Genomic DNA, 72,089 nt, shown 5'->3' on the forward strand with positions numbered 1-72,089 from the left:
AATGGGGCTGAGGCTCCCCAAACCAGATTTACAAACAGGTGGCCAGGGAAGGAAAGATCAGACTCCCTGGGTACCTGAATTAAAAGCAATCCTGCCACAGTAGAAGGACACAAGTAGCCCACAAAGGGGTCACTCTTGGATCATTTGGACTGGTGACAAGTGGGAAGCACACTGATGGGCCTCAAAAGGCATCTTTTACATAAGGCCACTTGTCCAAGATCAGGAGACATAGCCGACTTACCTAATACATAGAAATAAGCACAGAGAAGAGGCATAATGAGGAGACAAAGGAATACATTCCAAGCAAGGGAACAGGACAAAACCGCAGAAAAAAGGAGTAAATGAAACAGAAATAAGCAGCCTACCTGACAAAGAGTTCAAGCAAAATCTCATAAGGATGCTCACAGATTTTGGGAGAAGACTGGATGAACATGGTGAGTTCATCAACAAAGAGCTGGAAAATATAAAAATCAACCCATCATAAATGACGAATACAATACTGGAAATGAAAAATTCACTAGAGGGACTCAGTAACAGAGTAGAGGATACAGAAGAATGGATCAATAAGCTAGACAAAAGACTAGAGGAAATCATCCAAGCAGAACAGAGAAAAGAAAAAAGAATTAGACAGAATGAAAACAGTCAAAGGAACTCTGGGACATAAGCCAAATAACGTTCATATTATAGGTGTCCTAGAGGGAGAAGAGAGAGACAAGGGGGCAGAAAATTTACTTGAAGAAATAATAGATGAAAATTTTCCTAACTTAAGGAAGGAAACAGACATCCAAGTACAGGAAGCACAGAGAGCTCCAAACAAGATAAGCCCAAAGAGGCCCACACCAAGACACATTATAATTAAAATGTCCAAAATTAAAGATAAAGAGAGAATCCTAAAAGCTGCAAGAAAAAGGCAACAAGTAATATACAGAGGAATACCCATAAGGCTATCAGTGTACTTCTCAGCTGAAACCCTACAGGAGAGAAGAGACTGGCATGACATATTTAAAGTGCCAAAAGGAAAAAACCTACAGCCAAGAATACTCTATCCATCAAGGTTGTCATTGAAAATGGAAGGAGAGATAAAGAGCTTCCCAGACAAGCAAAAATTAAATGAGCTTATCACCAAGAAACCAGTTCTACTAGAAATGCTGAAGGGACTTATTTAAGTGGGAAAGTGATGACCACAAATAGGGATGAAAAAATTATCACCACCCCCCCCCAAAAAACCAGGCAATAAAATCACTGGTAAAGGTGAAAATATAGTAAAAGTACCAGATCAACCACCTGTGGAGATAATACGAAGGTTAAAAGACAAAAGTACTAAAATTACCTATTTCAATGATAAGAGGGTAATGGACAGACACACACAAAAGAAGAGATTAGATACGATTTCAAAAACATAAAATGTGGGAAGAGGGGAGTGAAAAGCAGAGCTTTTAGAAAGAGGTCAAGCTAAAGAGTTTATCAACCCGATATAGAGTGTTATATACATGGAATATTATATAGGATCCTTATGGTAATCACATATGAGAAACCTATAATAAGTAAGCAAATAGTAAGACAAAAGAAATCAAACATACTACTAAAGAAAGCCATCCAACCACAAGGGAAGAGAGTAAGAGAAAAAGAATGGAACACAGAAGAAATACTAAAACATACAGGAAAAAAAGTAACAAAATGGCAATGAATACATATTTAGCAATAGCTACTTTAAACGTGAATGGACTAAATACTCCAATCAAGAGGCATAGGGTGGCCAACTGGATAAAAAATAAGATCCATATATATGCTGCATACAAGAGACACACTTCAGACCTAAAGATACTCACAAATTGAAAGTGAAAGGATGGAAAAAGACATTCCATGCAAATAGCACAGAAAAGACAAATAGACTTTAAAACAAAAACTGTAACAAGAGACCAAGGGCACTACATAATGATAAAGGGAACAATCCAACAAGAAGATATAACTTTTGTAAAAATCTATGCACCCAACATAGGAGCAGCTAAATATATAAAGCATTTATTAACAGACATAAAAAGAGAAATAGACAGTAATACAATAATAGTAGGGGACTTTTACACTCCACTTGCACAAAAGGATAGATAATCCAAACAGAAGCTCAATAAGGGAACACTGGCCTTAATGGGCACATTTGACCAGATGGACTTAGTAGATATATATAGAACATTCCATCCAAAAACCACAGAACACACTTTCTTTTCAAATGCACATGAAACATTCTCCAGGATTGATAACATATTAGGCCACAAAACAAGTTTCAATAAATTTAAGATGATCAAAATAATACCATGCATCTTTTACGACCACAAAAGGATGAAACTAGAAATCAACTACAGGATGAAAACCATAAAAGCCACAAAAATGCGGACATTAAACAAAATGCTACTGAACAATGATTGGATCAATGAAGAAATCAAAGGAGAAGTCAAAAAATTCCTGGAGACAAATGAAAATGAAAACACGACATGCCAAAATCTGTGGGATACAGCAAAAGCTGTTCTAAGATGGAAGTTTATAGCAATTCAAGCCTACCTCAACATAGAAGAAAAATCCCTAATAAACAATCTAACAGTGCGTCTAAAGTTACTGGAAAAAGAACAAACAAAGCCTAAAATCAGTGGAAGGAAGGAAATAATAAAAAGCAGAGCAGAAATAAACAAAATAGAGACTAGAAAAAAATTAATGAAACCAAGAGCTGGTTCTTTGAAAAGATAAACAAAACTGACAAACCCTTAGCTAGACACACCAACAAAAAAAGAGAGAAGGCTCATATAAATAAATCGAAAGTTAAACAGGAGATATTGCAACAGACAACTCAGAAATACAAATGATAATAAGAGAATACTATGAAAAGCTATACGCCAACAAATTGGATAATCTAGAAGAAAAGGATAAATTCTTAGAAACATATAACCTTCCAAAACTGGACCAAGAAGAAGTAGAGAAGTTGAATAGACCAATCACCAGTAAGGAGATTGAAACAGCAATCAAAAACTCCCAAAAAAGAAATGTCCAGGACCAGATGGCTTCCCTGGTGAATTCTACCAAACTTCAAAAAACAATTTAATATCTATCCTCCTCAAATTCTTCCAAAAAATTGAAGAGGAGGGGAAGCTTCCTAACTCATTCTACAAAGCAAACATTACCCTGATACCAAAACCAGACAAGGACAACACAAAAAAAGAAAATTACAGGCCAATATCACTGATGAACATCAATGCAAAAATCCTCAACAAAATACTAACAAGTTGAATACAAGAATACATTAAAAAATCATACACTACGATCAAATGGGTTTTATTCCAGGGAAGGAGGGATGGTTCAACATCCACAAATCTATCAATGTGACACACCACATTAACAAAATGAAGAATAAAAATCACATGATCATCTCCATAGATGCAGAAACAGCATTTGACAAGATACAGTTTCCATTTATGATAAAAACTCTAAATAAAATGGGTATAGATGGAAAATACCTCAACATAATAAAGGCCATATATGACAAACCCACAGCAAATATCATTCTCAATGGAGAAAAACTGAGAGCTATCCCCCTAAGAACAGAAACCAGACAAGCATGCCCACCCTCACCACTCTTATTTAACAGAGTATTGGAAGTCCTAGCCAGAGCAGTCAGGCAAGAAAAAGAAATAAAAGGGATCCATATTAGAAAGAAGAGGTGAAACTGTCACTCTTTGCAGATGACATGATTTTAAATATAGAAAACCCTAAAGAATCCACTAACAGACTTTTAGAAACAATAAAGGAATACAGTCAAGTCGCAGGATACAAAATCAACATACAAAAATCGGTTGCATTTCTATACACTAGCAACCAAGTATCAGAAAGGGAAATTAAGAATACAATCCCATTTACAATTGCAACAAAAAAGAATCAAATACCTAGGAATAAACTTAACCAAAGAGGTGAAAGGACTATACACTGAAAACTATAAAACATCATTGAAAGAAAGTGAAGAAGATACAAAGAAATGGAAAGATATCCCGTGCTCTTGGATTGGAAGAATTAACATCGTTAAAATGTCCATAGTTCCTAAAGCAATATATAGATTCAATGCAATCCCTATCTAAGTTCCAAAAGCATTTTTCACAGAAATAGAACAAGGAATCCTAAAATTTATATAGAACAATAAAAGGCCCCCAATAGCCAAAGGACTCCTGAGAAAATAGAACAAAGCTGGAGATATCATACTCCCTGATTTCAAAATATACTACAAGGCCATAGTAACCCAAACAGCACGGTACTGACACAAAAACAGACACACAGATCAATGGAACAGAATCAAGAGCCTGGAAATAAACCTACGCACTTATGGACAGCTAATATTCTACAAGGGAGCCAAGAACATACAATGGAAAAAGGAAAGTCTCTTTAATAAAGGGTGTTGGGAAAACTGGACAGCCACATGCAAAAGAATGAAAGTAGACTGTACCCTTACACCATGCACAAATATAAACTCAAAATGGATTAAACACTTGAATGTAAAACCCAAAACCATGAAACTTCTAGAAGAAAACATAGGCAGTTCATGTTTTGACATTGGTCTTAGCAGCATATTTTCAAGTACCATGCCTGACCAGTCAAGGGAAACAAAAGAAAAAATTAGCAAATGAGACTATATCAAAGTAAAAAGCTTCTGCACAGCACAGGAAACCATCAACAAAATGAAAAGACAGCCTAAAACTTGGGAGAGGATATTTGCAAACCATATATCAGATAAGGGGTTAATATCTAAAATATACAAAGAACTCATACATCTCAACAACAAAAATACCAAGAACCGGATTAAAAATGGGCAAAAGATCTAAACAGAGATTTCTCCAAAGAAGATATACAGATGGCCAACAAGCATATGAAAAGATGCTCAACATCATTAGCTATAAGAGAAATGCAAATCAAAACCACAATGAGATATCACCTCACTCCAGTCAGAATAGCTATAATTAACAAGACAGGAAACAACAAGTTTTGGAGAGGATGTGGAGAGAATGGAAGCCTTGCACACTGCTGGTCAGAGTGCAAACTCTTGCAGCCACTATGGAAAGCAGTATGGAGTATCCTCAGAAAATTAAGAATAGATCTACCATATTATCCAGCTATCCCACTGCTGGGTATTTATCCAAAGAAATTGAAAACACAAGTGCATAAAGATACTTGTACCCCTATGTTCATCACAGCATTATTCACAATAGCCAAGACTTGGAAGCAACCTAGTTGCCCATCCAGGTACAAATCAATAAAGAAGATGTGGTATTTATGCACATCTACTCAGCCATGAGAAATGATGGATGGACCTGGAGGGTATTATGGAAAGTGAAATAAGTCAGAGGGAGAAAGTCAAATATCGTATGACTTCACTCACAGGTGGAAGATAAAAACAACGACAAACAAACACATAGCAATGGAGATTGATTGGTGGTCACCATAGGAGAAGAGGAGAGGGGGAAGGGCAAAAGTGTTGATTAGGCTCACACGTGAGGGGATGAGCTATAATTAGTTTCTAGGTGGTGAACATGATGTAATCTACACAGACTTTGAAATATATTATGATGTACCTCTGAAAGCCACATAATGTTATAAACCAATGTTACTGCAATAAAATAAAATTTAAATTAAATAAAATAATAAAACTAAGAAACTCCAATCTTATTGGAGCTCTGGAAAACTGTCAACATTTTAAAGCAACCAAGCAAATGCCCGACCAAAAAAAATGGCTTTTCAAAATTGAAGGACAGTTTCTGGCATTTTCACTTGCCCAGATCCCACTTCTCCCTGGTGCAGCAGTGCTCTTGGTCTTGAAGTGGTGGCAGCCCCACTACTACTTCCATCCCTCAAACCAAGGAGAACAAAATACAATGTATTTGCAAATTTTTTTGTACATTTGTTATAACCTGTCTGGAGAATTTCTGAAGGACTAACGCAAAGCACTCTTCTCTGTTTCACCGAACTCAGAACTCAGGAAGGAAAAGCAGTGGTTACTGCTTATAAAAGATGCAAGGTTGACTAACATCCACAGACATCTGGGGCAAATTATAGGTCCAGATCTACAATAGAATGCCTAAGGCCTAAAGTAGAAGATGGGGTAAGATTCGTTGGGAAATTATAACATGGAAAAGTGTCCATGTATATAGAGGAATTTAGAACACCATGTGCATGCCCAGGACAGGTTAAATACTCAGAAAAGATCAGAGAACAGCTTCAGCTTTCACCTCAGACTGATCCCTGGATCATAGCAAGCCTTGCTGATTACTGAAGGAGTGCTCCAGCACGGAACCAATCTGCAAAGAGTGAGAGAGGGAGTTGGTTTTGTTTGTTTTTCTGTTTCTCTTGAGTGTGTGTATGTATGTGGATGCATATGTGTGTGTCTTGTCTTATTGTTTTCTTAGCTCCTGGTATGGAAGGAAATCTCCAGCAAAACATAAATTGAACACAAGCTAAATTAACAGAGACTTCAGTAACCACACATGACAAGGAATATTCTTCACAAAAATAGTTTTATAAAGGTGTTAAACAAATGGACTACTTCAGCCTTCAATAATCAAAAGGAAATAAAGAATGAAAAAAAGTCCTGCATACCCTGGTGAAGACATGGAATCTGATTTCCAAAGTTGTCACGATGTTATAGTCAAATGCCTAGTTTTCAATAAAAGAATCACAAAACATACAAAGAAACAGGAAAATATGGCCCATTAATGGGAACTAAATAAATGCACAGAAACAGTCCCTGAGTGACCCCAGATATCAAACCTAACAGATAAAGACTTTAAAACAACGTTCTTAAATGTTTTCAAGAGACAAAGGAAAACAGGGACCAAAAACTAAAGGAAATTAGTAGAATGATGCATGACAAAATGATAATATCAGTGAAGATAAAAATTGTAAAATGGAACCAAACAAAACTTCTGGAACTAAAGTAGAATAACTTAAATTGAAAATTCACTAGAGAAATTAAACAACAGAGACCAACAGGCAGAAGAAAGAATCAATGAATTTGAAAACAGGATTATTGAAATTATAGAGTTTGAGGAGCAGAAAGAAAAAAAGAATGAATGAAAGAGAACAGAGCAAGATTGTATTTGTGGAGAACTCCTTGGAGAAATGACTGATTCTAAAATTGGAGCAGAAAAAAATTTATATAATGAGTTCAGAGCATCTTACAATGCCAGAAAGTACTCAAAAAATAAAAAGATTGGGGCATGTCAAAGGCACACAGGAGCTAAACTGAAAGACCTCCCAATAGCCAAAACTGGAACAATTTCAGCGACCAAATAATAAATAAAGCCGTACTGGGTTATAACCCAAGTATAAAATTAGTATCTGTGAGCTCATACTATAATAAATAAATGATTGAGTAATTAAATAAATGGGAGAGACAAGACAAATCTTTGCAGAAGCATTTCAAATACTCCTTCTCCAAGAGATAGAGTTTAACTCCACCCAGGGTGATCTGGACTTGGTGCCTTCCATCCAAAGAACAGAATATGGAAAGCAGAAAATTGTAACTTTACAGTGGAGAAACCTGGCAAACACTAAATTAGCCAAGTGATAAGGTTAATATCACCAATGATGCCACATGGATAACTTGTATCCATGATAAGATTTGATGAGTAGAGTTCTTCACCATTATGACAGTTTTTCTAAAAGCCTGTAACTCTGCTCTAAACATGAGAAAACATCAGAACAAAAATTAAGGATCATTTTACGTAAAACCTGACCACAAGAAAAGACTGTATGTGTCATATAACAGAGGAGACAGGATGACTAAATGTCATGGTGTATCCTGAGTTGAATCTCAAAAAAGGAAGACATTAATGGAAAAAGTGATGAAATCCTATTAAAATTTACTAATAAAATTAATTATTAGTAATTTATCCATGTTCAGTACTTTAGGTTTTGACTATGGTGGTATAAGTGAGGTTACATTAAGGGAATTAAGGTGAGGACTTTATAGTCCTTTAAATGTTTTATTGAGTGGTTATTGTCTTAGTAAAGTTTTGTTTTAACTCTGTTTACATAGTAAAAATGTTTCTTTTTAAAATAGCAAAATACTGAATACTAATATTGTAATTTATTAGCTTCTATTGTTACAATGCTAAAGATAATAGAAAGTAAAATAAACTTGCAAGATATTTAGTCTATAGCAGAAGTCAGAAAATATAAACTGATTCTTAATTTTTGTAATCTGAGAAAAAAACATAAAGAATAGTTTGAAAAAAGTACTACCACCAAGATTGTTTTTAAGAAGAAATGTATTTTATAGATGATAAATTTTGTGTTTGCAACGCCAATATTTTCTTCACATTCTCCTGTTTTCCATATTTTGAATTTTGAGTTCTTTAAGCTTGTTTTTTGCCTCTTGGTGCTAAGTCGTGGCTAACTGAGGCTTATCTAAAATAACAGACCCTTCAATGGACTGTAAGTTTTGGATGTTTTTATATTTATCTACATGTGTGCATTCTTGAAACCAAGACAGAACGAAAAGCCAACAAAAAGTTAATGCCTATTAGCTTGTATTATTACCTAATAATTTTAAACGTGATGTTTAACTTTTATAAATTTCAAATTGTTTCAGGATTGAAAGAGACAGTCTCTGCAAAGTGCAGTACAGTGCTGACATCTTGTAAAGTGTTGGGTAATCTGGATGAATTAATACTTTAGAATTAGAGATGGTATTTCATAAGGTGAAGCATAATCATAGCGAAGACTAAGAGAACTATTAAATCTGAAAGATTAAATAATTAGTGATATATTTACAAATAGTGGGGCACATGTGTTTCATGATGAAAACAATTGTTATAGTACATCATTGATTAAAAAAGATAAATTGCTATAAAAAAAGGTATAACGAAAAGAAAAATGATCCAGAAGTGGGTCAGAGAATTGACTTTTTGAGTAAATGAAGAAAGTAGTGACTAGGAAAAAATGGAAACATTTGATGGACTTGCAAATGTGAGAAGTTAAGGCTTAAGCAAATAATTTCAGAGTCTAATATTCCAGTCACAGTGGTCTTCAGTGTTGAGCTTCCAGATGGCTGTTTTGGATGAGGTATGTAGCAGTTGGAGAGGGCAGAGCAAAAATGAGAATGAATAAGAAAACATAGCCAGAATATAAATAAGCATTCCTTTTTCAGAGACTACCTAAGGTTATCCTTTGATTACACTCTGTTTGAAAATTTCTGTGAAAACTTGTTTTTATGTCAAGATAGATTTTCCTTTAGATAGCATTTCTCCATACTAGAACTGAATTGAAAATTTTGCAAATGTGCCACTCCCGAATATTTTTCTGTGTAAATGAAATCCATAATTGAAATACATTACTTTACTAACTGTGCTTTTTAATTATTATTGACTGGTAAAAGCAGATAAAGCTATTTCAATCTTTTCCTAGTGAATTGACATTCATACATTTCAAATGCATTCTCATCCTTTACTATTATTCTATGGGAAATGCTACATAAGACAACTGAGGAGGAAGCTAACATATTTCTGTTCTTTATAATGAGAATATAGACTGGAGGGGAAGAGAACTGAAAATCATCAAACCCTGAGGTTTAGTTCCAGTATACTCTATATTTATGCTGGGATGAACTGGCAAACAAGTAAAAGGATAATGTTGTGGAAAAAAAGTGTTTTGAAGAATACAGTAATTGAATTTAGATGTTTTTTAAAGCAAACAGGGATTGAGTGGCTCTCAACCTAATAAACCTTAAGACCTTAAAACTTTATTATTCAAAATTTCCTTCAGATAGATGTGGGAATGATGGACAAATAGCATTCATGTATTTTCACTTACCTAATACTAGTGTAGTTTAGAAGATGGATTTAAGTATCTCATTAGTATAGCTTCTGTTTAGAACCCAAAACATTAGTGTCTGTTATATGGATTATATTTAGAATGTTAGTATTTAGTCGTGGTGGTCATAGTGCTGAAGATGGTCTTTTCTTTTTTTTTTTAATGTGCAATGTTTGGATTCTGTGCAAAATGGGCATGGCCCTTTAAATTATTTTGCCCAGTCATCTCCTCTGTTAAAAAATTACCTACCTCCACAGTAAAAGATGCAAACAATGAAGCCTGAAGCTGAACTATGAGCTGCTTTCTCACATCTTCACGAGTAGCTGACAAATACTGAGGCCTCTTGAATAACAAGAACAGATGAGATATAGAGCCCAGAAGAATCGAGTTGTGTTCCAGCTCACACACATCTATTCCATCTGCCTACTGAGACTTACTTCTTCTATTTGGACCAGACTCCATTGCCAACAGGAACTCTACTGAACTCACACAGGTATCACCAGCTATATCTTAGTTATCGCTCTCAGCCCATCTCATAGTTATTACTCAATTGGGTACAGAGCACAAAGAGTAAAGATTTTTAAAGACAGTCTTATAAATTTAATCTTGCGGGCAAATGAGCTGATGAATTCAGGTTTGAAAATCATTTTACAAGTTGAATTACCTCCTATAATTTTCAATGATTTATGATTGAATTTAATTGATAGTTTTACTAGGAATATTTCAATATATCTCTTTGATTAACCAATGAGGTAGTAGAGCAAAGGTTCACATCAATGAGGGCAGAATCTGAGTAATTAAATAATTATTTAATCAATGATTATTTTTTCTTGTCTCTATATTAATATCCCTATTTCACATACACATCTAGGCCTTGCTTATTTATGTCATATTCCTGATATATTCCAGACTGCATAAAGGATTTTTAAAGGCATCGTAATGTATTTCTTTACAATCATGTTATCTTTTTTAAAATTTATAAGTAAATATTATGAACAAACAGAGGCAAGTATGTTTTTAATCACATTCTAAAAGATAGCAACGGAGCTTAATTCTCTGCGGAGATGAAAATATCTAAAAACTGTTTAATTTGATGATACACTAGCAATCTATTGAGATTAAGACCTTTTTATGTAATCAGAATTCTATTCAATATAAATTTCTTTGATTATAAAACTAACATTTAAAGTACCTGAAACAAATTAATTAACTTTTCAAAAGTTTTCAGGTAAAATTGGTTGCTTTTAACTTACTCCTTCAAATATTATGGGCATAACACAACACATCCCACAGGAGTACAATGAAGCCAATTTAAGGCCTAATTGCAGGGTATTCATTTTAAACAACATGTTGAAAGAGGTAGCAACAATCCTTTATGAGATTATGAGAAGCGAATTGTCTTTAGTGAAAAAAAAAGAAAAAAGAGTAAAGATAAATAGAAAAAATATCAGGAGAGCTCATGAAAGAGAAATTTTAGATAACCCATTATGTAACACTATTTATCTCTGCTGATTCACAAAAATTTTCCTGTCTTTTTCTGGATAAAGAAAAATCTTAAGTGTATTATAAATATTTCATAGATCATAGCATTGTTACCCTTTTAGAATTAAATACCACATTTGGAGAACTCCAGGTAGTAAGTGGAATGCTGATACCCAGCAACTAAAGAGAATGTTGATAACTGATAATTTCAACAATGGGAAAGAAAATGATCTGAGGCAAAACTCTTTCCTGGAAGAAAATTGCAAAGCAAAATCATATATCAGTAGTTATTTGGCACGAAAAACTGATTTCAATAATATACTGAGAACTCAGAAAAGATAGAAGCTGAAAACTTAGTTTTGTTTTTTTTGAGGAAGATTAGCCCTGAGCTAACATATGCAGCCAATCTTCCTCTTTTTTGCTGAGGAAGACTGGCCCTGAGCTAATATCTGTGCCCATCTTCCTCTACTTTATATGTGGGATGCCTGCCACAGTAGGCTCAACAAGCAGTGTGTAGGTCCGCACCCGGGATCCAAACAGGTGAACCCTGGGCCAGCAATGCGGAACGTGTGAACTTAACCATTGTACCACTGGGCTGGCCCCTGAAAACTTAGTTTTTTTAAAAAAAAATTAATTTGTGTGTCTTTTGAAATTTTTCAGAGATGAATGCAAAACATATAACATATGCAGAGGTGAAACATCATCCTTCCAAGAAGCAGATGCAAAAAGAAAGTGAGTATTTTTTTCCCAGTCCCTACTGAATCCCGATATTATTTTCTGCTTCTTGTCAAATAATTTCTCCAAAGAATTTCATTATAATTGGCAAATGAAACATTATAACTTATTTTCAAGATTTTGTCGTTTAAAATATTCGCCTGATGGACTTTACATAATAAGAATAAAACCATTACATAGATCTCCTTGATTTGGAAAATATCTTATTCTGCCAACTCTCTTTGTGCAAATTCATAACCTAAATGCTTTCTGATAAACGGTATGAACATGAAATGGTAACTGCATCTCTGTTTTAATCTCCAGAGATAAAAGAGCAGCTTATTTACTCAGAAGTGAAAACATGTACTTTGAACTCCAATCCGACAAAGATAACGAGAACTGAACCATCTAAAGCAAAAGGTAGAATTTATGCAAAGGACCTAGCTTCCCTGTCCTTCGTTTGCTTAGCCTATGTGTATGTGATTCAAGTAAAGTAAGATAAACGGAAAAGCAGTGTTGAAAATGAAATACCCATGTTTAGTATATTCCAGAGAATTAATGTAACTTGGGTGCTATATACATAGATTCATAACTGAGAAAGTCAAGCAGGAAAATTATTTCTTTTCAGTTTGTTTTTAAACAATTGTGAATCTCCTGATGTCACTATTTACTCATTCTATGAAGTCTCAAGAAACATTATTTGATTAACATTATTTGATACATATTTGTGTTTATAATTTATTCTGTGCAATATCTGTGGCTATTCCCAATGCTGAAGAACAGTAGTGAGGCTCCAACGAGAATATTGTGGATGTTTATAGATGTATGCAAGCATATGATATTTACAAAATAATAGCTTTTGATTGTGGGTCAATGAAAGTGATTTATACAAATATATTTTAGAAGTATATTCACATTTTTAAAGCCAAATTCATATACCTAATATTCCACTTTGTATTCGTAACTCATTGAGATGAATCAGGGGTTTATTTTGGTAAAATTAAAATAAGTGACTTCCCTAAGAGATACGTGGTAACAGAATAGAGAGCAGAACCTAGGCAGCTAACTCTCAGTTCACTGTTTCAAATCGGTCAATATCCCTTTCAATTCATAATTTTAAATTTGAAGACATTCAAGAGTTAGAGTCTTGAATTTATGGGAAAGTCTCCCTCTAAATCCTGCTCTTTAATTTAGTCTTTTCTCTGCTGATCTTCTCCTTCTCTCTTTCTCTCTGGGCAGGGTCTTCGGTTCCACTTGCCTGGTGTCTCACTGTAGTGATTCTTGGAATCTTTTGTGTTTGTCTTCTTTTAACAACTGGAGTCTTGGGATATAGGGGTAAGTTAAACAAGATCTGTGGCCTGAACCAAAGATCTTCTCCTTTAGGAATTGCTATTTTTATTAGTCTTCCTTTCCTACTACTTCCAGAGCTATGATCTCCAGTTCTACCCAGGAATCCCTTCCACCTTCACCATTAATGTAATCACTTCACCATTTACCAAGTTCCTCAAAAGTTTCCCATGTCTTCTTTACTTATAAAGCCTAATCATATTCAGGATATTTCCAGGAAAGTCTATATTTAAGGTTTTATTGATGGTGGATAATGCTATGTGATCGTTTTCTCTCTCCTCTGACACTGTCTTTCAATGAGCTTTTGGTTCTACCTTCAGACCTCCATTCTGCAGCTCAAATATACTTTTTTAATTGTTTATTCTCATAAACGTCTAATATAAGCCCACAATACTCTTCTCCTGTACTATTACAGGCGTCTCTTAATTTATCCTAAAGTCAACAGACTTTAAAAATCCTATGAAATTGCCAAATAAACTTCTCAAATATATCTCTGATCATGCCATCAAAATACTGAGAAAGCATTAACGAATTTTCGTGCTCTACTGAATTATGTTAAAATTCCCCCACTTTCATATTTGAGTTCATGGATCATCATCTCATTTCGACCAAATAATTTTAAACTTTACTCCCTGTGTCCCAATCGGCTTCAATAATTTTAGATCAGGGGCCAGCCCGGTGGTGCAGCAGTTAAGTTTTCACCTTCCACTTCGGCCGCCCCGGGTTTGCCAGTTCGGATCCTGGTGCGGACATGGCACTGCTTGGCACACCATGCTGTGGTAGGTGTCCCACATATAAAGTAGAGGAAGATGAGCACGGATGTTAGCCAAGGGCTAGGATTCCTCAGCAAAAAGAAGAGGATTGGCAGCAGTTAGCTCAGGGCTAGTCATCCTCAAATAAAAAAAATAATAATAATTCTAGATCATTTTCTGTTCCCTGCATTTTCTCTAAGTTTCTCTAGTCCAAAATGCTTGTTTATTCTGTTCCCTTCACCTGGACAGCCTTCCTCATCTAGCCTGTCTCTGCCTATGGAAATTGTACCTATCCCTCAAGACCCATCTTATAGGACATGGATGATTTTTCTAAATCCTCCGTGAGATATTTTCTAATTCCCTAACCAGATGTCAGTTCTCTCTTTCTAAAACCCACTCTATGAAGTTTTATTATTTTCATCCCCCATTTTTTTTCCCCTAGATCATGGTTTCTAAATCTCAGCACTATTGCCATTTCAGTGGGATGATTGTTTTCTGGAGATGCTGTCCTGTGTGCTTCATAGGATATTTAGCAGCACCCCTACCCTCTGCTCACTAGAGCATTGTCATTATATCCAAAATGTCTCCAGATATTGCCAATGTCCCCTGGAGGGTAAAATTGGCCCCAGTTGAGAGCTACTGCTCTAGATCATTTTCACTTCACGTTAGACACTGCAGGTGATTCAAAAATAAATTAGTACCTAACAAGTCTTGTATCAAAGGAAGTTACAGTCAGCTGCAGTCAGTTGAGTGTTTAGAGTTCTCTGTGTATATTTTTTAAAAGAACACCATCTCGTTTAATGACACAGCTGAGCCTTGGCTCCAAGCTTCCTGGTTTGCAAACCAAACTCTTTGAATTGTGTGTGTATGTGTATGTATGTATGTTTGTATGTATGTGACCTTTATTGAAATATAATTCTCCTACCATAGAAAACGCTGATTCACAATGTAAAATTCAAAGGCTTCTAGTGTATTCAGCGTTGTACAACCATAACTATAATCAATAATAGAACATTTTCATTATCTCAAAGAGAGACTCCATACTCATCAGCGGTTGCTTCCCATTTCCCTCCAAATTTGCCAGCCTGAAACAACCACTCATCTATTTTCTGCCTTATAGATTTTCCTGTGCTGGACATTTCATAAAAATTGAATTATATAACATATGGTCTTTTGCTACTGGCTTCTTTCACTTAACATAACGTTTCAAGGTTTATTCCTGATGTAATATATCCGTACAGTATTCTTTTCTTATTGCCAAAAAATATTTCATTGTGTGGATATAATTAATCTATATATTAATCCCTTATCAGATATATGATTTGCAAACATTTTCTCCCATCACTTGAGTTATCTTCTAACTCTCTTGATAGTAACCTTTGATGCACAAAAGTTTTTAATTTTGATGAAGTCCAATTTATCTATTTTTGCTTTGGTTGCTTGTGGTTTAGGTGTCATATGTAAGAAACAATTGACTAATCTGGGATCGCAAGAATTTATGCCTATGTTATCTTCTAAGAATTTTATACATTTAGCTCTTACATTTATATGTTTGATCCATTTTGAGTTAATTTTTCATGATGAAATTTAAATATGGGGTATTTTTTCTTTTACAGTCATGCATAGCTTAACAACAGCAATATGTTCTGAGAAATGTGCTGTTAGGCAATTTGATAATTGTGCGAACACCATTTGTGCGTACTTACACAAACCTAGATGGTATACCCTACCACACATGTAGGCCATATGGTACTAATCTTATGGGACCACCATTGTGTATGCAATCCACTGTTGATCAAAACATTGTTATGCTGTGCATGACTATGTTGAGGTCTTTAATTTTACCATAATGATTTTTAGTTTTTAGAGCATATGTTTTACTCTTGTTAAATTTATTCCTGAGTATTTTATTCTTTTTGCTGCTATTATAAATGGATTTTTTTAATTCTAATTTCAGATTGTTTATTGCTTGTATATAGAAATACAGTTGATTTCTGCATTTGGCTTTTATACTATGCAAACTTGAGGAATTTGTTCGTTAGTTCAAGTAGGTTTTCAGTGGATTGCTTCAGATTTTCTACACACAATATCATATCATCTATAAATATAGTTTTACTTCTACTTCTAATCTGGATAATTTTACATCATATTCTTGAATAATCTAACTAACTAGAACCTCAAGTATGATGTTGAACAGAAGAGATGAAAGTGCACATCTTCATTTTGTTCCTGATCTTAGGAAGAAGGCATTCGGTCTTTTAAGAGAAGATACAGCCTTGGGCATGTGCACAGTCACCCAGAGATGACAATGATTTTAGCATGATTTTCTTTGGCTGTCTCTTTCCCTGATCTCTTTTAAGACATCTGCCTCAGTTGGTATCACACCCATGTGTTAGACCCTACTAATTGCTGGCTGATTGCTCATTTTTGACAGTGTCCTAGGGAATAAACTTGTCCACAGCTTAATCCAATTTCATACACATCCTTTTTCAAGGTAGTTTTTTAGGCAAATATTTGACATTTGTACTGACCCCAAAAAGGCTTTTCTTAGCAATCTCTTTCCTTGGTTTTCTGGTAAACTGACTGACCTGCATTTAGGATTATTGCTTTCACGGAGCTACAAACCTCCTCTTAATTGCTTACCGGTCCCCTGCTCAATCTCCATTGTTTTCAGGAGCATCCTTAGGCTTGAACTCTCTGGTCAAATAAAGTCGGTTCCTTTGGGGAAAAACTTGGAGCTCTATATTCTTATGGCATTCCTTTTTCCCTGGAAAAAATCTGTGAGCTACTCTCAGGAACTGGGAGCAGGGCCAGTATCTCACTTCTCTGAGTAACACCCTTGCTTTATGAGCCAGGTCCTGGGTGGAGGGATGGTAACCTCTGGTCTTCTTGACTTGCCTCTTCTGGGCAGAAATCTTCTCCCATTAATGAGCTGTGATGAGAGCCAATCAATATTGCAATATTCTTGGTCTGCTTCAGCTGGGGGAGTATCTCTACTCTGTAAGTATGGACTGGGTGGAGGAAAGGAACCCCAATCTCATAGCCACATTTGTCTGGAATTTAGCCTGTGCGATATGGAGCTGAGAAGGATAAGAAATGTTGGTAGCCTGTCCATCCAGGAGAGATACCATAGCCTCAGACTATGATATCTATGTAGAGATACTATAGACTGGAGGCTGGGCAGAGAAGGAGCCTATTCCTCCTGGCCATACTCACTTATAGTGGATCATCCATAATGCTGAGCTCAGGTGGGGAGAGGTGAACAGGTCATGGCTCAAGTGCCACAGATGCTCACTGTTCTTATCAAGATTTAGCATATTTTCCTGAATAAATGTTTCCTAATTTCACATATGCCCATAAGACGAGTTCCAAGGACTTTAAAAGATTGATTTTTTTATAATGGTTGTTTTATCAGTTGTGGTTATTTTTCTGAGGAGCAGTTCCACTGAGCTTATCATGCCACCATTCTGGAAGGGGCACTCTGCTTTGTGTATTTTTAATATGCTCTTTAGAAGTTAAAATCTGTATTTTCCCTAGCCACAACACTTTTCATGATATCTTACACATAATGGATGCTTATTCAACATTTTCTGGATTGAAATATATTTTGCAGCTCTCAGTCTTACATCTGACATGTTACATCAACTCTGAGACAAGCGGTTCTGCAGTATTTGTGTGAGATTCATTTGGATCTTACCTCAAAGAGAGAAGAAGGCAAAGAACAACCTTAGGACTACTCAAGTTCTATAATCAGAGTGCCTCAAGGCACTGTCATAATTCCAGCCTATTATTCCCCATTAATTAGTGCATACATAAAAGAATTTCCATGTAATATATTTTTTCATTTTTTTTCTCTTCAGGCTTGAAGAGGATGAACTTCATACCAATATTAGTTTTTATTTAATGTTTTTAAACACTGTAATTTATTAAATAGATTATAGTTCTATCTGTTTAAAAAATGTGGTGCATTCAGCCTTAACTTGAAGAGCTTAGGAGATAGATTGATGTAATTTATTTTCTAATAGTTACAGGCTACTTGTAATTCATTATGGTAAAAAATAACTTCATTTGTGGTGATGATAGAAATTTTTTCTTTAAGTCAAAAAAGAGTTGATGTAAAATATTGCCTAAATAATTATATGAAATGAGGGAGGGCAAGTATAGGAAAAATTATCATATGGTACATAAAAGACTGGCATTTACAAAGCAGTGCTTAATAAGAGTTTAAGTTTTAAAAGGGGCTTTTTTAATTTTAAAAATGATTTATATACTTATTAAAATATATCTATTTCTTCTTAAAAATAAGTAATATATTACATATAAGCCATGAACTATTCTCTTTAAAGGACACATTCTGATAAATGTGATATTAACTTAAAGATATAAGCATTTATCATCAACATTTTAAGGGGCCCTAATAGAAAATTATTTTCTTGTAATAATAAAAACTACTGGGAGATACATGGCTAACCACAATAAAAAATTCATTGAAAAAATTAATAAATTAAGATATTTTTATCATATATCTAGGAACAACATTCTATGTTATTGCAAATATTACATAATTCATATAGTAAAGTATTAAGAACAATTTGTGTCACATTGTAAGCACTCAAATACTGCTTTTACCATTTTATAATCGAAACACAAAAACAATAAAAACTAAACCTACTAACCATTTATGGAAATTTTTATAATAGATTTCTGCAGAAGAATAGTAATATTCCTCATAGGTAGATTAATAATTGAACCATTCAGAAAATGTTTATCATACAAAAAATAAGACTATTTTTACCTAAGGAAGAAATGTAAATGGATAAATGGGAAGAACTATGGATATTTATGGAGAAATAAATGATGATTTTATGCCTGATTAGCTGTGAGAGTTAAGGGAGAAGGATAAATCAAATTTTAAATCCAAATTTTGGGGTCCTCTTATGTAGATTGTGGTGGCTTAAATGAAAATATAAAAAAATGCAATGGATATTACACTGTTTTGTAAAAAAACATGGAGCTGTATAAAATCTTTTGAGTTTGAAGTGACTGTTAATATCCAAGTATATACCCAGCAATGTTGTAGCTGTAGGATTGCAGAATAGACAAGATCTCAGGAAAGGAATTGTGCCTCTGAATTATTCTTCATGATTCCAGTATCTTTGCACTTCTCTTCATGCTCTGCCTAGCAATGAAGTGATGTTTAGAATCTGATCATTTGGCTTTACTGTTGAGTAGCTTTGGAAAGCTGAACAACCTCCATATCAATGCTTCTTAAGGGATAATAAGTTTTGGGTAGTGAAGCAGACTTTATAACGGTTAGGCCCATTACAATCACTAGCAGAATGTTGAATATTACTGATATTTCTCATGTGTATTGGTGTGGAAATTAAAAATGTTGAGACTGCATGTCTTATCTTGAAATTCAAATACTTTAGCAAATATGTAAGGTTTTTAAATTACGTTGATTTTGTTTTCATTTACACCCTTATCTCCCTAAAATCCCTTTTACATAACCTAACTTCTGGATATACTGACTAACTTTGGACTACGCTAATATGTCATGGGCTCTCTATTTTACTATTTTGGAAAACTGGTTGCAGAAATCTAGAATTTTACTGTCTGTTCTTTTCACTTTCCTACCTCTTTCTCATCCATAAACAAAAAGTAAATTTAAGATTAACACTACTATGTGAAATCTTGCTGACTTGTCACACTATTCCAGAATTTACATTAAATAGGTTTACCCTCTTCTGAGTTCTAACAGTGACTCTCGATTACCTTTGTTATATCACTCGTCATGTTATACTCTAATTCCATACTCTCCACATTACAATGAGTGAGTTTCTTGAGGACAGAAGCCTTCCAGTTTTCACTGATGTATCATCAAGATCCAGGAAGATGTCTTGTCATTAATTAACGTATTTTCAACAAGTGTGGAAATCGTATGCAGAAAAAGATGCTTAAAAAGCACCAGAATAAAAATGGTTCTTACTCCTCAACAGTAACTGACATATTGTAAGTTAAAATACTGCCTTTTATTCAGTTCCATGTTATGTCTTCCTCAAGTTAATACTGTAGAGTAAAGTTTTCCAGGGTCGTCAGACGGACCTACCAAAGAATACTCCATGGGACAATGTAACACAAAAAGACAATTCCACATTTAAAAACACGGCAGTCAAAGAGGAACCACTTAACAGAGGTATGCAGATATGGATTGAAGACTGAGACCAACCTATCTCTTCTCTGTTTCCCTCTATCTCCTGATATCCTGCTCAAATTGCTTTTTTCTAATAGACTGATCACGGAGTCCTACATTTTTTCTTACTTAATTAAAAAAAAACTCAGACTTTCTCAGAGGTTAGATGTTTCTGTATGTGTGGTTATATCCTTTTATATCACCATTTCTCAAAACAATACTTTTTCTCAAAAACCCCAGATCTCCTTTGTCATATTCTCTAATCATTATTATACCCGTTAGTATGAGTTTGCAAATAAGGTATTAACTTAAGATCTGCTTTATAACTATAGATTTTACTCAATCTGGAGAATACTAAGAAGCTGCTTCCCATTGTGAAGTCTTTTTAATAGAGATTGCAGGGGCCGCCCCATGGCTGAGCAATTGCGTTCGCCTCTTCTGCTGTGGTGGCCCAGGGTTTCGCTGCTTGGGATCCTGGGCGCGGAAATGGCACTGCTCGGCAGGTCACATCGAGGCAGCGTCCCACATGCCAAAACTAGAAGGACCTGCAACTAAGATATACAACTATGTGTCGGGGGGGAGGGTTGGGGAGATAAAGCAGAAAAAAAAAAAGGAAGATTGGCAACAGTTGTTAGCTCAGGTACCAATCTTAAAAAAAAAAAATAAATAGAGGTTGTGAGGGCATGTATCAATCTTGTTAGAAATTTTTAATAATATTGTGCATAGATTTGGAGAGATATAAATCTGACCCTCTTCGCAGATCAAGGGTCTTTTCAGAAACCACAAAGGAAGCCCATCAGTCTCGTAAAGTAAATGAGAAGAACTATGCAGGATTCATCAATCTCAGTCCCACAGCATTGCTCTCAGGATACGCACTGAGTGGTCTGCGGGGAATGTCTTTTGTTTTCAAGGAAGTGAAAGTAGCACATGTGAAACTAAATGGTCATGTTGTGGAAAGAAATGTTATCATTTTTCACATGATTTGAAGAACTTTGAAGAGAGTAAGAAGGTCTGCAAGAAAATGGACTCCACACTTCTTAAGATAGAAGATGAAAAAGAACTGGTGATGTATATTTTCTGGTTTCCGTCTCACCCCATATTTGTCTAGTTGTTAGCTAAATCTTAATGCTTAACAATATTTGAGTGTTTGGGCATATTTGCAGTTGCAAGTTGACACAGATCCAAAGAGTGTTTATGTTAAAGTGAGAAATACTGGTAGAAATGAAATTAGAATTTTACTTAGTTCATCTAATCCAGCCACAATTAGAATTTCTGCAGTATAGCAAATGTAAAGTCAAACATAAAGCAATTAGAAAAAAATTATCATGAAAATATATCATAGTTTGTCAAGGAAAATTATGTATCTTATATGGAGAATTTATAGAAACAGCTTCAGCATCTCTGAGTAAAGTTATTATGCCTCTAAACAAAATCAGGAAATACAACATTACCACTGAGCTTGAAATAAGAGGAAAAACTCTCTGAATTTAAAATTGAAGATCAATTAATTCCAATTTATATTTACTTTTAACTCATACTAGCTTCCAAAGAAAACTGAACTAAATATTTCATAATCCTTACCGTTATGTCATGCTTTGAATATAGAAATAATTCACCGCTATTCCTGCAAAAAATTAATATATCCTAACATTTCAGGTTAAGGGTAATCTTTTAACATCCTCTCAAAGATAGATTAATAGACACTAAGAATCACTCAGTTTTCTGTACTAGTTCAATTATCCATTTACTTTGCTTTCTAGGAAACTAGGAAGTAGCTATTAAAAAAATATGAACTTGAAAACCATGAAGAAAACTAAGCAAAATTTAAATCCAGAAAGAAGATATTTGTAGAGCCTGAATTAACCTCCTTTTTATTCCAATAGAAAATTGCATGTATGGTAATGGCTGGTGATCATGTTGCTATATACACAAATACTGAATCATTATGTTGTACATTAGAAACTAATATAATCTTATTTGTAAATTATATCTCAGTTAAAAAAAGGAAATTGCAATTGTTGTTGATAGGATAAATTTATTAAAAATCCTATTTTGTTTACAGACAAGGTAAAGAGCTTATATGAAAATATATCTAAAAGTAGCCAGATATGGGTGCAAATGTAAAATCTGTCTCTGCTCAAAGTAAATCAATATTCACATTTTAATGAGAAAATCCTTTATAATCTCCATAGATAAGAACTATATGATTTATATGGATAGTTATGAGATTTTTCTGGAATATGGATGTAACTATACTCATACCAATCAGAATTATAATAGAAACATAAGAAAAGAGATGAGAGGTGTTAGCCCATTGAACTTTTAGCTTCTCCTATGAGTGTCTGTACCTTAACTTGTTTACCGTCAGCCTTTTGATAGACTAATAGAATTTCAGAATAACATTATAAAAGATGTCATATTCAATAATCCTTTTATTGATTGATCCACTGATAATGCATCTTTTGACATACAAAATCTTAACCTGGGTTCTATGGATAAACAGAGGGACCAAGAATGAATTTCAGGGTCTACAAGTCCTAATCTTTCCTCCAGGATTATTTTCATTAAGAAATAAAGCCATCTGTGAAAACTCTGAGTTTGAATGCCAACTTTAATTTTTAGATGCATACATGTATTTTTTTTTCTGGGTAGAGAGTCTAAGCTTTCATAATCTACTCAAAGGAGTAGGCAATAAAAAGAAAATTAAAACTAAAGGTGGAAATTAAAGCAAAATGGGGAAAAATAGAATCTACAGTCAGAAAAACTTCAATTTAACTCCCTTTCACATGTTATTTTGTGTGGCTAAACCAACTAGAGCATCAGTTTCCTCACGTGGAAAAGGTGGAGAGTAGGTAATAGAACTGGCTATATTTTCTTTCCAACATATTTAGGAAGATCAAGTGAGACAATATATGTTTATATGCTTTGCAAAAATTAAAGTACAAGATGAATATCAGTTAGTTCGATACTTATCAAGAAATTTCTAGCCAGCTATTTAAACACCTCATCTGATGGGCAAGGACTACTTACTCAGGATGCCCACTTCACAAGAAATAAACACAGCACTTGTGGAAAAAAATATATAAAGCCACATTAGTATAAATCTCATAGTTATCACACCTGGACCCCAAAGCATAAATCAGGCTCTGCTTACAACTCATCTTCGAGCTACAGACAGGTTGTGAAAGGAAATTAAGAGATTTCAGCCCTAAATCTAAATAGCTAAACTAAGAGAGTGTTATTTTGTCTCATTTATGCCTCCGTATTTACTAAAATATCAGTAACTGTGATCCTATTACTTTTTAATTTAAATAGAATCAGGATGAAGTTGATCTTTATACTTTGTGTTATTCACAATAATAAAAATATCCTGAACGAGGTTATTAGTTCATTTTAGAAACCTAAGACGATTTTCACTCAGAGTATGTTCCTTTTATTACAGCATTTTATTCAAAGTCAGCTGTCCTATTTCTCTTGGATTGGACTGTCCCGTAAAGGAACCAGCAGTTCTTGGACATGGGAAGATAACTCACCACCTTTGCTCAATGTGTAAGTCTCAAGAATAGACACTAATAAGCTCTATAATCACAGATACTTGTTTATATTCCTGAAGGTATATAGGAAAAAAATGCGCACATACGTATATAGGATATATATGTACACACACACACACACACGCGCGCACACACACACATCCAAAGGACTTCAGTCCAGAAAATGAGCACATGGAGAGGGGGAGGCTTTTCGACTTCATGCCTATATTCCTCATATGGTATGCTTTAGGAAAGCCTAGGGCACCAAGGGGTAGTTTCTATAAGGAAAGAAAAAATATACCACCTTGACTTTGGACCGATACCTCTTATTATGTCTGCATTAGTAAGTGTATATTTTACATCATTTATATGTTTTTATTTTATGTTAAGTGATTGGAATGAATCAAAGAATGGAAACTGTGGCAGTCTAACAGCAACAAGGATGGCTGCTTCTGACTGTTCCAGATTCATGTACTATGTTTGTGAGAAGAAAATGGCTCATCTTGCTACCTAACGAGAACAACAAAACAAAAGACAAATATGATAATTTTTCTTCATAAAAGACCACACCTTTGGAAGTTCTGGAGTTTCTCTCTCATTTCGGAATATCTTCACTGTTTCTATAGGCTGTATGTATTTGTAGCCTCTGACTGAGATGAGGCTTGGATGTTGGGTGCATGAGAATGAGGTACCTCAGACCTACCATTTCTGCTCCTTTCACATGACTACTGCCAAATCACACCAGACATGAGCACTGGTTGGTTAAGAGAGTATCAGTGCTTCCTATGAGCAGTAGGAAGCAGAGTTCTGTATATATTCTTTCTGCAACTCACACAGATTTAGTAAGTATTCCTGCAAACTTCAGTCACTATCATGCACATTTGTGGTCAAAATTAATGCCGACAGTAATTAAAGTCATTATTATGTATGAAATGTGTATATATTTCTGTTTAATTTCTTACTTTTTAGGAGGACAATATTGTATGACAAAGAGAATAGTATCTTGAATCAGATCTGAGTTTAAGACCTGCACCACAACTAATAGCTATGTGCTCTCTGGCAAGTCCATACTTCTGAGTTTTCATATCAGTAGGTAAACTATCAAACTGCTCTGCAGTGGCTGTACCATTTTGCATTAAATCAGCAGTGTATGCAAGTTTCTTCCAACGTTTAATATTGTCAGTCTTTAAAACCATTTTAATAAGGGTATAGTATAATTTAATTGATTTTAACTTGCATTTCCCTTATAAATCAATGATGTTTACCATCTTTCCATGTGGTTTTTTTGTCAACCGTAAGTCTCCTATGATAGTGTAGCCGCTCCTGACGCAGGAAGGGTTCATAATCACTGGAAAAGGCTTCTCAACAAACTGTGACCCAAAGGTGAGAAGGCCAGTTAGCCAATGACGGGTAAGACCTCCAGGGGGAGGCAACCTAAGCGAGGCATTGATAGGCAAGGGGCACAGATGATATCGGGAGCAGGAGGGGCTGTTGCCTAGGAGGACTTGCATGCTCCAAGATAAAATATACGAGCACAGCAATAACATGATAATATCAAAACAGAGGCCAAGGGAGGGCTTCTTGAGAAATCACTAAGAATTCTTGGCATTCGCTAATTACATTGTCCAGAACACCTGTGTATGTTTAACAGCTGTAAGCTATGTATATATTGAAACGCTGGTTATAATACGCTCAGAGTGGCCATCAGCCCTCTCTGCATCTGTCCTGATGTGTACATTGGATTGCGACACCGACAGATAGAGTATGGATTCAAATATTTTGCCTGTTTTTATTGGTTTGTTTACTGATTATTGAGTTATGAGAGTTGTTTCTATATTCTGGGTACCAGTATTTAATCAGACGTATGTTTTATAAATATTGTCTTCCAGTCTTTCATTCTTATCTTTCATTTTCTTAACATTGTACTTAGAAGAAGATTTTAGAAGTTTAGAAGAGAGTTTCTTAATTTGATAAAGTGTAATCAATTTTTTCATTCATGATTTATTTTTGTGTCCTAAGAAAACTTTAATTAACATGAGCTTGAAATTTTTTCTCATACACATTCTTCTTGAAGCTTTAAGTTTACATTGAATTTTATACTCCATTTCAAGTTAATTTTTGTATATGGTGCAAAGTATTGGTGCTCCTTTTTTTAATTTTTGCACATTAATATATAATTATTCCAGCTCCACTGTTTGGAAACACTATTCTTCTATGGAAATATTATGGCACTTTTGTTAAAAATCAATTGATCACTTATGTGTGGATTTATTTCTAAATACACTATCCTGTTCCATTGATCCAAGTATCTATCTTCATTTATCTTGATGATTGTGACTCTATGGTAAGTATTGAAGTTAATGTCAGTTTTCCTACCTTGTCTTTTCTCAAAATTGTTTTGACTGTTTTTTGCTAAAAAAAATTTCACTTAAAGGCCATATTTTGATTGTAATTCCATTCCCCAGTAAAAGGAACTGAGGCTATTTGGAGAAATGGCTGATTCTAAGACAGGGATAGAAAATAAACAAGATGGACATGCAGCATTTTGTAATGCTAGAAGGTAGGGAAGTGCTTAAAATAACGGGGATATGTCAAAGGGATACAGGAGCCAGGTAAAAGTATTCCCAATGGCCAAAGTTGGAAAACTTTGAGCAACAGAAGAAATAAAGCAGCATTGGATTATAAACTAAAGCATAAAATAAATATCCATGAGTCCATAATGGTGTAGAATAATTGAATAAATAAATCAATGAAGGAGATGAGACAATTCTCCCATGCAGAAGAATTCTAAATAAACTATGTAGATACTACTGCCTCAAGGCTGTGGGATACTAACTCCTGTCTCCTTAAGTGTGTACTTAATCACCTGGAAGGGGAAAAAAAGAATACCTTTACAGTGGAAAATCTGACTAACACTACCTCAGTGATCAAAGTTAACATCAACAGTGATGTCATATTCCTAGCATGTACTCTTGATATGATGTGAGAAAAATGGCACTCTTCCTCTGTGGTCTTCCTCCCAAAAACTTATGACCATAGTCTACTCATGAGAAAAATATCAAACAATCTCAATTGAGGGATATTCTAAAAAGTGCCTAGCTAGTACTCCTCAAAATCATCAAGATATCAAAAACAAGGAAGGTCTGTAACAGCCAGGGAGCCTAAGATAACATGACAATCCTCCCTCTGTATGGACAACCCCATCTTAAAGTTGATGTGTATCCTTGTCCATGATTTTATATTTGACAACATGTTGACAACTTTTATATTTTATATGACTACATATATACTACTCTATCTTGATATGTGCATGACATAATTATGAATGAACAATACAGAGTGGAAGTATACCCGAACGACATTGATTATTATGCATGATCTACACTGCTATTTTATTCAGCATTATGTTTTCCAGTTTCTACCCATTGATGCAAGTGGATCTAGACTTCATTTCAACCTCAGTCCAGAATTCTATTGTGTGAAATATATTACAGCTCATTCATTTATTCCATTGTTCTCAGACATCTCAAGTGTTTTTTATCTTTCTCTGCCAATAATGCTGCAATAAACATTTCTGTGTCAATAGGTGCAACTGATTATTCATATCAGTAGCCTTTATTTTTTTTGACATTCACGTTGCCTTTTTCTTATTTTATTGAAGAGCTTATTTAAAATTATGATAAAATTATCCTTTTATTGTAATTTTCTTATATATAATGCAAATATCTTCAATTCTTTAGGCTGTTGGGTTTTTTTTTACTTTTTGTTTTGAAATAATGGTAGACTCACAGGAACTTGCAAAAACAGTACAAAGAGATCCCATATATCCTACACCCAGATTTCCACATAGATTTCCGCATCTTCTATAACTTTTTACATATTTGCACAACAACATATAAAAAAATACTACAGTATAAAACCCGGGACATTGGTGCAATCAACACACCTTATTCATATTTCACTACTTCTGTTTCTTTGTCCATTTAATTTTTAATTGTAGTAAAATACATGTAATATAAAATTCATTATCTTAACTACTTTTAAGTATACAGTTCCATACTGTTAAGCATATTCACATTGTTGTGCAACCAAACTCCAGAATTTTGTCTTGCAAAACTGAAACTCTATACCCATTAAACAACAATTCCCCATTTTCTCCTCCCCACAACTCCTGGCAACCACCATTGTACTTTCTTTCTCTCTGAATTTGACTACTCGAGATACCACATGTAAGTGGAATCATATAGGATTTGTTTGTTTGTGGCTAGCTTATTTCACTTAGCATAATATCCTCGAGTTTCATCCATGTTGTAGAATGTGTCAGAATTTACTTCCTGTTTAATGCTGGGTAATATTTCATTGTATGTGGACACTACACTTTGCCTACTCGTTCACCAGTAGATGAACATCTGTGTTGCCTCTACCTTTTGGCTAATGTGAACACAGCGTACGAACATCTCTTCAAGGTACCACTTTTGATTCTTTGGGATACATAGTAGGGAAAAGCTGTACTATACAGTTAGTTCTATTTTATTATTTTGAGGAACTACTACACTGTTTTCCACAGCAGCTGCACCACTCCACATTTAGCAGCAGTGCACAATGGTTCCAACTTCTCCACATCCTTGCCAGCATTCATTATTTTCTGGGTTTTTTGTTTGTTTTATTTTTTCAGGTTTTATTGAGATATAATTGATATACAGCACTGTATAAGTTTAAAGTGTACAGAATAATGATTTGACTTCCACATGTTGTGAAATGATTGCTATAATAAGTTTGGTTAACATCTATCATCTCATATAGATACAAAAAGTGATTTTTGTGCAGATGCAGCTTTCTTTACTCTGTGAAAATGGCAAGAGTGAAGTTATAAGAAACTGACAAACTATTTTCCAAAGTGGCTGTACCATTTTAGATTTCCACAGCAATATATAAGTGGTACAGTTGCCTTTGATCCTAGTCAGTATTTGCTATTGTCACTATGTTTTATTTTAGCCATTCTAATAAGTACTTGGTGATACCTCATTGTGGGTTTAACTTGCATTTTCCTAATGGGTAATGGTATTGAATATCTTTTCAGATGTTTACTTTCCATCTATGCATCCTATTTGGTGAAACATTTGTTTATGGGTTTAGTTCATTTTCTAATTTGGTTATTTCTTTATGGATGAGCTTTGAGACTTCCTTACGTATTCCAGATAAAAATTCTTCATTCATCTTCAATTTTCAAAGATTTTTTTACCAGTCTATGCCTTGACTTTTCATCATCTTAACAGCATCTTTTGTAGAGTAAGAGTTTTGAATTTTGATGAAGTCCAATTTATTGATTTTTTTCTTTATATCATCTTGATTTTGGTGTCATATCGAAGGCCTTTTTTAATGTCTCTATTTACCAGAGATTTTCTCCTCTACTTCTAAAAGCTTAATCATTTCAGTTTTCCATTTAAATCTGTGGTAAATGTAAACATGAAATTTGAGTTATTTTTTGTGGAAGGTATGATGTCTAGGTCAAGGTTCACATTTTTGCCCGTGGATGTCCAAATTGCTCCAGCACCACTTATTGAAAAGGCTAGTCTTCCTCCGTTGAATCGTCTTTTCTGGGTTTGTCAAAAATCAGTTGGCTGTTCTTGTGTGGGCTTATTTCTGGGTTTTCTATCCTATTCTGTTGATTACTGTATCTATCCCTCCACCAATACCACAATGTCTTGATTACTGTATCTCGCTTATAAGTTTTAAATCAAGTAGAATATTTCCTCCCACTTTATCCTTTTTTAAAAATTGCTTTGGCTATTCAAGTTGCTTTTCCTTTTCATATAAATTTCATAATAGCTGTGTATATTTACAAAAATATTGCTGGGATTTTGATGGGATTGTTTTAAAGATATACATAAATTTGGAGAGAATTTACCTATTTACTATGCTAAATTTTCCCATTCATGAACATGGTATTTACGCTTACTTAGATCATCTTTGGTTTCTTTCATTAACTCTTATAGTCTTTAGCATATAAGTGCTGTGTATGGTTGTGTTAGATTTATGACTATGTATTCCTTTTTTTAATAGTTGTAAACTATATCAAATGTTTAATTTGTTTCTACATGTTATGGCAAGTATTAAGAAATATAAGTAATTTTTATGCTAATATTGTATGTATACTTTGACTTTGATGAACTCAGTTCCAGAAGGTTATTTCTGTTTTCAGTTAGTAGGCATTTTCTATGTAGATAATCTTGTCTCTGCACATAGGGGCAATGTTATTTCTTCTTTTTCAAACTGTACACTTTTTATGCACTTTCTTACCTTTTGTTCTGGCTGAACTTTGCAGTAGTATTTTGAAGAAGAGTGATGAGAGCTGACATCTTCGCCTTTTTTTCCTGATATTAAGGCATAAATTTTCAGTATTTCACATCAAATATAATGTCAGCTGTATGCTTTTGTAGATGTTTTTATTCAGTTAAAAACATCTATGAGTTTTTGCTTCATGAATTTGAAAGCGCCCTTTTGGGTGCATATGTATTGAGAAATTTTATTTCGTCTTGATGGATTGACCTCTTTATCATGATGTAGTATCCCTTTTTATCCTTGTTGTTATTCCTTGACCTGACTTCAGTATCTTGTATTAACATGCCCCCTTCATATTTGTTTTGAATATGATTTGCATAATCTACCCTATTTCAATTCTTTATTTTTGACTTATCAATGGCTTTATGTTTAAATTGAGGTTTTTTTAGAGTGCTTATAATTGGATCTCTCTTTTTTTCACCAATATGAGCATCTCTATCTTTTACTTGGGATGTTTAACATTTAATGTGAAGGCTGATATAGTTAGATTAAAATCTACCTTTTTGCTATTTGTTTTCAATTTGTTCTACCTGTTCTTTGTTTCTTTTCTCCTATTTTTATGCCAGCTTTGGATTGAGTATTTTTTATAGAGACATTTCATCTCTTTTTTTCAGTAGTTTTCATGGGTCATAAAATATGCATCTTTAACATATGATAGTCTGCCTTCAAATAATATTATAGTACTTCAATATTCGCTAAGAACTTTATAAATTTATACTTCCAAGTCTTTCCTCCCATCTTTTCTGCTATTGTTGTCATTTAGTTTTATCTGCGTATTTTATAAATCCAGCAATACATTTTACTATTTTCACTTTATATAGTTATATTTAAGTGTAATTTTAAAAAAGAAAAATATTTTCTATTAATCATTTTATCACTTTTGAAAAGTATTTCATTGTGTACGTTTAAATTTCTCTTTGCTAATATTTTATTTCTGCTTAAAAATCTTTCTTTGACATTTCTTCTATTTTAGGTCTGAAGACAATAAATTTTGTCAGCTTTTCTTTTCCTAAAAAATCTGTATTTTTCCCCTTCATTTTCACTGTGTATAACATTCTTGGTTTATAGCTGTTTTCCTTTTATGCTTTAAAATTGTCTATGAATTATCTTCATGTTTCCATTATTTTTAAAGAGAAATTTGCTATAATTCTTTTTTCTTCTTCTACATATAATGAATCTTCCCCCCCACCCCCCCCAGCCCAGATGTGTTCAATGCATTCTCTTTTTCTTTAACAGTTTGAATATTATATGCCTGTATGTTGTGTATTTATAATGCTTCAGTTCTCTGTATTCTTCAGTCCTTCATTTGACATCTCTTTTGAAATGTCCTCAGCCGTTATAGCTTCAGATACACCTTCTGTCCATTCCTTCATTCTTTTCCTTCTGTGATTTCAGTTATACTCGTGCTAGACTTTTTGATGCAGTGCCAAAGCTTTTGAATGGTCTGCTCCTTTTTCTAAGTCTTGACTCTTCTTTCTCATTCAGTTTGGATAGCTTATTTTAACTGTCCTCATGTCTACTGAATTTTTTCTTCAGCTTTGTTAAGTCTACTGATGCGTTTATTGGAGGAATTTCTCATCTCTGATGCCTTGTTTTTATCTTTAGCTTTGCCATTTAATTATTTCTTATAGTTTCCATTTCTCATTATGTTGTCTATATTCTCCACTAGTTTCTTTAACATATCAGTTTAGTTAAAGTGTTTTTTTTTTTAACATTTCCAACTTCTGGGTCATCTCTGAGTCTATTCTGTGGGCACATTTTTTTCTTCACAATGGGTTTTTCTTCTTGCTTGTTTGGGTATCTCATTTTTTAAAATAAATCCTGGATATCTTTTTAAGCAGAAAGAGAGATAAATATTATTTATACCTGGTAATGGGTACATGTCTTCTCAGGCAGTTAGTGTGGATGATGAAGTCACTCTAGTCAGAAGATGACTTGGTTTGAAGTTTTGATTTGCTACACTTCAGTTCATAACAGAATTCAAATTCCTCTAAATATTGTCTCAGTTTTTCTTGAGGTTGGCCTGCCAGGAGGTAATATTTATGCTCCACCCTCAGCTTTTATGATCCCTGTATGCCTGCACCACAGAGACAATTTTTCTCTAATTTCTTGACCCTACTCAAGCAGCAGAATGCTGTTGCTTGTTACTTGGCTCTTGCTAAGCTAATGTAGGGGGCAGGGGTGGTTCCCTATACCACTGTCCAGACACAGTCCTATATATCATCTATTTGCCTAGTCTTGGAGGTGGGAATTTATCAGTATTCCTTCCTCTCTTCTTTGGATCAGACTGACAAAGTCATCCTTATATTTGTGGCAGGTCTTGTGGAAGCTGGAGCATGTAGAATAGAAATGTGTTGCTCAGTCTGGGCACTGGTGAAAACTCATTCAATCTTTAGAGTTCTGAAGTTTTATTCTTCATCAAGAACTTGATACGGGCCCAGTGAGAGCAAAAATCCTTAGCCTAGAAACTTATGCAAAAAATTGATTCCAGTAGGTGAGCATCTTAGGGATCCTAAAGAGACAACCATGAAACCATCAAGTAGGGATGCCTCCCTCACCTAGGTGGTGGGCCCCTAAAAAAGAATTCCCCTTGAAAATCAACTTACACAAAAAGAAGAGATCTCATGAAAGAGAATTTGTATTGTAGATAAAATTACAAACAAAAATTATTTAGTTTGTAGGACATTTCCACGCTTTAATAGTGAATAATAGTTTAAAAAATATTAGCAGGTCATCAAATTTTAAACTGTTAAACAAGCATAAGGTTATATCAGCTCCCCAAAAACTGACAAAAAAACAACATAGTGAATGTGACTTAGGGGTATATGTGAAATTTAAATTTAAAGTAATTATATTTTAAAATTCAGTTAGTAATGGTAGGCGCATTTCAAGTGCTCAATATCCAGAAGTGTCCATTGACCATCATATGGTACTGCACAAATGAAAGTATTTCCCTCATCACTAGGAATTTCTATTTGACAGTGTTACATAATATTCAAATTTGAAAATAAGATAAAAAGTTTTAAAGTCAGGATAACATCTTCCGTCCTATCAGCAATGTATAAGCAACCCTACTGCTGTTCAGCCTCTCTGACATTTCCTAATATCACACTCCATATTGTGCCAATTGAATGATTAAAAATATCTTACTATGATACTAATTTTCATTTCCTTGATCAAACTGACCTCAACATGGCCTGATGAATGGCACCATGTCTGCCCCCAGGATCTAAACCAGTGAAACCCTGGGCCACTGAAGCAGAGCCCGCCAATTTAACCACTGGGTGAAGGCGCTGGCCCCTTACAAGATCTTGATTAATCTTTTGTTGGTTACATTTTGTCTACTTATCACTTGTTTTTTCACTTTTTAATGACATTTTTGGATAATCATACAGAGTTAACTTTAATATAGTTTAATTCTTTTTGATTTATGATTAATGCTTTATCATCTTGTTTAATAAATTCCTACCTATCATAAGGTCAGGGTGATTTCCCTAATTTTTTTATTCTAAATGTTTTCAAGTTTTTGTTTTGACATTTATCTTTTTAATTCCATTGAGGTGGATTATATTTTTCTGGTATGTTATGAGGCATGTATTTAGTAACAAATTTTTCCATATGGATAACAATTTTTGAAACAGAGTTTATTGAATAGAAAAAGATAATTCTGTCTCATTTGTCTTATTCAAATTTCCGTAAATGCATGGGTATTGCCAAAGTTAAACTTCCAGGACAACACTCAGCAAGAACACCCTATGATATATTCCCTAGATAATTTATGAAAAACTGTTGACGAAAGCACCATAGTGGCAAGAAGATAGACTTTCAACAATGGTGCTGGAACAATTGTATAGCTATATGTAAATAAAAAACCCAAAAAACAGAAGCAGGACTTGATCCATACTTTGCACCTTATACAAAAATTAACTTAAAATTGAACATACACTTAACTGTATAATCTAAAACTACAAAATTCTAAAATAAAACATGTGAGAATATCTTTGTGACATTCGAATAAGCACTAATTTCTTAGCTATGATAACAGAAGGACAATCCATAAAATAATAAATGGAAAAATTGGACTTCATCAAAATTTAAAACAATTCTTCAAAACACTGTTAAAGGAATGAAAAGAAAGCCAAAGATGGGGAAAAAATCTTTTTAAAATATGTATCTGAGAAAAAGACTTGTATCCTGAAGAATAACTTGCAAACTCAACAATAAGAAAACAAACTACCCAATAAAAAATAATCATCAAAGATTTGGATAGACATTTCACACAAAAAATATATATATGGATGACAAGGTAGGACCTGAAAAAGTCTCAATCTCATTGTCATTAGAGAACTTCAAGTTAAAATCACAATGCCATGCCATTTATAGAAGAAAGGCTAAAAGTGAAAACCTGATCATAACAACTGTTGGCAAGGATGTGTTGGAACTGGAACTCTCATACACTACCAGTGAGGATGTAAGATGGCACAAACTACTTTATAAAAGTTAGGCAGTTTATATAAAGTCAAACATAAAACTACTAGATGATTCAACTATTCCACTTAGCATTTAGCCCAGAGAAAAGGAAATATGTGTCCATACCAAAGAAATGTACACTGTCATAAGAGCTTTATTCATAATAGCCCCAAACTGGAAATAACTCAAATGTCCATGGTGGTTTGCAAAGTGGCCTCTTATACATGGAGGGCAAGGAGAGACCAAGGAAAGAGGGAGATCGCTTCAGATTCGTAGGTAGCAGGTTTAATAATTGTGGGAACTTACATACAAGGATTATCTTGGGGAGCTGCAAGACAAGTAGATCTTTGTACCTGTCCACCAGAAATCTTAAAAGTTTATATAGAGGCCCTAGCTTAGTTCAGCCACATATTCTTTCCAGATGGTCTCAAAAACACATTTCTCTCTCCAGGCTGTGTACCTGAAAATGGCTCCCACTGTGGGAACTCAGGGCAGAATGCATATTCCAAGGACAAGGGAGGGGATGAGGAGTCTCTGATTGCCAGTACAGCTCAAAAGTCAACTGGAAGTCATATTCTCTTGATGACCCTTTCCAATAGCCTATCAGCAGATATACGGAAGAATAAATGGTGGTATATCTATAAAATGGAACATTACTCAGCAATAAAAAGGAATGGACTATTGATATATAACAACATTGATGAATATCAAAATAATGATGCTGAGTGAAAGAAGTCAGAAAGAAAGAGTGCATACTATATAATTCTACTTATATAAATTTCTAGAAAATGCAAACCAATATAAAGTGACAGAAAGCAGATCAATGGTTATTTGGAGATGGCAGTGAGAACGAGGTGTGGAAGTAAGAGATTATAAAGAGGCACCAGCAAAACTTTGGAGTGATAGGTATGTTCACTATACTTGTGTCAGTGAGTTCATAGGCATGTCAAAACTTGTCATATTATACCCTTTAAATATCTACATTTACTGTATGTCAAGTATTCCACAATAAATTTTTTTTGTATGCCTACCCAGAAGGGACCCAAAGACCTATCCCCAGCGATTTCTAGTTTCATTGTTTCTTGATTGATGACAGTGCCCCTCTACTTTGAAATATTTGGTAAATCTCCTTGTGCAGTGCCTTGTATTGCTTTTGTTCCAGTGGTCAATTTGTCCATGATCCAATAACAAACTGTCTAAATTAATATTTCTCTTATAATATGTAGCCTTTATTTATCATGCCAAATTTTCTCTTATGATTCTTCATCTTTAGAAGTATAGTGGCTGTTCTTGGCTCTTTGCCTTACCATATAAATATTAGAATTAACTGATTAATTTCCAGAAAAAACAATGTTAGGATTTGATTTAGTTTCACTAAATTTTTACAACACTTTTTGGGAGAGTCATTATATTTATAATATTATTAAATCTTTCTATCATTAGTAAGAGATATCTCTCTAGTAATTTAGGTTTTCTTTAATATCTTTCAGGAAAGTTCTATAATTTTCTACATGGTAATCGTGTTCATCTTTTGTTATATTTACTCCTAGGTATTTAAAGTTTTTCCTAATGTAAATGACATCCTTTATTAAAAAAACTCTTTATGTAAGTATCCCACTCATACAGAAAACTGCACAGATTCATTAACGTAGAGCTCATTTAATTTTCACACCTGTTATGTGTTAAACTGTGTCTCCAAAAAATATATGTTGAAATTCCAACTCCCAGTACCTGTGAATATGATCTTACTTGGAAATAGAATTTTTGCAGATGTGATCAAGTTAAAACAAGGTCATTAGGATGAAGCTTAATCAAATATGATGGATTTCTTTATAAAAAGAGGGATGTTTGACCAGTGACACAAAGGAAATATGTCATGTGATGACAGAAGCAAAGATTGGAGTGAAACAGAAACAAATCAAGAAATGCCAAGAATTGCCAACAACCACCAGAAGCTCAGAAGAGGCAAGGTAGGATTTATCCTGAGTCTCAGATGGAGCTTTGCCTTGCCAGCCCTTGATTTTGAACTTCCAGATTTCAGAACTGTGAAAAAATTAATTTCTGCTATTTTAAGATATCCAACTTGTGGTACTTTGTTATGGCAGCCCCAGGAAAGAAACACAACACCCACATAACCAGCACCCAGACTGGTAAATACACATTACCAGCACCTGAGAAATACTCCTTGAACATTGTTTCTTTCCAGAAATAACCTGCACCATGGTAACTATTATCCATTCTCCATTATTATTCCTTCTAGGAATAAATACATGCTTCAGTAACTTTTGTCCTACTCTCTAACAGTAGAGATTAGATTTACCTGACTTTGATCTATATAAATAAATGGAATTTTATAAGATGAACTATTTTGTGTCTGGTTTGCTTTGCTCAAAATTATGTCTGTGATATTAATCCACAATGACATGAACAGATACTTTAGATAGAAGAAATACCATAAAGAGATGCTCAGCCTCACAAATAGCAAATTGTAAATTTAAGTGATACAAGATAACCCTATTCATTGTTAACGACTTTATTGGCAAAGTCAAACAGATTCTAACACACTGTGGTGATAAAGATGTGAGGAAGCAGGCACTCTGGAACATTGCTATGTGGAGATGATGGGTGTACAACCACTATTTATGTACTAAATATCTATTAAAATTAAGGTAAATGCCTTTTGACTCAGAAATTACATTGCTAAAGATTTAACTTATAGATACACAACATGGTAAATAATACTGTATTAAGTGTTATTCATTGCAACATTTTTCTATAACTGCAAAATTCTAAGGCAAACCTAAATATCTATTGAAATAAAACTTATTAAATAAATGTTGGTACATTCATTTAGTGTAACACTTGCTGCTATTTAAAAAAAATAAGCAAGCTCTTTATTTACTGATATGGAACAATCTGCAAGATATATTTTAAAAGAATAAAGAAGCAAGACCATTGTTTATAATTATGTAACATTTGCTTTAGTAGATCGTATGTATATGGTTGTACTTTCCTAAAATATCTCTAGAATAATATCTAGGAAACTAATTAAATTTTGCCTCGGAGAAAAGAACTAGGTGATTAGGGAACAAAATGGGAAAAGAGAATTTGTTCATCATTTTGTACCTCTTATATTTTGAACAGGGTGAATGTATTGATTACCTATTCAAATAAATAAACTAAATGATTAAGAAAAAAATAGCATCTTCCACTCGATAAAAATGAATTTTTAATGTTCTCTGATTTATTTTTTCATGACACTTCAAAAAAAATAAACTTATTTTTTGGATTTATTTAATTTTATTTTATAGGAGCTGGTCCAGTGGCATAGTGGTAAGTTCGTTTGCTCCACTTTGGCAGCCTGGGCTTTGCAGGTTCAGATCCTGCGCACAGAACTATACGCCATTTGTCAAGCCATGCTGTGGCAGCATCCCACATGCAGAATAGAGGAAGATTGGCACAAACGTTAGCTCAGGTACAATTTTCCTCAAGCAAAAGAAAAAAAAACAGAGGAAGATTGGCAACAACAGTTACATCAGGGCCAATCTTCCTCACAAAAACTAAAATAAATTTTAAAAAATGCATTTCATATAAAACTTCTTGTTTTATTCTTGCTCAGGTATGTTTTGAGAGATCACAATTCTTCGTAAATCATACATACTTGACTAAGTTGAGTGAATATCCTAAGTTTTTTCTAATAGCTATTAAACAATGAAAATATTAAGACATTGATTATAGTCATTTTTTAATTATCAAGACAGGTAAACTTCTTTTCACAAATGAAATGAAACTCTTGAGTACAATCAGTGGTAGTAATACTTGCTGACTTGATGTGTCCACATTTTGCATTAGGTGTAGTCTGTTGAAAATTCCTGCATCAGAGAATATATTTATTTTAGAAAGACATTCCTTAAGGTAAAATTTGATTATCACAAATTTAAAATATATGTATGTAATTATTTCAGTGAGCATGAAAATCTTGTGACAGATATATAGCTATAAAAATATAAAGTATAATTGTATCTAAAACACATGGAAATATTGCCAACTGACAATGGAGCTAGGAAAGGAGTAGAAAGGATTGTATCAAATAGGATGTATACATAAATTAGATACCTATATTTGAAAGATTCTTTTGAGACTTCTGAAACTTCTGAGAATTGACTAAATATAACAAATTTATTATGTGACACCTTGTAACTAGATATAAAAATATTTCCAGTTTCCCATGATCCAGATTAATGGGCATAGAACATGAATCTCTTATGTTAGCTTTAGTTTATGTATAGAAAGTGCTTATTTGCATTTAAAACAAGAGTGTACCTTTTTTCCACTGAGCCTAATGTCTTCCACACCAAACAAAGCAATAAAATTTTGTGAAATTGAGGAGTGAGAATAGGAAACACGGATTTTAAATTATGGGGCTAAGATGCAACACACAGAAGAAAATGTTACTTACTTTGAATTTTCCCCCCAAATGTTAATGAATCTAACTGATAGCTATAATTTCAAGTAACAAAATTATCAGTGGGAAGTAACCAATCTTCTAAATTCTGCTTGTTATTTCAGTAGAACTCTTAAAGTATCCTGTTATCCTACGTGCTCTTTCATGGTTTTCCTCTTATCTCTGTAATGACTTGTGTCAGTAATGTTTTCTGGTTATCCTCATCTCTCCATTATCTTAAACATTTGGGTGTCCAAGGGCTCAGGCCTTAGATTTCCTGATGATCACATTCCAGCCTCATGGTATTGACACCGTCTATACATTCCTGTGTACTAAGTTTGCATCCCCAGCACAGACCTCTCATCTGAACTTCATAATCATGTAGCAAAATGCTCATGTGATATCCCAGTAGAGATCTAAATGTTTAAGAGATTTATGAAATATATCTAAACTGAACTTCAGAAATTCCCTATTAGAGTTAGTGACAACATCATTTTTACAATTTCTGGACCAAAAACCTTGGAACCATCCTTGACTTCTCTGTCTCCCACACATCTTTGAAATACGTTTAGAATCTGGCCATTTTTCATCAGTACCAATCCTGTCAATCTTCATCGAGACACCGTCATCTCTCACCTGGATGACTTCAGCTAAGCTCCCTGCATCCTAATTTATACTGCCCCCCTCCACACACACACAATCTAAGCTCATCAGAGTACCCAGAGTCAATCTTCAGAACAGGAAGACTGCATTTGTCACTCCTCTCAAAACTCTCCAATAGCTTCTCATTACACTTACCAAAAAAATCAGTTTTTACAATGACCCTTGATGTCCTCATGCTTTCACTCTCGTTACCTTTCTGACCTACTTCTCTCCCCCCCGCTCACTTTGCTCCAGCATCACAGGCCCTCTTGCTTTTTCCTCAAGCATGAGAAATACACTCCTTCCTCAAGCTATTTGCACAAGCTATTTTTCCTGCTAGGATGCTATCCCATCAGGTAACCCACATAGCTTACTCATTCAAGTCCTTGTAGAAACATCACTGTCTCAAGGAGACTGTCTCTGACCACCCTGTTTAAAACAGTGAAATCTCCTACTCTTACCTACAAACACAGAAAAGTACTTTGTTATATAACAAGTAAGGGACTGAATATCACTCCATAGCATTTCTCATCTTCTGATATGCTATATAATTGACTGGGCATATTTGGATTTTCCTCATTCACCCCCACCACAACTCTCATCCCTTTACTGGATTTAAGATCCATAAGAGCAGAATATCTTTGAATGTTTATTCAATGCTATGGCTTCAGTTCCCAGAATAGTGCATGGCACATTATGGGCACTCAATCAACAGCATACTAATTAGCCCATTGATAGTAGTTCATATTGTCCTCCATGTTACTTAAGTTTAATTATAACAGGCATTTCTTCTTCATTTTGTAAACTAATTTCCTTACATCAACCAACTAATGAGAGAGAACTACCAGGAGTATATAAACTTGTAAAAAATAATGGCAAGAGTGGTATTGATTACCACATTAGATATTCAAGATTACTAAATGATTGATTTGGAAATGGATCTTTCTTTAGTTCTTAAATGACACCCAGTAAACAGCTACAAATTTCACTTAGATGGAGGGCCAGGTTTAGATAAAACTTTTTTTTAAGGAAGATTAGCCGTGAGCTAACTCCTGCCAATCGTCCTCTTTTTGCTGAGGAAGACTGGCCCTGAGCTAAAATCTGTGCCCATCTTCCTATACTTTATTTATGGGATGCCTACCACAGCACAGCTTGCCAAGCAGTGCCATGTCCACACCAGGGATCTGAACCGGCAAACCCCAGGCCACGGAAGCAGAACGTGTGAACTTAACCGATGTGCCACTAGGCTGGGCCCTAGATAAAACTTTTATTTCATCACTATATTTTTATTCTTTCATCCAACTATATCTGTCAAAACAACTACTATCATGGAATATACAAGAGAAAGATACAAAAGCAAAATTATATTTTACTGTGTTTGGAAGGAATCTCCATTAAAGAGCATGGAAACAAATAATGGTTTTTGGATCTGATTATTTGGGGCCTGAGATTTGCAGCCACCTGTCCGAGAAGTGAAATCAAGTGGAATTAATGATGGACCCTAATCCCCAAGAATCTTATCCTGTTCTTGACCTCTTCTCTATGAATCAGTTACTGAGGAAAAAAAAAACAAAAACAAAAAACAGAGGGGAGGCTATGAAATGAAAACTTACAGTTTCCGAGATGGTGCTGAGCCATCCTGCCACATCCAGGGATGATTACCTCCTTTTCTATGTAATCCAATCCAATGTTTGTATTTTATCTTTGATTGAATGAAGATCTGTGGGAAAATTAGAACTACTGGTATTATTCAAATTCCCTTATGATAAATGAAGCAGGCACTAATTTCTCTATTGTGCAGAGAAGAAAGGGAAGTGGAAAGGCCTCCATAATAAGTCACCCAAGACTTTGCTTTGTGACCGGATGAAAGGTATTAAGAAAGGGATGTAACAGACTTTTAAAAATGTCTCCACCTGGGGGCCAGCCTCGTGGCATAGTGCTTAAGTTTGCATACTCTGTCTTGGCAGCACAGTATTCATGAGTTCAGATCCTGGGCAGAGACCTACACACCATTCATCAAGCCATGCTGTGGCAACATCATACATACAAAAAAGCAGAAGATTGACACAGATGTTGGCTCAGGACCAAGCTTCCACACCAAAAAAAAAAAAAAGAAGAAAATCTCCACCTATAATAGAATAGATAGGTAAATATGACTGCACTAAACTTAGAATTTCTCTTTATCAGAAGAGATCTTAAAGAACATGAAAACACAAGCTTCAAAAATGGAAATATTTGAAGTACTTTAAATAACAAAACATTTTTTTAAATCAATAAGAAAACAAAGCTATCCAATTGAAAAATATGGGCAAAAATCAAAACCAGTGATTTCACATGAAATAAAATATGTAGGCAATAAATTTGGAAAGGTACCAAGCTGACTTGAGGTCAGAGAAATGCAAATAAAGGCTACAAGGATGTATTTTACAACCATTCAATTGGCATAAATTAAAAATGTCAACACCAAATTGGAGGGATGAGAGAGGTCAAAGAAATATCTTTAAAATTGTTTCAAGAATTATGCTAAAAAATAATTTGATGAGCCAGCCCTGTGGCCTAGCAGTTAAGTTAGGCGCATGCCGATTCAGCGGCCCAGGTTTGGTTCCCTGGCATAGACCTATACCACTCATTGGTGGCCAGGCTGTGGCAGTGACCCACATGCAAAATAGAGGAACACTGGCACAGATGTTAGCTCAGGGAAATCTTCTTCAACCAAAAAGCAGAGGATTAACAACAGATGTTAGCTCAGGGTAATCTTACTCCACAAAATTTTAATAATAATAATAATTTGGAATTATCATAGAAAATTGAGCTTTTATATACCCTATTACCCAATGCTTCTACTCTTTGCATGATTTGTGATGAAAAGAAGAGACAATACATGGGAAAATCTTGCACAGCAATTCATGTAACAATGTGTAAGGAAGGATTATCCATAACAATAAAAACTGGAAACAACCCACATTCCTGTAGAGAATGAGTAAAATCTATCCATGCAGTGGAATATTATACAACATTGAAAATGAAGAAACTAAAATTACAAGTTTTAAAATGCATAGTGTCATTTATTTGCTGTGTAAACTGAAGCAAATAAACTTCCTTGAGCATTGTCCTTATCTATGAAATGGGAGCCATAATATCTGTTTCCAAGATTTTCTGAACTACAAGAACGCATTCAAAGTATCTGAAACACATTTAACATAAAATATCATTAATTATTTGTCATTATTATTCCAATTGGTATATTTTATTTACATCAAATATCCTTATGAATGCAAATATGAAGCAATAAACTAATTTTATTTCCCAAAATCAATGTATTTATTTTCTCTTTCAAACACACTCCAATATTTATCAGTATAATTACATTACACAAGAGGAAAATCATAATAGTTTATGTTTTACTGCCTAGAAAAAACATAAAGGTATTACAGAACCATGTCAAATGAATACAGTAAAGTTGCAGGGTACAAAATCAACATAAAAAATCACTCATGTTTCTACACACTAATAACGAAATAGCAGAAAGAGAGATCAAGAATACAATCTCATTTACAATCACAACAAAAAGATAAAATACCTAGGAATAAATTTAACCAAGGAAGTGAAAGACCTGTACACTAAAAACTATAAAACATTGTTGAAAGAAATTGAAGAAGACACAAAGTAATGGAAAGATATTCCATGCTCATAGAATGGAAGAGTTCACATTGTTAAAAAGTCCATACTTCCTAAAGCAATCTACAGATTCAATGCAATCCTATCAAAGTCTTGACAACATTTTTCATGGCAATAGAACAAAGATGCCTAACATTTATGTGGAACAACAAAAGATCTTGAATAGCCAAAGCAATCCCTAGAATAAAAACAAAGTTTGAGGTGTCACACCCTCTGGTTTCAAAACATACTACACAACTATGGTAATCAAAACAGCACAGAACTGGAAGAAAAACAGACACAGAGATAATTGGAACAGAACTGAGAGCCCAGAAATAAACCCACACATCCATGCACAGATAATTTTCAACAAAGGAGCCAAGAACGTACAATGGAGAAAGAAAATTCTCTTGAATAAAAGCTGTTGGGAAAACTGGACAGCCATATGCAAAAGAATGAAAGTAGCCCATTATATTACACCATATACAAAATTAACACAAATGGATTAGACTTGAATATAAGACCTGAAACCATAAAACTCCTAGAAGAAAACACTCTTTGACACTGGTCTTAGCAGTATCTTCTCGAATATCATGTCTCCTCAGATAAGAGAAACAAAAGAAAAAATAAACAAATGGGACTACACCAAAGTAAAAAGCTTTTTCATAGCAAAGGAAACCATCAACAAAACAAAAAGACAACCTACAAGTGGGAGAAGACATTTGTATGCATATATGCAATGAGTCAATATCCAAAATTCATAAAGAACTCATACAACTCAACAACTAAAAAGCAAGAAATTTGATTACAAAATGGGCAGAGGATGTGAACTTATATTTTTCCAAAGAAGATATACAGATGGCCAGCAAGCATATGAAATGATGTTTACCATCATTAATTATTAGCAAAATGCAAATCAAAAACCCAATGAAATATCACCTCATGCATCAGAATGGCTATTGTTAAAAAGACAAGAAATAACAAGTGTTGGAGAGGATGTGGAGAAAAGGGAACTCTCATATACTGCTGGTGGGAATGCAAACTGGTGCAGCTACTATGGAAAACAGTATGGAGATTTCTCAAAATATTAAAAATAGAACTACCATATGATCCAGCTATGCTACTTCTGAGTATTTATCCAAAGAACACAAAAACATTAATTCAAAAAGACATATGCACCCTCGTGTTCATTGCAATAGCTAAGACTTGGAAACAACCTAAGTCACAATCAACAGCTGAATGACTAAAGAAGATGTGGTGTATATACAATGGAATACTACTCAATCATAAAAAAGATGAAATCTTGCCTTTTGCAACAACATGAATGGAACTTGAGGGTATTATGCTAAGCAGAATAAGTCATACAGAGAAAGGCAAATACTATATGATTTCACTCATACATGGAAGATAAACAAACAAACAAACATATAGATACAGAGGACAGATTGGAGGTTACCAGAGGGGAAGGGGTGACGGTAGAGGGTGAAAGGGGTAAAAGGGAACATTTGTACCATGACGGACGTCAATTAAACTTTTGGTGGTGAACAGATGAACACGATGTATTCTATAGAGAAGTGAAATATCACGGAGTATACCTGAACCTTATATAATGTTATAAACCAATGGCACCTCAATAAAAAAAAAAAAAAAATTCAACTTTTCTAGGTCTCTGAAGAAGTACTAAAATTAAATGTCCATTAATTCTTTGATTCGCATTTTTTGCTAGACTCAGAGGAATACATAAATGTATAAAAGTCAAAACCTGCTTTCAAATAGTGTATTTAAGTCACTGCTTTAATGACATTCTTCGGCTTTGTAAAGCAGCAAAAGACTGAAAACCCTAAAGCAGTGGTGTGAGAGTTATGCTGCTCAACAAAGTCTGTTGCAGGTGTTGTGGAGTGTGTCAGTATTCCAGATTTACATACTGATAGCAAAGTTATCATGAAATCAGATAAGACAGTATGAGGCCTATCTATTGCTCTAATCAACAGCAAAATTTTCCAGAAATTTCAAGGGAGATAGAATAGTTCATAGAAACACAGGGATGACAGATATAAGCACTTCCACTGAAACTCTGAAGTTCAGAAACTTCAGTGGCAGGAATAAAACTGAAGTGAACAGAATTGGAAATTACAAAGAAAACATGGATTATAAATAATGTTAATTTCCTGAGAGTAGACAAAACTCATATCATTTAGGAATTGATTAATAACAACTGAGGTTGAAATTGATCAAGCTACTTATCAGCTACATCTGGATTTTTGTATTTCTTTGACTTCATATTCTACTATTCATTCATTTTTTATAATGAAGAGTGATTTATTCATACTACTATTTTAATAACATAAGAATTCTATACATAAGAAAACATACGGTTTTTAACTCATCCTTCATAAGACACTAATAGAAATGTCATTGCTGAGACTAAATATTATAAATGCAGTTCAGTGCCTAAATTGAATCACCAGAAGGAAAAATACAGAATCTGTTAGATTGGCTTTATATTCCCCAATTTTATAAGTACTGGCAAATTTGGTCTAGATTTCCTCTCCTAGAAGATAGAGACCCTCTCTCGTTCTGAATTGTGACTGAAACAAAAATTCATCTTTGAAGAATCATTCGAGCTATATTTATTCTCTTTATTTTTCATTCCATATTTTCCATGGAAGGAAAGTGAGAGACTCATCTTCCCTTAGAACTGTGATGCCTCCCAAATATTGATGACAGAAGACTAGAACTCAGTACAATGAGACACTGTCTCTTTTAGACTGCTCATATCATTGAAGGAAGATTTTCTTTTGCCCTGTAGTAGCACCAAGAGGCTAAAATCTCAACAGTCTGATGTATACCAAAATGTAAAGATGCAACACATATAATAAAAAGACTGAAAGTTATTCCATGGCGTCCACAGTAAAGCTATATCTCTTGTTTTAAAACAATGATTCTTCCAAGATTTTGTTGCACCTGTGTCCCCTCCTCTGCAGGTACATCAGCTCCAGAATGTACAAGTGCTTCAACCCAAATCAGTCAAATAATATTGGAGCGAAATTTAACCGATTATCCTAACTCAAGACATATGAACCTCTCATAAAGCACCTGCTCAGGTTTAATAAAGTGAACATACCTGCTCCTCTTTGTCATCAATCTTAATGAGACTGGAACCCAGGCCTTGGCATGATGTCTTACTCTCATCCCAAGTTTTCTCTTCTTTTGAAAAATAGTAACAGTTTTTTCCACAGCAGGACCATTTTTCTTGACATGGGTCATAGTCTTTACCTTGAAAACAAAAGCCACCATCATCTACAACCCCAAGACCATTTAGAGACCTGTAATTTCTACATATTTCATTGCTTACTTCAGACTGAATACCAGAGAATAGGTGATGTCCCTGTATCCCAAAAGTCTACGTTAGGAATAGCTCTTCTGCCAAATTCTGCAGGTAAGAATACTGTTGAGCTAGATGCTGCCTCTGACAGACCCAAGGCCACTGTGAAGATGGCCCTGAGAAATCTTGACTTCTCGAGTACAAACAAACTGCAGCAATATGGAGCAGTTCTCCGCAGGAAGAAGCCCATCAAAGTGAATATTGGGAATGGTATTAATTCAAAGAGATCTATACTGGGGAAAAATCATCCACAAGCATAAAATAGTCAAATAATCAAATCAATACAACAATATAATAGGGGCTTGTTACTTTGTGAATGTCGTGTTCAATTAGCTATAACAAATAAAATGAATTTGGTGAGAAAAGGTGAGCAAAATTAAATGTCCTGACAAAGTTCTATGAAAAGTTTTAAAATTACATATTGAAATAGGACAGAAGGGGATAATTCCATGAAAAAATATCTGTAAACTGTCAGCTTAAGTATTTAGTACATACCGGTACTACTTGGCAAAACTGAGTGATTTTCAACATCTAGTGAGGAAGTATTTTTTTCTTTTGCGTCTTTCATATCTCTTCTTTTGCCCTCAGAAGAGTTCCAAAAATCTTCAATCCATATTAAAAAATTAAGATCATGAATGGTTATAATACATCACTTTATTATGATCATTTCGTCTAATTCTAAATTACAAAGTAAATGATGTTGACTAAACGGAAGTACAGTCAGAGAAAATGCAAGGTTAAAATATTTTCAAATGGAAGAACTTAAAATGGATTTTTATATATAACTATATATTATGTTTTAAAGTATGTAAAACAGTGATACACATTTATAAAGGGGAAAATATAAACTGAAAATAAGAAAAATACTAACTGATTTTTATGTTATCTACCCTTTAAATAAAGATTTCAAAGTTTGTGAAATTTAGTACTCAGTATTTTATTTAGTATTTGGTATTTGCATTTAGAGCTAAACAAAAGGATTTGGATCTGTTCAGTATAAATTTATAGTGGAGTCAATGAGTATACAGGGGAAAGATCTCAGACGGCTAGTTCTAACGTGCAAAAAGAAAGTCAAAAACCTCTGAAAGATATAGAAACCTCTTCCAAAAACTCTTGAATAAAAAATGTAAGAACATGAAATGTATGGCTCTTTAAATGTATGAACATTTTTAAAAAATCCATCGAGGATTTCTGACACAACTGGGAATCTTCTTTTCAAATTCTGCCACCACCCACCATCATTTAGCCAAATTCAATGTCTACTTGTAAAAATCAAACAGCACCAATTGCACAGTCTCCTAATGCCCTCAATTATAGTGTATAGAATTATTGCTTCAATTCAGCAATTCTTTCCAAAGTTCATATTCTGGACCTGATTTAAAAAGACACGTCCAGACATCTGTTTCCTAAATACTACCATTTACTGTGATTAATCAATTCCCTTCTCCTTTTCTTTTCGTCTATCCAACGCCATTTAATAGACAAGTAATTTTGGCAGGGCCTCCAACAATCATGCAACACAGTCTTTTTGCACATCTGAAAATAGCCAACTCTGAAACACTCTATCACTGGCCATCTCATCTCCACACAAGCTTCTGGAAGTCAAATGACAAAAAGTCACAAAACTGTCAGATACAGATTAATGTTCATCACCATTTCGCTCCTCAGTACTATGCAGTATACTTGAGACACATCCTTTTCTCAGTTCAACAAGTATTTCAAGTATTTAATCTTTCCCTAAATTATCTAGTGTACTTCTGACTCTCTCTCTCTCAGAAGATGACCTCATCTGCTACTCCACATAGAAACAGTCACCATCACGCATAAGTTCCCCTCTCCTTCTCGTTTCTCCTCCTATAAAAGCACAGATATCCATCAATCCATCTCAGAAAAAATATTGCATCCCATTGAACAAATCTGAAACTCTCACCCCTAGTCTGCATTTCATCCACTATTGCATCTTTAGTAAACATAATCTCCTATTATTCTATTTCTCTCCTGAATCCTCAATAATTTCACTCTAATGTTTCCTTCTGTTGCATATGATCATCTCAAATTACCTTTTCCACAAAAATTCTTATCCTTTATTTTCCATATCCTTTATAACAGAGTTGTTTCTTTTTAGCTTTTAGATCTTGTGTGCCAGGATAAGATTATTCATAATCTTTTCTTCATGAGACACTCTCAACATTGCTCAAAGAAGCTTTTCTCATTTATTTAATGAGTCAGTTTGTTAATTAGTTACCCAAAACTGTAGCTATGACCTTAACCATTACATTTATCTGTTTTTATATTTCATTCCATTCCGTCCTCCTGCCTCTCTCAAACTGTGCAACTGAAACCCGTTGAAATTGCTCCCCTGATACATTTTATATACAGTTTTAGTGTTTCTTTATGTATTTCCTGAAATTGTACTATTTTATTTGCTTTTAACTTGTTAACCTGATACAAAGATATTCTGGTATAGAATCATTTTTGAAATTTACTCTTTTTCATTTCATATTATCTTGCTAAGATTCATCCACAGTGTTGCGTTTCACTGTAGTTCATTTGTTTTGATTGCTACATAAATTCCATTTTGTGAATAAATTACAGAGATTTTACTCTCCCATTAATGGTTTTTTGTGTAGTTCAGAGATGTTTGATACTGTGAAAATCACTGCTATGAACATCCCTGTAGATGTGTGTAGCTGTACGTGTGCAAGGATTTCGTTTGGATATGTACCTGGCATTAGAATTGCTGAATCATGTTCAGCTTTAGAAGATAATACCAAACTGCTTTAGAAAGTAGTTTATCCATTTATATTCCTTTTAACAGTGTATGAGATCATGTGGTTCCACATAATTTCAAAACTTGGTAAATTTTTTGCTTAGCCTTAATTTTAAAAGTAATTTTCTATGTTTACCGTCTCTGCTTCCTAATCTTCAAATAAATTTTAGCCGTTGCAATCTGGCTTCAACCATCCCCACCATTCCACTGAATCTACTCTAACAAATATCATTAGTGGCCTTTCCCTTGCCAAACTTAACAAGCCATTATATTTTTTTCAATTATATGACTCGATCTCCCTGTACTATTTGGAACCATTGACTATCTTTAGCTTACTCTCCATGATGGCATACTGTTTTGGACTCCATCATACTTGTCTAACCAAAGCATCATTTTTTTTCACCATTTACTCATCTTTCACCTACTTCTAAATGTTGATTTATCCTAACAATCATAATCTACTCACCCTGTTTTAACAAGGCTTTCCATTGTCTGGCTTCTATATTCCTCTACCATGTCTTCAAATACTTGTTATATTACTTGATGGATCAACAATTCCCGTCTCTAATCTAGGCATCGCTCTTGATCCCCAGACACTTACTCCTACCATACACATGCTGATGGTCTATATGTACTTCCAAAAGTTCACTCTGGATACACAGACCAATCTCTTGTCGTCAGCAGTGATGTGTCACAAGTGCATCAGTCTTCACCATTATTAACACACACACACACACACACAAAGTCATAGCCTAATGTTCGTCTCATGTTTTCGATAACATTTAATGAAATATATTCACCAAGGTGTGTAAACCTGATACGAAATGGTATCACTGATTCCCTTCTCTCCCTTACCCATTCAATTAAACTCATATTCTAGCAATTCTACATCTTCAACAATTTTCAAATATGTTCCCTACCCTTCATTACTTCTTTCATAACACTAAATCACACAGCCATTGTCAGTAACCCTGATTCTTGAAAAAATCTCTTATCATGCCCTCCCCACTCACTTTATCATCTACTCAGACTGATATTTCCAAAATCCATATCTGCTCATGTGACATGAGTCATGTTTTCCCCTCACATAAAATTTTCTAACAATTTCCTTTCTTTTTAGGGCAAATCTAAAATTTCTTAATATGGTACAAAAGATTCATGAAGTTGTGTATTTAGCCAAACCTGTCTCTAGCCACTTTTTTAATTTGCCTAGAAACTGAAATTCTTCTAAAATATAAATCTGTTCTTTTTTCATGTTGTTCTCCACTTGAATGAGTCTTCTCTACCCTGAACCTCCTGACTCATTCCTAACTGTCCTTTGCATCATATCAATGATTATCTCCTACAGAAGTGCTTTCTTGACCTCAGCATGTTATATGCCATTCATGTGGTGGCTTCATGCCATTAGCCTAGCACCAGTAATATTTTATTTTAAAAACTGGTTCATGTAAAAAGAAATCTTCCCCCTTAAACTGAAGTCATTGAGAGCTGACATTTTTAAAATGTTGCTACCATAAATAGTTCCCGATCCATAGAAGATACTCAAAATTGCTTGCAAAATGAGTGAACCAAAGAATTAATAATCATCAGGAAAAAGATGTTGAAAGCCAGTGTTGTGTGCAAATTTTTAAAAATTGACATGAAATATATCAAAACCGATGGATAACATTTAATGATATAGAAAATAGATCGAGTTTATTTTCCTTTGTGATTTAAGGAGTATCTCAGTATTATAAGGAATGTAATATTCAAATAAAGATTCCTCCAGTTCTCTGGTCATATGGAAAACCTCATTCTATGTGCAAAATAAGTTAGAATATATATGTAAACCTTACTGTACATATCAGCAAAATTTTTGTGCTGTTACAGTTGTCACATTATTTTGTGTGGCATAAAATCTAAGTGATAGCAAAATAATAAAATCATCATCATCGTCGATATCATCATCAATACCATCATGACTACTAATATTTTTATAGAATTTATAGTTTACAAAGGTTCAGCAGAGGTTCAATAGTTATAGTACCTCATTTTTTTATCTTGGTTCACTGTTCTCATAAGAAATGTGTGTACCTGATACTCACACATATATCCTAAGCCTGTGATAGCCAGCAGGAGAAAAAAACATATGATTCCCAGGATTATTGCAACACCACGCCATGGAAATTCTGTACAAGATCAAAAAACCAAAATATATAGAAATCATTGAGCATAGCAAAACTCTGAATTTGACCAAAATGGAAATTTATTCTGGAGTTAAAGTTAGTATCAGTATTTATTGTGATCACATATCTCATTGAACATTACATATAAATATACCCCTCAGTATATAAAGAACTAGGCATATAATATAAATATATATGGATACAATTATCATGATTTCATATTTTCTTACTTGACATTATAATGTTTTCAGAAAACAGGAAAACAAACGGAAAAAAACTTTACCTCCTTTTTTGCATGTTGGATGTCTTTTGTTCCTCTGTTTCTTTGAATATGGGAGTTTCAGTTCCGTGTATGTCACTCTCTCCTCGCTCATTTCTGAGGGCTGCAGCAAAGAATACAGCAAGAGTCTTTTGCAATGCTTAATAAGGTATAAATAATAACATTGAAAATGACAACATTCATCATGAACGAATAGGGAGAGCTAAATGAACAATCAGTAGGAGAGTCTGAAATAAGTGATTTAAAGTAACCATTTATCTGGGAATATCAGGAAAAATGATTTAAATTTCGCTTTGTGATGCCTTACAACAGAGGTCTTACACAATTAAATAATGGTCCATTACAGTTTATGGGCATGTCATGTTAAGCTTTCACTGTTTTTAAAGTGAATTCATTGCCACAATTTAAAAATTGATATATTTCATACTCATGAAGAATCTAGATATATATCTTCTCTTGAAAAATTATATTTGGTCACTTAGTGCCTGTATTATGCCCAAACGGCAACTATATTCTAACACTAAATAAATAGACTAAGCCCCCTTTAGGAAGGACAAACAGATTCCAATTTGATAAACCTGCCAACCAGCCATATTGCCTTATGCCAGACCCCATTCAGTTGTTTATATTACCCCTTGAAACTTACAGTCACTGGAGTCATGACTTCTCTCTAAGAGTGTGAGAAGAATGCAGGTATCATGAGATTCAAGGAAAGGGGGTTTAGAAAGTGACATTAAACGAGCAAAGCATAACTTGTAATTCTAACGACAACGCTGCACAGTGATGATTTTTCTTCAATTAATACATGAGGAAAATGAAGTCTCAAAGCATATAAATACTATCCCTAATTTCAGACAGCCAGTAAATGATTGTCTTTGGTTCAAATAAATAGACATAAAATATATATTGAAGTATATTTTATATACAAATATGTAGTATACAGAAATATAGGTTTAGTTGACATATATATTATGCATAGTTTATTTCTACTTATCCAAAAATATTATCCTTCACTTATACTTAGCTTATATAAACAATATTTTTACAAAAATACATAATAACCTCTCTCCTGGAAATATAAATAAATAGTGATTAAAAAGGAGAAACATTTTTCCCAAAATAATATTTTTGGTAACTCTGTAGAAAGAACCAAATAACTGTTCTTCCTAAATGGATTTGATTCTTGGGTTATTAAAATAACTAAATATTTCACCACTTAATTACTTCATAATTTGAGGAAACTTGAATAATCATTAATGATGATAAAATGTATACACTACCATTTGTTTTTCAATAAGTACTCTGTCTACCACAATGCCAGATTATAAGATAAATCTTGTTTTAAGGTCATGTTTTCCTAGGTAATTAGTTTTTGTTTAGTTATTTTTAAACTGAATGTCTGCATACCAAAGCAAGAAAACACATTTGTAAAATAAAAGTGGATTTATTTTGATAGAAAAATAATCATATTATCAAAGCATCGAAACTTTTCCTATTACATTTCAGGATGAGGGAATTTAAGCTTTGGATATTCATTGCTAACAAGTTAGGTAGCACCCATAGAAGAGAGAGAAAAAAACAAAGATTTATATCATCTAAAAAAGAATTAAATATTCCCCAAAACGTCTGAGGATTTTTAAAACATCATATTCTGCATAGCAAATATTTTGACCCACTCTCATTCTGATCCATTCCTGTCTTTACCTGTAAAATAAAGTTAACATTAGATATTAACTAACATGATCCCAAGATCAGTTATTTTCTGCAACGGTCCAAAGCCCTCCCAGCTTTCTCCATAACTTCCCCACAGCAAATCCTACTTTATCCCTCTGAGCTCAGCAGTGTCACAGCAGAGGCTTAGGCCACACACCCACATTGGCCGATGATACCTGCGTCTATGCCCTGGGATTTCACCAGCTGGAGAAAAATCTTGGTCAGAAACACAGCTAGATGTGCTGGCTCTGCGGGCCTTTCACCTCTGCTTTGAGACTAGGAGGCACTTGTTGATATGAAGGACTGCCTCTCAGAGATCATGTCAGAAGAAAGATAACCAATGATTGTATGACATTAGATATTCCCACACAGAAGTTTTCTGCTAGTCTCAGTATCTCGTTTACTACTACACTCTGTGTCACACTAGTGTCACAGAGAACTGAAACCCCAAATTTTATGGTCATTTTGTGGATCAGTTCAAACCTGCACTTTAGCAGTTACCATAAAGCTCGAAAAAGTTGGCATCCCGGAATCTCATGAACTTAGCGAAGAACAAAATTCAAAAAGTTACAAAAATAAAACAGGAAATATTCATACTCTACCTGGCATGATCCATACATTTTTTCCTTTTACAGAATGAAGGTAAATCCTCAATTGTTGTATATATGATAAAAATAGATAAATGACAAAAGGCGCATAAACATTGGCCTGCATTTTTAACAAATATACTCAGGATATCCAGTTCGCTTTATAGATTACAGTAAATATAAATACATACACTACTGGGTTGACTGATGCAAATAACAGCAGATTTCGATTATTTCCAACGTTCACTTTAAATTGTCGGAAGAATCAGACTTTCTCTTTAAATAATACAAATCCTGACAAAAACAAAGAGATAGACTTAAAATATTGAATGGATTTGAATGTAGTCCTTTTAAAGCATCAAAGTTAAAATCATTTAGTTGCAGCCAAAACTGTCAGAGCATTTTTTCAAAATTATTATTTGTTTAATTCAAGGAGCAGCTGATGCCTTATTTAACCCTAGAAGTAGGTGTTAGGAACAAAAGTAGGTGGTTGTTTTTTTTCATATGACCACATTGACCTGTGCACCTGAAGGGCCCCCAGTGTTCTGCTGCTTTAAATTCTTCTTAGAAATGTATAGCAATAACTATTGAAATCCACTTCTCTGTCAGCTACACTGTTTGAAGTCTTTTCAAATGCACTTTTCCATGTTTTGAGCTCCCTTCCCCTCACTGTCCCCAAAGAAACCTGTGTTATCCCCTTCTAACTAAGAGTAGCACATTTGAGACTTTCCAGCTTTTTTTCGTATAGGTTTTTGCCTTCTGCTTATTCTGTTTCTTTGCTAGGATCTAACTGATTGCTGTCAGAGGATAGGTTTCTGACATAAACAAAGATAATGAGGAAAACATTCTAGCAATTCTCCATGCAATAGGCCTTTCTCTTAAAGTTGAACATTAATTTTTAGGCATGCCCATGAACTATGATCTTCCAGCAATAATTACTTTGCATGGCTGCTGTACATATTAATCTACACCTTCTGTGTCAAATTCCCCAATTCCAAAATGTGTTATTTAACAGAAATGTACAAATGTGATAATCATTTTTTTTCTACAAATTAATATATACTCTACTGGTAAAGTACAGTTAAGACGGTAAATTGACTTTGCGTGTGCATTGTAGAGGGTGAATAGGTGTGATTTCTAAACTCTCAGTGCAGTGATGCCATCCAGGGGTGCAGAGAGTTAAGAGCTGGCTGCAACTTACACTCTGTCTTTGTCTGAAGCAGCAGTGGGTGAAGTGACTGACTTTGGAAGTCCCATCCTCTTCAGCAGCATCAAGAATACCTTTCATGCAAATGGAGTCTGTTGGGGAGACTGGTCTTTAGGATCAGAATCTACTCTGTGGTGTTTAATAACATTTTTATATGTGAGGAAAACTGACTCTAAAATTAGTATATGTTTACAGTAGCGTGTAACCTCTGCTCTTTTTAAAAGTTGTACAGGATTATGTTTATCATTGTTTAATATATAATACGTATACATCCCTATGAATTTGGAGCAAATCATCAATGAAAGGCAATTATTAGCAATTTTAGTTCTTAGGACTTTTTAAATAAGCTTCTAAGTTTATCATAATTAAACACATGTAATGAAATCTCAAAAATCTAGCAAACTATGTAGCTTTGAATATTTTATCAACAGTATCTACAGCAAGTGAAAATATAAAGAATTATTGTCAGAGTATGAGTATACCACGTATATTTTTTTAGGACTTTCTTCGAGTTTTCTAGCTATTTTGAATGAAGAATGAGGATGTTAGTAATTGGTTGATTATAAAGACATTTTCCCCAAAACTCTTGCCTATCCTTAAAACAACTACACATCTTTGCACCCAAAATATCAATGTATTTTTAATGCTTCTTATAAAGTTTCCTGCACCTCTTTTCTTTTTCAACTTTTATTTATTCTTTAAGGCCTCACTAAAATATCACTAGTATTTCACTATTTTTATGTCTGCCAAGCCTAGGCAGGATCAAAGAAAAGAAAAAACTGAAACAACATTGAGTGTAAATAAGATAAGGCAGCAGAAGCCAAGATTTAACCCCAATATGAAATAAATGAATAAGTAAATAAAATCAGAGAAAGAGAGAGGGGGAGATGCTTATGATAACACAGGTAAGGAGAACAAAGTAGAATGATAACACAATATGGTTAAATTAGCTTGAACATTATAATAAAGCAGGCAGAGTGCATAAAATTTTGAAATAATTTTCCAAAAACAAAGTCCAAGAAAAAATAGGTTTTTGATTTTTATTTTCTATATTATGTATTTCTTATACACTATTTTCACCTATTTGTCTTTTTATTTTAAAATGATAAAAATTAAGTGTGGAGAAATTATGCATCCAAAATTCTTGTTTGTATTAGAATGAAGGAATAGGGACAAATGGTTTAATTAGGAAACAGGAATTTGGGTGAACAAGGAATGAAATAGATGAGGGGAGATAGTTTACTTTATTTCTGATCCTTAGACTATTTCCATGTGTAATTTTTGTTCAATAACTAACAGATCAGTATATTAAATCTAAGATTATTTGAGAGCATTTCTGATATAGTTTTGCCTTTAGTAACTAAAGATCTAGGCCTTCATTTGCCTTCTGCAATCACTGCCTCCAATGGCATTTTTCTTATGTTAGCTTCTAAAGCAAAAGAAGAGTCTTTAGTTCAGTAAGACTATCACCAGAAACAGAGCTATAATGAAAAGTAAGGGTTGTTTCTCCTCCTAATTTCTATTTTTACTCTGTTTCCCCATCATGTATCCTATTTCAAACAGACAGTTAGGAAATAATACTCAGTAGAACTATGGTTTGTACAGGAAATCCCAAAATAAACTCTCCTGTTTTCTAGTAATGTGTTTTTAGTGGCATTTTGATAGAAGCCGCAATGCAAAAAAAGACCTTTTCAAAATTTTGAGTTATCCAATGTAAAAGATACTGAGTTCATTATCACTTGAGATGTTTAATCAGACGTGAGATGGCCATAATTTTAAAATCTTGTAGAGGGAACACCTACATCAATGGTAGTTTCCACTCATGATATTCAAATTTTTATTATGTGGAGTGGAAAGCTAACCTTCAACTTATTTTGTAAGATTAAATTAAAATGGTTGTATATTAGAGAATTACGTGAGGATTAATATTAACTGGATCTAGCTATTGAAATAGATTTAAAAGAGTTCTTGGTAAGATGGTTCTTTGAAAAGATTGAGAAAATTTATAAACCTCTAACCCGACTGATCATGAAAAATAGAGAAAAGACAAATTACCAGAATCAAGAATGAGATTGCATCACTAAAGATTCTACAGATATTAAAAGGAAAATAAGAGAACATTATGAACAATTTTATACCAATGAATCTGACAACTTAGTTGAAATGGGCAAAATCTTTAAAGACACAAACGCCCAAAGCTGACTCAAGAAGTAGACAGTTGTCGGCCCAGTGGCTTAGTGGTTAAGTTTGTGTGGTCTGCTGTGGGAGTTCATGGTTCCCAGGTGCGGATACTAGGTGCAGAACTACACACTGCTTATCAAGCTATGCTGTGGTGGCAGCCCACATTTAAAATAGAGGAAGATTGGCACAGATGTTAGCTAAGGGGCAATCTTCCTGAAGCAAAAGGAGTAGGATTGGCAATGGATATTAGCTCAGGGTGAATCTTCCTCAGCCAAAAAAAGAAAGAAAAATAGACAACCTGAATAAGCACTATGTGCCTTAAAGAAATTGATATTTTAGTTAAAAATTTCTCCACGCAGACAAAAAAACAAAACAAAACTTCAAGGCCAAAAAGCTTTACTGGGAAATTCTACAAAACATTAAAGGAAGGAGCATTACCAATTCTATACAAAATCTTCTGGAAAATTTTGAAAGAAGAAACTGCTTCCCAACTTATTCTATAACTTCAGCTGCACCACTCTTCATAACCATTAAAGTGGCTACCATTAAAAAAAAAAACCCTAGAAAATAGCAAATGTTGACAAGGATGTGGAGAAAGTAGAATCCTCGTGCTCTGTTTGTTGGAATGTATAATGGTGTAGCCACTCAAGCATTGCATGAATAACCTGAAAACCTCTGTGTTTTCCCTGAAGGAGACCCATACTCCTTAGTGCCAAACGGTGCTGAAAATCTAATGCAGAACCTCATCCTGCTTCTAGGTGAATCAGAACACAAATTGAACTCTCGACCTCAGAGTGTATCTACTGTTAAAGTGAGGGCATTGATTGGGAGAGAATGAGATCCTGTAAGTTGGAATGGGGACAGAGAGGAAGACCCTGGTGAAGCTGGACAAATTGAGTCCATAAATTCTGACTCTTCTTTGCCAGTGGAGGAGGCCTCGTCACCCCCAGCAGAAGTGGCTTCTCCAACTTTAGTGGTAGCAGCTTCCCTACCCCCAGTGATAGCAGCTTCTCCATCCCTGTCTGAGGAAATCAACCCTGCACTGTCTGAGTGAACTGTCGTGGCCTCCCCTGAAGCAGTAGCCATGCCAGACAATGTTGATTCTCCTCAGGACACACCCTCAATACCTCTCTTTCCTTCTACATCTATAAATAGATTCCTAGCAGGCCCCTAAAGGTGTGACCTATGAAAAGATGAGCTACACACCAAAAGAATACTTGAGTTTTCTAATTTATGTACATAGAAATCCAGAAAACGTGTGTGAGAATGGATACTAAGGGTGTGGGATAATGGTGGAAGGAACAGAAAGTTGGATGAGGCTGACTATATTAATGTGGGCTCGCAGAGCAGAGATTCTGCATTTAATGCTGCAGCTCAGGGTGTTAGCAAGGGTGCAACAATTTGGTTGGTTGGTTGGCTGAAACATGAACCAAAAGGTGATCCACAGTGAGCAAATTGGAAATGTCACACCTGCGTTCGTTTAACGAAGCGGAAGGGATTCAAAGGCTTAGGGAGATTGGAATGTCAAAGCAGATTTATCATTTAATAGATACTCAAGCACATGGGAAGGGTACAGAAGACACACTTTTCACTTCTACTATGAGAAATAAATGTGTGAAGGGAATCCAAGCATCTTTGAAGAGCTCTGTGATAACTCTTCCATGTAGGCCAGACCTTTCAGTGGGAATTGTAATCACTGAATTGGAAACCTAAATGCAATGGAAGTAATTGGATCCCAGGGTACAGGGGCTAAATGGTGACTCTCAACTGCCAAAAGAAGGTGGGCACAGTTCCCACAATGGGCAGCAGAGTCAAAGTAGCAGTCAGAATAATCTGACTTGTGCAAACCTGTGGCATTGGCTATTTGATCATGGTGTTCCTAGAAGTGAAATAGATGAGAAACCTAATAAATTCTTACTTATCTGTATTAATAGAAAAGTTCCAGGTCAAGTGAACAAATGTGTAACCTGGATAATAAAAACAGAGAGTCATCCCATCAATCAAATCCCAGACTCGAGCCAGCTTATAGACCCAGACTCCCTGAATGAAGATGAGGCCATGTCTCCTTGAGGAAGGACCTTGGGACACTATCAAAAACTTATACTGGGTGACTAACAAACAAAAGATGCTCTATCTCCCAGCTAATACTGAAAGTATTAGAACAATAAAAACATTTATGCCTATTAAAAAATTGATAATATAAAATATTAGTAAGAGTTTGAAAAAACAGGTGTACATTCATTGTAGGTATGAGTGCTAATGGGCAGCATTTGTGGAAGATAAATATTTATTTATATTTCACAATTTGGAAGATGTGTACTATTTGACAGAGCAGTTTCTCTTCTAGATTTCTACTTTACAGAAATATTCAAATACATTCACAGAGATATATACACAATAAAGTTTTATGCATTATTCGTAGCAAATGCTAGAAAAAATACACATATTTTTGTCAAAGATACAAACCAAATTAACAGTGTACACTGGAGAGGCAAAGAAATTAGAATGGGTTGTGGAGTCAGTTTTTGTTCAATGTGTTTCTATATTATTTTTATTTTTATTTTTCAAGCATTAATTCTTATATCAATAGTGAAAATTTTTGAAACCTAAAAGTGACATAACGGAAGTTACAGAAATGAGATTCATTCTATCTGAATGTACTAACATACTTCCCAGAAAATGGACAATGTATGAAAATAATCATGTCAAGGTCGATCTTGATTTCAGAAGGTGTATTTCCTGAACATCAATTCAAAAATAACTCAAATGTATTGACCATTTATTCACAAAGTATATAAGGGGCACAATAGGTTGCAAGGAATCCAGCTAAAATAGAGGAAAAAAGAATATCATTAATAGTTCCTGAACTATAATATTTATTTTTCATAAAAAAAGACAACTTGAAATCAAGTCAACGAAGCCCCTTATCAACCCACTTCCCATGCAGATGAAACTTTGATACTCAAAATATCTACAACAGATTACGAGTTCTCCTACACATGCAATTATCCTCACAAATTGAGCAATGTGAAGAACACAGAGCATTTACCTGCATCCCACATGTAAAGAGTAGATGCACGAGATTGTTCATTACTTCATTTATCCTCACTCAATTTGAGATCAAAATTAGTATAATTCTTACAAATAAAGAAAAACTGCTTGGTACAGGGAACAGCTACCACTTTAGTTGCTGTGGTATACACACAGTTGTTGTAATTATTTGAACACTGTAGAGCTCTTAATGAGGGGAAAAAAGAAAAACTGAGCCTAATGATCAGAAATAAACCATATTTTCAGTGGATAAACTGATATGGACAAGAAGGGAGTTATATATTTAGGTATTTCTCTGTTCATTCAACAAACATTTCTAGAGCACCACCATACATCAAGGCCCAGAAACACAGATACAGAGAAAATCTATTCCTGTCCTCAAGGAGTTCGCATTCTGAGAGAATGACACATTCACTGGCCACAGAAGAGTAGCTTCTAACTTAGACAAGCGGGAAAGAGTTTGCCAGGGAAGGCTATTTGGATGTGCTAACATTTAAGCTGAGTCTTAAAGAAGATACACACACTTTGTGAGGAGGGACTATATCCACCTTACTTTCCAATATACATACAGCCACTACACAGAACCTGGTACACAGCTTACAAAGGATTAAAGCAATGCACGCATGAATGAATAAGTAAAAGACTGATCTAATTATTCATACATTATCAAATAGGATCTAACCAGATGAAGAGTGGAGGTAAAGGTGATCCAGATAAAGGGTGTATTATATGCAAATATGGAGAAATATAAAACAACATTTCTCATGTGAGAAACTGCAAGTTTGGAACAAAAATTTATTATATCAAAAAAAAGCACTCTAAATAGTAAAGAAGGACCAAATTTAGAAATAGGTGACCTAATCCTCAGCTTATCTCTGCCATTAATAGTTGTTAGCACTTTTTTAGTTTATTTCACATCTGTAAAAAAAATTCATTTAATCTCCAATATTATTTATAGTTCTAAAATTCTATGATTCCATGGATCACAGAAAAGTATAGCATGAAAAAATGTGAAAAAGAATATATTACACTGAGCCCAATCCAACTAATTTTCAAATTGTTTCCTATTAGTCTAAACTGGTTTGTGATATGGAATGTGCTTTGCTAGATGGTGAAGACTATCTAAATAGATAGTGAAAATAAATACAGTGTTATACTGTATAACTATTTGATCTAGACTGTGGGACTAGTCATTGAAACTCCAGATTTCTAGCTACTGTCTTTATATTTCCAAATCAGGAAAAATTTACAGCTATCCAAATTGATAAATTTTTAAAATTTTGTTAAACAACCACCAAGTACTATGTGTTATGTGCTGGGGGTGAACAAGAGATGAGAGACACAACTCTAGATTGGACATGAAGTGGTCAAAGGAAAAAAAAGTGATTTAGGAGCATAGAGGAGGAAGTAATTCCAAAGTAGGAGATCAAGAACAACTTCAAAGACAAAGTGAATTTTAACTGAGAGTACTAAGGGAAAAGCATTGCTGTTTGAGGAAACTGCAAGAATACAATTAGAGAAGGCTTGAAGTCTGCAGTGTTTTTCTAACGTCTAGCATGTTTTATAAAACTAAAATTAATCCATTAGACTTGCTGTTTAGGTCAGAAAACCTTGCTTTGTGAAACTTGTCTGAGCAACTCATTTCCATACTCAGTAACAAATAACTGAACATCTCAAGTATGTTTTGAATACTTACAAACTATAGTGCATCAAGGAGCCATCTTACCATACCTAGGATCTGACAATCCCTTTTTGAGATAATCCAATCCAATAAAAATAAGACACAAAAGATTGAATAAATTCCTATGAAGAAAGAACCCTCCATGTGATTTAGACCTGTCTTTTTTAAACAATGCAACTATGAAAATAATGGAACACAAAGAATGACGATTTTTTAAAACTCTTTTTATATTTTCTCTTAGGATTGATTATCATTCCCTAATCGTTCCCTATGTGCCACAGATATTCACACCAAAAGTTCAATTATTCTCAATGGACTTCAAAGTATAACAACATGAAAACAGGACAACTCCGATGATAGCTTCATGAGAGATGCCCGTTTGTTCAGAAACCTTAGTTTGCTTCCTAGAGCAGACACAGAGCATCATCAATGGTGCTTAAAGCTTTGCCCCAAAACAAAAATATAACTCTGATACTGCAGTCCCCAATAACAATGGAGTCCTTTTATTTCCCACTAATCATTCCATTAGACTTGTGATAAATAAATGGCAAGCAACAGGATATATTAGAGTATATGAGGAAGTCTACTAGTGTAAAACTAATTCGGCCTGACCTTGTTTTTCCAAAATGACCTGACATGGCCACTGTGCATGCATTGTCTATCTGCTTTAAGCATTTACTATGTCCCAAAGACAAGAACAAATGCCCTTAAGATAAAGATGCATCTTCCCCGACATTGGCATTTCCTTACTGTAAGCATCTCTCCCTAGGCTAGGAATTGATTGCTGTGCTCACCCTGTGACCACCCAGCTCGAGACAACAGACTTACTACCTGCTGTGTCTATCAGCACAGCAGACCTGCTACTGGCTGTGTGAATCACTGTGCCAGCTAGGCAATCTTGTGTGTGTTGTAAAAGGGACATTCCCATCATATGTGATACGTGCTCTTTGACAGTATATAACCATTCTATATACCCCACTTCTTTGCTGCCCTTCTTTCTTTGGGGAAGAAAGGAAGACCCCAGGGTAGTTCTCGGAATCGGCTCATAATAAACTCTTCCCAATTTTGATTTATAGATTGGTTATGGATTATTTGTGTTGACACTTGCAAAGATGAGCCATTGTCATTTAACAAAAACATTGTTTTCAGCTGTTCTTAAAATTTTTTAAAGCAATTTTCTCCTTGGATGCAAAATACTTGGAAAAAATGAGTTTCAATTCTCATTACATGTTCATCCTCATCCTCTATCTTCCAAAGATGGGAGCCCAGGTTGATGAAGAATTTATGACTCTCTTCAAAGTTTTTATCTCTGTCAGAAAAATAGTAGCATTTCTCTCCACAGCAAGACCATTTGTCTTTGTATGCTTCTCCATCATTTTCTCATAAAAGAAGAAAAAGCTTGTGTTATTCCTTTGGAAAGTTTCTGCTCTTGGGAGCTGTGATCCAGACACACCTTCCCAGTCCTAAAGGTGTTATTGTTCTCCATGAGGTCTGAGGACATCAGTGCTGCCTCAGGAGGCAAAAATAACAGTGTTGTTGTTGAGAGGGAAGCAGTAGTTTTCTTTTTCTGCAAAGCTTTCTCCAATGCCATGGGCACCATGGAAGGAGTGCAAAAGAAATATTCAAGAGTGTACAAACTGCATTGTTTTCATCATTTATTTTTTGTACGTATACTAAGAACCTTTTTCCCCACTACTCTTCGAGCTTCATAAAAGCACAGTAATTATTTGTTTAAAGAAAGAAAAGAATTCATCTTTCCCTTCTCCCACCCATAAAACTTTGTGATCTGAAAAATGTAGAAACAAAAAATATAATATCAGTTATTTTCACAGAAAGCAAAACAAAGGTAATTAAATTATACTCCACCAGGAAAATTTTAAGGCAACTGGTAGTGATGGGCAATATGGACAGAAAGGTGAAAGTTCTACCACAATATTTATTCAAAATCAGTAAATGTGTATGGATATAAGGTCCATGGAATTGGCTGTTTCAGTTGGTGACTTAAGGAAACTTCAGGGAAGTTCCCTGATATCCAGGTTGCCCATGACTTTGAAAGACAGGATGGAATTGCTTGCAAAGTGAATTTCACCCATTTGAGCAAGTCAGGAGTGGGGATTTGTTTTAAGGAAGTCTCGTTAGCAAAACTATACATACAATAGTAGAAGTTTACAAAGGATCAATGGACAATACTGCCCTATAGACAAATATGAAACTATGAAACAATTATACCACACCATATGTATACTATAAATTAAATGCACTGAAAAAACCCTGTGCTGATTGATACAGCTCTGAAAGAGGTTCAAAAACTATTGCATTCCTCCTATTATTTGCAAAGTCAATTAGTTGATGGGCCAATAATCCGAAACTACTGAAGTTTGATTATCCCCAATTGAAAGATGCAGGCAGACCATGTGGTAAGAAATTGCAATCCCCTTGAAAAATACCTCTACCATACTTAACTTTTGTAGATAATTAGTTTAATAATGAAATAGAGGTTACCTGGCAATAACTTGATAAACCAATTTTTAATTACTATTGCTTATATTTACTCCATACCTGAATTTAACTGATCCTTTGAAAAGCATTTACTTTTCATGTGAATCATGGAGTGCTCATATTCCTGAGTGTCATTATCCAACATATTCTGATATTTAAAAGCAGCTCATAAGTCTAAAATTCATCAGTATAAGACAGTTAGGTTAATAGGTAAAATATAACTCTATTAAAATAAGATTTCCTTTTTATTTTCGAAATGAGGAAAATACATGTATAATATTAAAAACCAGAAAAAATCAAACTTCCTCTCCTATAATTTTAATCTTGTTTCTCATATTTTAGGAATTATGTGAGAGAGTGACCTCATCAAAATGATGATGTAAGTCATTCTCAACTTCAATCCTCTTCATAAGACCAACCTGCAAGTATTCATAGACAAGACACCATTGTGAACATCCCAGAACATGGGGATGAGGCTGAAGCACCCATGTGAACTACAGAGACTAAGAAGGACTGCATTACAAGAGTAAGGGGAACAGATACTCTCTGCCTGCTTTGCCCGTCCCCCAGGCCTGCATGGTGCCACGTCCAGAGGGTCCCCCTGGGACTATGGTTTCTCCAATGGGAAAAGGAGAGCTGAAGGTAGACACCCACTTGCACCAGGAGGAAGAAATTAGGGCACTTCCCAGGAGGCCCACTTGAGTCTCAGCTCATAATGATCATTGGCGAAATATGTGCAACTTGACTATAACCAGTGCTCAGACCTTGGTGTACCATATGCCTACTCACAACTGTGTCCCAGTGGCTCTGCCAATCTACAACAGGAGCATCCAAGTAGAAAGTCCAGCCAATGGCTCTGTCCATCTTCAAAGCTGAGCTGTTAGCTCTGTCTGGCCAGGGATCTCAAGGGGCAGATCTGCCTGGTTCTGGTCACCAGCAAGCATGACATGCTGGCTGTGGAGACCATTTTACAGCCCTGCTGGGGCAAAAAAATCCATCCAATGACCCAGCTCTCTCCCTGTCCTCTAGCAGCAGGCCTGGTCATTCCAGCATTTGGGACAGCATTTCAAATGCAGATATCCCAGGCAGGGGTGGTGGGTCCCTGACCCGAAGTTTCAAAAAGCAGACTAGGGCAAACACCTGTGACCAGAGGCTGCAGGGGCAGCAACAGCACTTGTGGCTTAGCCTCCACCCAACCCTAGTGGTGCAGGTGGTGTCCACGACCTGGGGCTTCAGGAAGCACAGTAGTTCCAGTAACCTAGCCCCATACCCCTCGCCAGGAAGTGATGACACCAAACCCAGTCTATCCCGCAGCAGGGGCTGCATCCAAAATGTGGATACCACTCGCAGGAGTGGTAGTGCTCTGACCTAAGTCTTCAAAAAGTACACCAGCACATGCCAGTGAGCAGAGGCTGCAGGAGCAGCAATGACACTTGTGGATTAGTCCCCACCCCTCCCTCAGCAGTGGCAGGTGGTACCTGAGACTGAGATTTCATGAGCCATAGCAGAACCTATGACCCAGGCCCCAATGGTGGCAACCTCAGCACTGGCTCTGTTAGCAGCAAGGATTGCAAACAAGACCCCAGGCCTCTGGCAGTGACAGTGACACCCGTGAACCCAGCAACACAGGCAGCAATGCTGTCAGGACCCCCAGATAAGCTGGAAGAAGCAGCTCAGGGCAGCAGCACGCAAGCCCATGAAGAACACATGGAGAGCCAGTGGGGTAATACAAGACTCAGGTGACCCTGGAAGCAGCAGAAGTGCTCATGGTCTGGTGACCCTGGTGGCAACACATGACACTGCAGTGACATTTTAAGCAACAAACCACCAGCAACCTCAGAGGCACATGCAGCAAAAGGAGGCCACTGAAAATGCCTCTGGCAGAGGTGCTGGATGGTGAAAAGTGCAGGATCTCAAACATAACCAGAAGCAGCTGAGAACCAAAGTAACCAAACCCTTACCCAAATATGAAATGTGTTCACTACCACAAATGTGCTGGCAGAGGATCAACTCATCAAGCTTCCTGAAGAACTACAGTAACATCGTAGAACAGAAAGAGAATGACAACTTTTCAGAAAACTAACTTGAAGTCACAAAAGTTTGCAATCTCACTCACAGAGATTTCAAAATAGCTGTGATGAAGAAACTCAATGAGTTACAAGAAAACTCAGGAAGACAGTTCAATGAGCTCTTAAATAAAATTAATGAACAAAAGGAGAGATTTACCTCTTCACCAAAGAGATTGAACCCCTAAAAAGAAAAATCAAACAGAAATTCAGGAGATGAAGAACACAATTAATGAGATGAAAGCTAAAGTGGAAAGCATTGGAGAGATCTCATCAAGATGGCGGCATAAGCAGACTCTGAACTCATCTCCTCCCATGAACACACTCAGGTTACAACTATTGTTGGAAAAATTACCCTGGATAGAAAACTGAAAATTGCATAAAAAGATCCCCCACAGCAAGGGAAATTCCTAAGGCAGAAATTCCTGCTGGAGAGGAAAAAAAGCCACCTTTGGGAGCACCGAAGCTTCTCAGCTGGCCTGGCGGGAAACGTCCTAAGGTATGCAGCCATCCCTGGAGGAGTGAGATCTGTAGTGGGTACTGTTATAAGCATACTTCAGACTCAGCCCAACTGAGACGAGGGTCTTACTCTCTGGCTTCACTGGCTATTAACTGCAGTGAGGATAACCCCAGAAAAGCTATTTCCCAAAAGCTGAAAAGACCCAGGTCTTAAAGGGTCCACACACAAACTCACTCACTGCAGCAACCTAAAATCACCAGATAGAAGGCTGACAGTCCTTTGGTGAAACAAGACTCATCTGGTAGGCTCTGGGGGCATCTTGGTGAGAGGAGGGACCTCTCTGGAGACTGAGACATTGGTGGGGCCATTCTTCTGACCTGGTCTACGCATGCTGACACAGACCCCATGGGTGCCATTGAGGTTCTTCCCTTGGGCTGTTAGCCCAGGGGTCTGCCATACCCATGAGAGCACAGGTTTAGTCCAGTTCAGCCAGGGCAGGCAGCCCAGCCCTGTGACCCCAGGGACCAGCCCCACCCAACAGCAAGACCTCAGGCTACTTTTCAACCTGTGTTGACTGGGTGCCATGATCCCCTACAGACAGGCTAGTGTGTCTGCCTCTGTGGGGCAGGGCCTGTGTGAGGACAAGGTGAACTGCAGGGGGCATTGGTGGAGAGGTGATGGCCTCTGCATTGTGGCATCAGGGTACACTCCAGGGAGTTGAGAAGAGTGCAGGGACTGGGACTGTGTTGATGATGTTTGTGGTCCTGCCAGGGGTGAGGCTTATTAGAGGCAGAAGACCTGTGCTTCTCAAATAGCCATAATAAGGATAAGCCCCACCTTCCAAAGCCTGATTCAATTGAGTGCTCCCTTACCTAGGGCCAGCCCCACTCAGCTGCACTCCTAAGAGAACTGACAACAGCCTTGTAGGACTGAGGCCTAATGCAACTGTAAGCCCCTGAGCCTAGCAACCAGCTACACTGTATACCAACACAATTAAGAGGAAAACTGCAATAGGCGTGTGGTGATAGACTTTGTAGCCAATGGTGCTGAGGCTCCATAAACCAGATTTACAAACAGCTGGCAAGAGAAGGAAAAACTAGACTCCCTGGGTACCTGCAGTAAGAGCAACACTGCCACAGCAGAAAGACAGAAGTAGCCCACAAAGGGGTCACTCCTGGATCATTTGGAGTGATGACAAGAGGGAAGCACACTGTTGGTCCTCATAAGGAATCTCATACATAAGGCCACTTCTCCAAGATCAGGAGACAGCTGATTCACCTTGATACATAAAAACAAGCAGAGAAAGAGGCATAATGAGGAGATAAAGGAATAATTTCCAAGCAAGGGAAAAGGACAAAACGCCAGAAAAAGGCCTAAATGAAACAGAAACAAGTGACCTACTTGACAAAGAGTTCAAACAAAATAGCATAAGGATGCTCACAGATATTGGGAGAAGACTGGATGAACACAGTGAGGTCATCTTCAAAGAACTGGATGATATAAAAAAGAACCAATCAGAAATGAAGAATACAATATTGGAAATGAAAAATTCACCAGAGGGACTCAATAGCAGAGTAGAGGATGCAGTAGAATGGATCAGTGAGCTAGATGAAAGACTAGAGGAAATCACCCAAGCAGAATAGAAAAAAGAAAAAAGAATTAGACAGAATGAGAACAGTCTAAGGGAACTCTGGGACAATATCAAGCACATTAACATTCAGATAATAGGTGTCCCAGAAGGAGAAGAGAGAGACAAAGGGGTAGAAAATTTATTTGAAGAAATAATAGATGAAAATTTTCCTAACCTAAGGAAGGAAACAGACATCCAAGTACAGGAAGCACAGAGAGCTCCAAACAAGATAAGCTGAAAGAGAACCACCCCAAGAAATATTATAATTAAAAAGTCCAAAATTAAAGATAAAGAGAGAATCCTATAAGCAGCAAGAGAAAGGCAACAAGTGACATACAAAGGAAAGCCCATGAGGCCATCAGCGGACTTCTCAGCCAAGACCTTACAGGCGAGAAGAGAATGACGTGACATATTTAAAGTGCTAAAAGGAAAAAAAAACTACAGCCAAGAATACTCTATCCATCAAGGTTGTCATTCATAATGGAAGGAGAGATAAAGAGCTTCCCAGACAAGCAAAAATTAAAGGATTTTATCACCAAGAAACTAGTTCTACAAGAAATGCTGAAGGGACTTATTTAAGTGGGAAAGCAATGACCACAAATACAGATTTAAAAAAATTATCAAAAAAACAAAAAAAAAGGCAATAAAATCACTTGTAAAGGTAATAATACAGTAAAGGCAGCAGATCAGCTACCTGTGAAGAAAATATGAAGGTTAAAAGACAAATGTACTAAAATCACCTATTTCAATGATAAGAGGGTAATGGATAGACACACACTAAATAAGAAACTACATGTGATTTCAAAAACATAAAATGTAGGAAGAGGGAGTGAAAAAATAGAGCTTTTAGAAGGACGTCAAGCTGAAGAGTCTATCAACTCGATACAGACTGTTATATACATCAAATATTAAATAGGATCCTCATGGGAATCACAAATCAGAAACCTATAATAGGTAAGCAAATAAGTAAGACAAAAGAAATCAAACATATTACTAAAGATAGCTATCAAACCACAAGGGAAAAGAGCAAGAGAAAAAGACAGGAACAGAGAAGAACTGAAACACCCAGAAAAAAAGTAACAAAATGGCAATAAATACATATTTATCAATAGCTACTTTAAACATCAATGGACTAAATCTTCCAATCAAAAGACATAGGGTGGCCCATTGAATAAAAAAAACCAAGACCCATAAATATGTTACATACAAGAGACACACTTAAGACCTAAAGATACTCACCAACTGAAAGTGAAAGAATGGAAAAAGATACTTCGTGCAAATGGCAAAGAAAAGATAGTGGGGGTAGCAATACTTATATCAGACAAAATAGACTTTAAAACAAAAACTGTAACAGGAGACAAAGAAGGGGACTACATAATGATAAAGGAAACAATCCAACGATAAGGTATAACACTTGCAAATATCTATGCACCCAACATAGGAGCACCTAAATATATAAAGCAATTATTAACAGACATAAAAGCAGAAATAGACAGTAGCACAATAATAGTAGGGGAGTTTAATATTCCACTTACACCAATGGATAGTTCATCCAAACAGAAGATCAATATTGAAACACTGGCCTTAAATGACATGTTAGACCAGATGGACTTAGTAGATATATATAGAACATTGCATCCAAAAACCACAGAATTCACATTCTTTTCAAATTCACATGGAACATTCACCAGGATTGATCACATATTAGGGCACAAAACAAGTCTCAACAAATTTAAGAAGACTGAAATAATACGCTGTATCTTTTATGACCACAAAGGTATGAAACTAGAAATCAACTACAGGAAGAAAACAAGAAAAGCTGCAAAAATGTGGAGATTAAACAAAATGCTACTGAACAATGATTGGATCAATGAAGAAATCAAAGGAGAAATCAAAAAATTCTTGGAGACAAACGAAAATGAAAACATGACATGCCTAAATCTGTGGGATACAGCAAAAGCAGTTCTAAGGGGAGAGTTTATAGCAAGTCAGGCCTACCTCAACAAAGAAGAAAAATCCCAAATAGACAATCTAAAAGCACATCTAAAGGTACTGGGAAAAGAACAACAAACAAAGCCCAAAATCAGTAGAAGGACAGAAATAATAAAAATCAAAGCAGAAATAAATGAAATAGAGACTAAAAAAAATAGAAAAAACTAATGAAACCAAGAGCTGGTTCTTTGAAAAGATAAACAAAATTGACAAACCCTTAGGTAGACTCAACCAAGAAAAAAAGAGAGAAGGCTCATATAAATAAAATCAGAATTGAAAGGGAAGGAAAAAATAATGAAAGAGGAGAAATTACAATGAACACCTCTGAAACACAAAAAATAATAGAAAATACTATGAAAAGATGTACGCAAACAAATTGGATAATCTAGAAGAAATGGATAAATTCTTAGAAACATACAAGCTTCGAAAACTGGACCAAGAAGAAGTAGAGAATTTGAATAGACCAATGACCAGTAAGGAGATCGAAACAGCAATCAAAAACATCCCAAAATATAAAAGTCCAGGACCAGATGGCTTCCCTGTTGAATTCTACCAAACATTCAAAGAAGATCTAATACCTACCCTTCTCAAACTCTTCTAAAAAATTGAAGAGGAAGGGAGGCATCCTAACTCATTCTACGAAGCCAAAATTATTTTGATATCAAAACCAGACAAGGACAACACAAAAAAAGGAAATTACAGGCCGAAATCACCAATAAACCTAGATGCAAAGATCCTCAAGAAAATACTAGAAAATTGAACACAACAATACATTAAAAAGATCATACAGCATGATTAAGTGGGTTTCACTCCATGGATCCAGGCGTGGTTCAACATCCACAAATCTATAAATGTGATATACCACATTAACAAAATGAAGAATAAAAATCACATGATAATCTCAGTAGATGCAGTAGATGCAGAGAAAGCATTTGACAGGATACAGCTTCCATTTATGATAAAAACTCTAACTAAAATGAGTATAGAAGGAAAACATCTAAACATA

The 72,089-nt window shown here is 35.0% G+C and overlaps 2 protein-coding genes across 3 annotated transcripts; one reads left to right on the top strand and one right to left on the bottom strand.

Annotated features, from left to right (window-relative positions):
* The first annotated feature begins 10,131 nt into the window (after positions 1-10,131).
* Positions 10,132-24,932, top strand: LOC139041593 (C-type lectin domain family 9 member A-like). Its single transcript, XM_070494731.1, has 8 exons — positions 10,132-10,333; positions 11,983-12,054; positions 12,361-12,456; positions 13,276-13,371; positions 20,218-20,331; positions 21,240-21,391; positions 23,771-23,877; positions 24,252-24,932. Exons 2-8 carry the CDS (start codon positions 11,985-11,987, stop codon positions 24,373-24,375), a joined length of 759 nt encoding a protein of 252 aa, XP_070350832.1. The 5' UTR covers positions 10,132-10,333; positions 11,983-11,984; the 3' UTR covers positions 24,376-24,932.
* A 12,267-nt stretch (positions 24,933-37,199) lies between these two features.
* On the bottom strand, positions 37,200-54,043 carry LOC123279939 (C-type lectin domain family 7 member A-like). 2 transcript variants are annotated; one of them, XM_070494796.1, is made up of 7 exons: positions 53,906-54,043; positions 52,020-52,119; positions 51,656-51,739; positions 47,297-47,404; positions 46,541-46,692; positions 41,373-41,479; positions 37,200-38,545 (listed from the first exon to the last, which is right to left on the bottom strand). In XM_070494796.1, exons 2-7 carry the CDS (start codon positions 52,108-52,110, stop codon positions 38,419-38,421), a joined length of 669 nt encoding a protein of 222 aa, XP_070350897.1. In that variant the 5' UTR covers positions 52,111-52,119; positions 53,906-54,043; the 3' UTR covers positions 37,200-38,418. The 2 variants fall into 2 exon arrangements, with proteins under 2 accessions (XP_070350897.1, XP_070350898.1); XM_070494797.1 differs by lacking the exon at positions 51,656-51,739 and having other exon boundaries at positions 38,268-38,545.
* Between the last annotated feature and the right edge of the window lie 18,046 nt (positions 54,044-72,089).

The sequence above is a fragment of the Equus asinus genome, chromosome 22, assembly GCF_041296235.1.
Source record: "Equus asinus isolate D_3611 breed Donkey chromosome 22, EquAss-T2T_v2, whole genome shotgun sequence".
NCBI lineage: Eukaryota > Metazoa > Chordata > Mammalia > Perissodactyla > Equidae > Equus > Equus asinus.

Coding starts and splice junctions, on each gene's coding strand:
- LOC139041593 (XM_070494731.1), top strand. CDS start 11,985: ATGAATGCAAAACATATAACATATGCAGAGGTGAAACATCATCCTTCC. Junction 12,457..13,275: donor TGAACCATCTAAAGCAAAAG/GTAGAATTTATG, acceptor CTCTCTGGGCAG/GGTCTTCGGTTCCACTTGCC. Junction 21,392..23,770: donor TAGAAGATGAAAAAGAACTG/GTGATGTATATT, acceptor CTTTTATTACAG/CATTTTATTCAAAGTCAGCT.
- LOC123279939 (XM_070494796.1), bottom strand. CDS start 52,110: ATGAGCGAGGAGAGAGTGACATACACGGAACTGAAACTCCCATATTCA. Junction 41,480..46,540: donor TTGATGACAAAGAGGAGCAG/GTATGTTCACTT, acceptor ATTTTCCCACAG/ATCTTCATTCAATCAAAGAT. Junction 38,546..41,372: donor TCAGCACCATCTCGGAAACT/GTAAGTTTTCAT, acceptor TCTCTGATGCAG/GAATTTTCAACAGACTACAC.